This window comes from Montipora capricornis, chromosome 9 (assembly GCF_036669925.1).
Source record: "Montipora capricornis isolate CH-2021 chromosome 9, ASM3666992v2, whole genome shotgun sequence".
Lineage (NCBI taxonomy): Eukaryota > Metazoa > Cnidaria > Anthozoa > Scleractinia > Acroporidae > Montipora > Montipora capricornis.
The window spans coordinates 45,186,342-45,248,841 of NC_090891.1; the positions used below are offsets into that span (position 1 = coordinate 45,186,342).

The following is a 62,500-nucleotide window of genomic DNA, read 5'->3' on the forward strand; positions in this document are numbered from 1 at the left end:
CAAGGCTGGTTTCATGAGATTTGCGTCTCTTTTTTTCCAAGCTCCTGGAGTCAAGCTTTTTTAATCTCTTACGTTTTTTAAATTTCTTTTCCCATTGTCTATGAGCTTTTTTTGTCGCGTTGTCAAGTACGTATACGACCGACGAAAATATCTTTGTGCGTCAACCAATCAGTTGAGGTGTCTTCCGGTGACGTCATCGCCACTTTGGGTCCATAGATCACTGAAGCGAAATTTTGCTTGCTCGCGGCTTGCTTTCTCTGCGTCAGACGACGAGCTAAAAGCAGTGATGGACGCACAGAACTTAAAGAGGAGGTGTAAATAAAAGTTATTCAATTGTAAAAGGAGTTGGGGTTTCTTAGGGAGTTCTGCTGAATGTAAAATGAATATCGTAAGTACAATAATTGATGTTAGTGTCTAATTGAAATCACTGTTATTGATTACAATGCATCTGCGTTTTTGTCCGTTATTTGTGCCTATTCTTGCCTCGCTCCTGAGACCCACTCTTGAGTCGAAAACCCAACCCCGAGGTTGTCGAAAACCGTTATTGAGAAACAAAGAAAAAAAGGGTGCGAATTTTATTAGTGACAATTACCCTCGCAACTCTTGACTCGCTATTTAATAGCAAGTTCTTGTTAGTATTGTTAACTATCCAGTAAATTCCATGAATACCCTTTTTAATTGCTAGGTGGAAAGAGTGTTTCTTGGAACATTTAAAACTGTAGAGATTGTCAAGAGTTCAGGATTTCTGCAGATATCAAATTTAGACAAGGACACGAGGCGGGTTCATAATGAGGGCGTAAAACGGCTTTAAGTATGCGAAAGTTCGACTTTGAATGCGAATTTGAAGAGATTCGTTTTAGTTCAAGTACCTTACTTTGTAAACCATAGAAACGAGGTATCTTCAGAGAGGCTGTTGTATATTAAAACTCTTCTTTTATCCCGCTCGAATGCGAACTTGCATTGAGCAGATCGAAACACGATAAGGCCATAAAGCGTCTCAAGAAAGGGTCAAGTCGATTTGAGTTTCTGGTGGCAGTGGTGGCACTTATGGCTCCCTGCAAGAATGTTCGGAGAAGTGGTTATCAGATGCAGTTTTGTTTGCAACTGAAGAAACCGTGTAAGGCATTAAGAAAATGCCAGGCATGCACTGGTCGCTCTATTGACTGATCTACTGGTTAATTATTTGCGTTAAGTTCATTAATTTCGAACTATTTATTTCCTGTCCTAGCTTATGCGGAAATCGTCGAGACTTACCATAAATGAGACCCTGATAGGGGAAGGGGGGGGGGGGGGGGGGGAAGAAGGTCCCGTGTCGCTTGTCTGAATTTTAAACTCACTCGTGTCGGGGTTTAATCGGCTCATTCTCGACCTTGACGTCACTCTCGGAATTTTGCTGGGAAAGGATGTCTTTTGTGGGAATTTCGTTTTATGTGCTGTCGCTACTTTTTGGGCCGTGTCGCTTGTCGGACTTTACCCTGTCAGGGCCTCATCAATTCTGCTTGCCACTCCTCGGAACTACACTCCCCTCCCCACCAATATTTTATTGAATTAATGTTGGCCAAAATTGGAGATTCGTTAGGCTTTTCATTTACAATATCTGGAATGTTCATCTAGGGCTTGGAAGGGCTCACAGGATTAACAGTGTTTGACCTTTTCCATTTTTAGTAGTAAATGACTGAAAAATGTTCATTGTCCCTCCACCCATGGAAGCGTGGCGCACCGAGTGTACTTAAGTTGTTTCAGCATATTTGCCACGCTGGAATGCATTAGAAGCAATGAATGTTTATGTTATATATTAAAAGTAAAGTGTCCCTGTTTTGAAAGTGTCCTTACAGTTTGGAAAAGCGGACATCTTGGAGTTTTCATATAATATTTCATATTAATATTTCTGAGTTTTCAAGTTTTGAGATTAGTTCGCGGAAAATTGTTCGTTGATAATGTCATCTCAAGAAACCTGCTTCTTAACAAAGGACGGTTGAAGCATTATTTTCCAGAGCCAAATCTTTAAAGAAGAAGGTGTTTTGTGCCACTAAACGCTTATCCAAAGTAAATAAACTAGCCTCCAATCGACCGCTGATGCCTTCGATTCGTTACAATTTCCTGTGAACATGGAAGGAGCGACTTTCACGCATGACCGCCGCGATACCTGTTCCGGTTTCTTCCCGAAAGCGGATGTTTTTATTCGGGCAATTTTTAGAATATGATTTCATTGAGTTCCGTTTTTATGCGCACTTAAGTGGATGAACTGTCACTTAGGAGGCATCTTTCATTTAGACTCGCGGCAAACAAGGAACATTAACCTTACCGGTTTTAGGCCAGACGGCACAAACGCGTTTACAAAAATTTCAGCGGCGAAGATGACGAGTCAGGAAAATATTCGAGCTCTGTTTTTGGGTTACAAAAGTTTAGAAATCCTCCTCACTGCATCAGTGACAATAAACATTTGTGTGGCATGGACAGTGGCTTTGCCAAAAATTTGCAAAGTTCTTTCGAAAGGCTTTAATCAAGTCCACGACGAGGACGAATTCGGAGAGGATTCTACAAAGAAAATACCGTTCTTCTGCCGGCATTTGTAAGTATGTTTTTCTTTTCTTTACTACGATCTTTCAGCCAGATAAAAAGGTTGAGAGCGATACTTAGTGACTGTTCCGTCCTTTTGCTGGTAAGAAAAAGATATCTGTACAATAATGTTTTAACTTTTTATTTCCGGCTTGAGCTTGGCCACAGTGTTGTCGGTCGGAATGGAATTGTGTGAGGCAAGGCTAACATAACTTTATCAAAAGTCCAAAAGAAACTCAAAAGGATTAAACGTTTCGACGATGTCAATGTAAAATGAGGACTAAAGCTTCTATTAGATGATTATTTTTTTTCCGGTGAAAGAGTTTGAAAATTCATTCACAGAAAGTGTGACTTCTCGAATTCAATTGGCTTCTCAGCATCAAAGGTCGTATATTAACTGAAATTCTGGCCTCAGCAAGTATATACTGGGACTAGTTAGAAACTTGTCGCCATCTGGAAATCCCTTGAAAATGTTTGCACCGGGAGCTTTGCATTATTGGCTTTGAAGCACATCCAATTAGGCCAGTTATGTCACAACATTTTCCTTTTATTAAAATTGCAAAAGAGTTCCTTGTTGTTTTATGACAAGTGAGAGAGTGTCTTTGCGGTTTTCTTTTGTCATGCGATTTACCAAGAAAGCAACACCAAACATTAGAATATACTAATTCCTATAAAAAGGTCCTAAACTGATATTTTGCGTTTTCCACGTCTTCAATGCCGAAGTTCCGTTTTGTCACAGAAGTGAAAGTCGAGTTACCAAGGGAAATTCCATAACAGTTATATGTACCACTCATAATTAGCCTTTTCGCAAACTTTGGCGGGAAGTGGAATATAAATAAATTGTACGTCGCGTTGATACGGTTTCGGTTTCAATTAAAATGAGGATTCAGAACAAGTTTGCGTCGTTTCAGATGCCCGGGAAATAACCTAATTACATGCTCCGATAAGTCTTCTTACAGAGCTGATACGGCCATCACGAAGGTTGCTTATTCCTTATTCCAGCACTGAGACAAAAATGCTGAAACGAACTTAAAAACAAAGTTCTTGAAGTCACCATGACGATTCTTTTCCTGAATTAACACAAAGAGGAAGCCGTTGTCTTTTGATTTTACTTGGCCAAATATTAAATTATATAACACCAAAACTGCAAGGAATAAAACAAATCAGGAACTTTATTCAAGGTGACCGGCGAAGAGAATTATATTCCAATATCGTTTTTATGTTTATAAGAAATAAGACATGTTAATACTCCTTCCCAGAGAGATAAAACGTTCATCGATAATTTCCTCATATTCCGAAGTAGTCGCTAATGCCGCGAAATGAATTTATTTGATGAACGTGAGGAAAGAACTACCTTCCCTGAAAAGATTGAGTTCGAAAAAAACATTCGACATTTTGTTTAAAGAAAAAAATGAAACTTCTGAACAATACAATATCCCTGTTGCTGTTTACATTAAGTTATGAGCGTTTCTGGTAACAGGTTTGCTTGCAATCTATCCTGCTAATCTAAAAAAACGCTGATTACGAGTATCTCATTTACAAACACTATTCTTAAAACTCCGAACGTCTTTGGCTCCTTTACTTCGTTTTCCTCAACTCGTAACGAAACCTAGAAATGGCTTAAATGGTTACACCACACCAGAAACAAAAAGAGGAAGATCGACGCAATTACTAAAAAACGTTACGAAGCACAAAAGACTACTAGCTCTACAGCTATTTTGACTGGTCTGATATATGCCAGCTTGGTCAGCAATTAAAAGGGTCTCAATGATTCAGTCACTCCTTTCTTCACCATATTTGAATCGAGTGTCGAAGGAAGTCATCATGCATCATTCTCCACGAAACATGATAGCAATTTTCATCTAACTTCCTTGTCACGAACCCACGCTTTATCATCATAAACCCTTCTTGTTGTTCACATCCTTTGCCTTTCGGTAAAGGATATTCTAACATGTAAGAAATGTTTGTTTTAATTGCCAGTTTTGTTTTCGATGAAATATCGTGTTCCCTTACAACCAGAAAATTAGCAAAAGGTCGGATTTGTCCCCCTTTCGTATCATACGGAATCTCTACGTTATTAGTGAATTTTTACGAAAAGCACAAATTGTGTGACATTGCTCCCAATAAAATACATGATGCAGTCTTACAAGATCTGAGACAGCCAGTTGCTAGTTTCTGACATTTATTTGATGATAACGCAAATAAAAAGCACCATACCAAAACTAAATTTGACGAAGGCAAACTTTCCATCGAATTAATTGAGTAGCTTGGCGTACTTCTGCCAAAAAGCAGATGAATCCCGCAAAATTTCCGTCAGTTTTAGCTAATATAGAGTTGTAGAAACTTTTTTGTTGTCAATCGGCTGTCGGCTGGCTGAAAGTAATAACACGTATTTTCCAGCTGGAAATGCGTGGCTACGACGAAGCTCTTCCTCAATATTAAAATGTTTTGTAATTTGGGTCATTATATCTTTCAGATAGTACGTAAAGTGTGATTGGCTAATTTAGCGGGCTGTATTCAACAGTGCGCTACAGTGCGCTAAATTTGGAAATTTTGATGCAACATTTTCTATCAAGTTTTTTCATGTTAATTATGTCAAATAAACTTGTGAAAGAGTTTGAACCTTGCAAGCAACTATTCAAAAAGCCAATAAGATGGATTTGTTTCTCAGATTTTTACGCATACTCATAATTTTGTGGCAGTTAAACATATCGAGTGACTTAAACTAGTTTCCTTTCCCGCGCGCTTTAATTATTACTTCACTGATAAAAATAACCGAGGTGTGTCGAGGTGTGTATTTCCCGTTGTCTTGCCGCCCTCACGGTTGGAGAGCTGTTGTACATGTGCACTGAACACCATTTTTTAGTAGGATGAGTAAGAGTTTAAAACGAAGCAGGTTTGCAGTTACAGACTTAAAATCTGTGATGAAAACCTGACAGGATTGAGACAGATTTCAAGCAGATAAACTCCACGCGCAATTTGATGGACGCTTTCCAAACTAACAAATCTTGTGTCCAGGTCGGCACGGTCCTGTACAATGCTGACTGTGTCTCTCTTAAGACTGTTTTCTTCAGTTGTCTCACAGTTTGAATAGAGGCTCTAAGTGTGTGATAAAATTATGAGCACGACGGACAAGCTACATTCCTATTCATTTCATTAACCATTTAAAGATAAATTTCCGTTTTGACAGCTGCTTCTGTTTTTCATTTTTCAGTGCAACAAATATGATCTTCATGCCCTTGATGCCTGCATTTGGGATCGCTTTGCTGACGTGTACAAAGGTCCTCCAGAATCCTTTCTTTGAATACAGTTCCGTGTTCAGCTTTGTATTTTCTGTCGCACTTGGACACTATGCCTTCAAAACAGCGGAGGTTTTGACGTACAAATCGCAAATAATTCACTACAAACCTCTTCTTGTCCACCACGTTGTTGCCATGGCAACATTAATCAGCATATTGGTATGCGAGCAAAATGCCATCACGGGATTGGTTGTTCTGTTTGTGGAAGGAAGTCTAGTGTTTGCTGAGCAAGAACGAGAACAGTTTCGTCATGTCATCTTCCTCAGGGAAGAATCCAAACGGCGAAAGATTGTGACAGTGGTAGTCTTCATGCTCGCCGTCATTGTCAAGGGAATCGTCCCAATTTCTCTTCTTGCTATGGCATTCCTAACCTCGATGAATGACCTCTTAAAGATGACCTACGCACCACTTGCCTCCTTTGCTCGGAGCTTGGTCTTCTTTGCGGCTGCGGATCTGTGGTTCTTCAGGGACGCACTGGCCGAAATGTCCCGACAATTCGCCAAGTTCCCGCGTCTTGCAATGACAATCATGCCAGTTCCGCGCAAAACACCGAAGTCCCCCGAGCCCGCGACTTGCACCGCTGTTAATCACGAAGGCTTGAAGAGTCTGTTGCTGGCAAAGGACGGCTTAGCAGGATCCATAAACATCACTGAAAATGCTCTCTGGAAAAAAGATATTAATCTGAGCGAGGATACAGCATCTTTGGAATCAACCACACCTCCCGAACTCAAAGGACAATTGTTTGTTGACGTTGACTTGGGTGATAACTGAAACTGTTTTGTGGAAGATTTGAAGTCTAGAACTTTGATCGCAGTGTTAGATACTTAGATTATTTGAACAATAGAAAAGTCTAACGGTGAATCGCACGAATTGTGTGTTACAAAAATGGTCAAATCTTGTTTAACGTGAGATGAATAATTTAAAAAAAAGTATCAAATTATAAATACATTAAAAGGTTAGAATTAATTAAATATTAACTTTTGATTAAAAAAAGGTCGTAAACCACATATTCAGAACAAATGAAATAGAATTTCCTCATTTACTAAATGAATTCAAGATATATGTTTACTGTGGTAAACGTGTCGATAAATAGAAAGATGCGCTGGCATTTTCTTAAAAAGTTGTTATAAAAATGTTGTAAAGAAGTATAGTGTTTATGTTATTTATTTCATACATTTATTTCATGCCAAAAAACACGTGAGCATGAAATACTGTAAAAAGGAAAAATGTAATTTGCATCGCATTAGTAAATAATGATAGTCCTTGAGTCCTTTGGAAAAAATGAACTTTCGAAATCATCGCAGAAACTACTGTTTTCTTTGTTTTCTCGAGTGGGGTCTAGAAGGGGGTCCACATTTTGAACCGTTCCTGCTCAAGACCTATTAAAATCTTCCTTCAATAGGCCAGTTTCGTATTCTCACAGCTGGATTGGATCTAGCATGAAACGGAGGCTAATGCGAGCAAATTAATTTGCATTTGAAAAGATTTGTCCGCATTAGCCTCCATTTCATGCTATTGTAGATCCAGTCCAGCCGTGAGAATTCGAAAAGGGTCTATTCCACTCACGAACCGCCGTTAAATTCCCGCAAGCATACTTCTTCTCCCTTGGCAGCATTCCTACTATTAAGGTAAACTAGTCGCAAGGCAACCGTTATAATGTTTATGTATCGATCCTCGAAAATTATGGGTGTTGTCCTTGCCGGTAAGTTTGATACAAGAAGCCTATGTCATTCCCTATACGAGTTTATCGTAGCCTCCTCGCAGACGTCCTTTGGGGTTCGTTTGTCACGTATTCATTTCTCTGCCACGTGGGAGAGAACTGGGGAGAAATGAGTACGTGACAAAAGAAGTTAACCCTCGTTCTTAAAGCTTAGATCCTATGGTCAGGTAACAAGAGTAAAATAATCTAACTGGTTTTACGCATGCTCATAAATTGGTTTCCTAATGAGCAGGGATGGATAAGGAATTAACAAAGTCAGCCACCCTACCCCACTTCCCTAGAAATAATAAACAAAAATTTTTAACCAAAGGAGAGGTGAATACTGAATATCCACCACTTTCACCGACACTGAGGTAGAAGATTGTTTTAGTATACAGTCAACTCTCTCTAAGACGGACATCATCTGGACCGGCCTCAGCTGTCCGTCTTAGAGAGGTGTCCGGCTTATAGAGGGGGACATTGGGATTTTCGGTTTTGCGGTTCTGGCTATTTTTTAGATCGGTTTTTCGGTTTTCGTGCAAAAAGACTTCGGTTTTTCGTGTTCTTTGGTGTTCTTTGCGGTTTGCGGGTTTTTCGCTTTTTAGAATCTGGTTTCCGGTTTTCGTTGAAAATACTAGCGGTTTTTCGGTTTTGTTATCCGATTTGGTTTTTCAGTGTTCCTATTTTGCCCTATATATTTGAGTTCCGGTGTCTTATCGATTTGAGTGGCAATTGATCTCGAATAGCCGCGAAACGCCAAAGTTATTGAGAGGAATTCCTTAGGGCAATTGTCGCAATCTCCCAAGCTTTCTCTGTCCATAACAAGGGCGCTTCATATGAAAAGAAGACAGCAGAAGAAGCGATTGGTTTGGTTCACCATTGCAAAACCGTACTTGAAGAGCATGTGTATCAACATCACTGGCGCCCTAAATGGTCCCCAAGGTCATGTCTCTGCAACAGCAAACTCTGTCCATTTAATGGAATGGGGACTAGGAAGACTAGCAGACATTCTAGGAGAGTATGACTACCAAGCGCTTGATGTTTTAAGCTGTATGACATTAGACGTTGAAAATTGCCACACCACTGTTTATTCCAAGAACGTGAACATGTCTAAGCTCCGCGAATATGCCAGGTCGTTTGGTGCAACGATGAAGGAGAACGTCAAACGTGCTACAAGCTGGGCTGCGTACTATCACACCAGTCGAAGGTCCTGGTACCCAAAGCCCGACACAACGGTGTCTCCTCATAACGTACCGTTGATGATGCCTCTATCCGTTGTCAACCTTCCTGCAAATGACTGTGACCTCATACGCAACTGGGCCTCGGCAAATGAGTGGTGCCGCAGTAAGACAAAGGACAGGGCGGCAGGAAACTACAATGGCTAAGCACGGAACATTGCCAGAGTATCTTTATCAACGCCATCTCGAAGTTGGTGATAAGGTTAATCTGAACTTCGGAGGGGATGAAGATGAAGGACCCCATGAAGATCTGAACGAGCATGAAGTGAGTGAGGAAGGTAGTGACTCCGACGAAGGCTGACGAAGAAGTTGAAGTCAGTGCAGATGACAACAATTCCCAGGACCAGCAAGATTAATTAGTGACATCGACGAATTTTCTCTTTGGTATAAGGTCGCGATATGGAAGGGCGGTGAGGTTCAATAATCGACTACTGTTTTAACTAAGTATCTGTTTATTACCACATTTAACCTTAGAGCAAGTTCCCGCTGCCATGTAAAACAAGAAACAAATTGCACCGGTTAGCTTCCTTAGTACAATTGCATGTTTTAGACCAAGATTAAAAATTCCAGTCGAATCTCCAAACTGTCAGGTCTTAGTTGTCAATTTTCGATTGAAGTTTCCAGAGCTACAACTTTTTGCGATTGCAAAATTGCAATTCTAGAGAGGACTTGTGTGCAAACTAGGCTCCATTACCAGCTGCTTTTCGGAAAATGAGCCCACAACTGAGTCCGGGCCAGAAAGAGCGGCAGAGGTAAAGCCGATGAAAGGAGCAGATACTAACAGATACGGAGGATTAAAACAATTAAGTGCATGACATTCAGGAATGCTTTGATAAAAGAAGTGATCGCGTAGTTTGCTCTGTATTCCCCACTTGTCACCATTGCATCGGTTTTCGACGGTTTTGGCCGAATTTTTTTGCGGTTTTGGATAATTTTTTCTTCGGTTTTACGGTTTCTAATATACCCCAATGTCCCCCCTTATAGAGAGTCGACGTAACATGACCCCAGGAATTTTAAGATAATGCTGAACCTGTGCACAGTGAATACGCGTTTGTTTAAAGCTTGTTTTAAGTTATTTACTTACTGTTTTAGATTACAATACGATTCGGTTGTCACCTCCAAGTTATTTGTTGAATGGGACAATGACTGATTTAATTTTAACTTGTACTGTATCAGTGTATTCCGGCAACAAGATAACAGCTGTTAATTAAACGTCTGGTGTTAAAAAGAGTCAAGTACAAGAATTTTTCTTCCCTAAATCGTGATTTTGCGGTCACATTCAGCACCATACAAATGTCCGTTGACGATTTCAAAGTGTCCATCTTTTTGAGAGTTTGGTTATAATCAAATGACTAAGAAAAGGCCGGGACCAGCACCAGGTGTCTGTCTTATAGAGGTGTCCGTCTTACAGAGGTGTCCGTTAAGAGAGAGTTGACTGTATACCACTCAAGTTGAATAATCGGCCGATCGAGTTTATCCATGAAGTACAGTTGCCAATCAGATTAGGCGGAACGAACTACTAACCCTAGCCCTCATCGCTCTTTACGAGCAAGAGACGAAGGGGACGAAAAAAAGCGTAGAACGGTCAGATGATCTTCTCACCCTGTTCGTAATTTATCGCTAGTCCCCCCTTTACCAGATTTGCCCGTGATATCCTTGTCCCGCCCTGAGCCCCGACCTATGAGGACTAGCCTTGCTCCGACGCGTTCAGATCGTGGAGACAAAGAAAAAAAAAGACTACGCGAACGAGCGACATTCCCTATGGAGTGTGATTTCCGTCAAAATTTAATTTTGTATTTTGACATTCCAATATTAAATTGTACAGTTCAAACATGCAGTCTTGAAATTTGAGCATTCAATTGTACAGTTCAGACATGCAGTTGTAACATTCCAATATTCAATTCTGCAATTCAGAGATGTAGTTTGACATTAGAGGAATTTTCAATTGTGCAAGTCAGCCTTGCAGTTTTATCATTCAAATTGTCAATTGTGCAACTTGATTTACATTCGCAGGATACACGATTGTGCCATTAGAATATTGAGTCTCACAAGATACGATTCCTGTCACAATTCGGTTATGGACTCGTGCTTTTCAGACATCCAGTTATGGAATTCAAACCTGAATTGTGGTTTTACGATTTGCAATTACGACATGGAAACATTCGTTCGGCATGGCACTCTATCTATTTGCAAAATAATAGTTTTGTTGCGATTGATGCAACTTTTTGTTCACCTCAGTTTCGCACGGATCCGTCTGTAAAAAGCACTCGACCAAGAGAACAACTGTTATCATCTGTTGTAATATTGAAACCTTTGGGGATCCCCTTAGGGGCCCTTGAGTGACTTACATGGACTCCCCGAAAACGGGAAACCATGTGCGTTGTGTGGGGGACTTTCAAAGGCACACGAACATGTTGGTTATAGTTGTTGAATCCACCTGGCCATCCTGGCCCGAACTACGACAACAAAAGTCAGAGGACTTAAGTCATAAAAGATGGAAAGATACGAAGAGTTAAAATTTTTCCCCAAATGTTTCCGTTCTTCTCCATAGCAATTTTTTCGCTCTAGTGTTTGACTTGATTTGCGTTAACTTAAATAAAGTACCTTTCCTTTCCTTTCCTTTTCCATTTTAAATTCGGGGAGTAAAGTACAATTTTGAGATAAAATCACTGCTCTTACTTTCGCTAGCCCGGTCTATGGTGTAACTGAGCAGTTCTGTGTTTGTGACAATATTTTGACACGGAATAAGAGTGCTTTGCCCTTTTTCCTGGGGGCTTTGATATTTGAACACTTAAGATTGCCGAAGGTCTCGGTCGTTGTAAATAGGGGGAAAAAAGAGCTTGGAAGTTCTCTAATACCCCTCTCGATTGCCTAAATTCTCTGTCATGACGGCTCTTTTTCGATCAAAGGAACATCCTCCATCCTCCGCCATGTTGGTGGTGGAATACATTAGATTTTGGCAGGAAATAAATTATCCGAATGAGGATTAATGCCCAGTTTTACTCCGTTTTGCTTCAAAAACGGGTTACTGAGTGCCATGCCGAACAAATGTTTCCATGTCATAATTGCAAGTCGTAAAACCACAATTCAGGTTTGAATTCCATAACTGGATGTCTGAAAAGCACGAGTCCATAACCGAATTGTGACAGGAATCGTATCTCGTTAGACTCAATATTCTAATGGCACAATTGCGTATGATCCTGCGAATGTAAATCAAGTTGCACAATTGACAATTTGAATGATAAAACTGCAAGGCTGACTTGCACAATTGAAAATTCCTCTAATGTCAAACTACATCTCTGAATTGCAGAATTGAATATTGGAATGTTACAACTGCATGTCTGAACTGTACAATTGAATGCTCAAATTTCAAGACTGCATGTTTGAACTGTACAATTTAATATTGGAATGTCAAAACTGCAAATTTGAATATCAAAATACAAAATTCAATTTTGACGGAAATCTCCATAATTCTCGTATCCAGATCCTATCGTTTCTCTTAGTCTATTTCAGTCTACGGTCTGGAGACATAGGGACATAGGAGAAATATAGGGACACAGGAAATTCAAATTTTGCCATTGGTTAGATTGCTAACAATAAAATCTTGAACCAGCCGTGTGGCGCGACGGGGTTAGCTGGCGCCCCGGGGGGTGGGGGGGGGTACTGACATATATGGAATTTATAGGTAAGAGTATGGTTTTCAAGCAGTTTACTCCAGGATAGAGTATATAAATCATAGCCTTTCGGTCAGGAATAGGGTATCATTTTTCACGAAACTGACCAGTCGGTTGAAGATTTTATCAAGACTAAGGAAACCAGAAATTCCCACTCAAGAATATAAAAAAATCAAATCGGCAAAGTTTAAGTTTACGTAACTCAGCCTCAACAGTGTCAATAAACGGCTATCATGAATGGATATTATTAACTGTCAAGAATCGGAATTTAGACGGAAATCTTTGGGAGTTTACTCTAGTATAGGGTAGCAAAATTCAGCTGAACTATTGTAGCTCTGGTATAGGCTAAGGGCTCTAGGGTCCCAGCGGCACATGCCCACCCAGAAATTCCTAAAGTGGGATTATGGCCGACTTTGAACCGCTGTAGCGCCGCTAAAAACAGACGAACTTCCATAGCGATAGTGCCTTTTAAAATACATTTATACTGAGATTATTTTCATGAAATATACAGAACAGATTCAGGCTACAATGACCATAAACGAATCTTTAAGATTCCATACAAACCCTTCCAAAATCATCACGGCAAATTGCCGCGAAATTAGAAGCAACATGAGGAAGATTTATTATTCGAATTTACGGACGTCATACCTTTTTTAATGGCCTTATTTTTTGTTGCATGAATGATATCATAAAACTATTTAAAGTAGTAGCAAAAGTTGGAAATCTGTCTTTTTTTAGCGGCGCTATAGCAGTTCAAAGTCGGCCAAAATCCCATACATTTACTGTAAATTTAGCCGTGTCTGCCCCACATAAAAGATGGCGGTCAAAAACCGTCATTATGTCGGCTTGTCTAACTTCCAAAACTTGGGTAACCAGGAACTGAATAGACCTAATCGGCTAATTCAATATTGTACCCAATTCAAACCCTTTGGGAATAAACCGTTTTGTTCCTGGTATTTCCATATCATTTACATATGAATGCTACATTATCATGCAATTACAACACACAAAGAATCTTAATCCCGGGAGATTTGGATTGGGTACAACATTGAGTTAGCCGATTAGGTCTATTAGGAGGTGCGGTGTTGAAGCTACGACGGAAAATTCAAATTCGCTGCCTTGTGTTCACGTTCTCCGTAAAACTTGAGAATTGGTCATTTCACGTCGCAGATTGGCCGAAAACGTGAAAGAAATGTACAAAAACTAAAAACGCACGTGCAGAGCGTGCAAAGCTGCCGTCTCGTCGTAGATCTTAAACTCCCTGGGGACGCGAATGGAACAAGTGGGTTCTCTCCTGACTCTACAATAGAGAGCTTTAGGGCGCGTTCGATTGATCCTATTCCGGAATAAGAATACGTGGAATGATGATTAAAACGTTTGTTTGGCGCGTTTCGAAGCAGTAAGGACAACAAAAATATGTTTAAAATAGCATTTTAGCGAATGTTTGACAATTTTAATATGAATCTCCGCAAAAACGAAGGATTTCCAACTTATATTCCATGCATTCTTATTCCGGAATACGGTCAATCGAACGCACCCTTAGATTCTACGACGAAAACGAGAACGAGTACGAGTTTTGACTTCCCTTTTTTAGCGAAAATACTACGGAAATTTATAACCCGTACACTTAATCTTACTCTTTGTTAGCAGTATAGGTTTTGATTCGACGACATTTTTGCAAAACCTCGTACTAAAATGACGACGGCATCACGTTTTTCCCGCCAAAATGACGCTGGTTTGCGCGCGCTCAACGTTGTCTTATGAGAAAATTTGTACTCGTAGTCGTTCTCGTACTAGAATCTAAAGCTCTCTATTATCTGAACAACTGGAAGAGGCTGAGTCTGGGCTCATTCTGCAAGTGCGTGCGGGAGACAAATGAAATGAATGAAAAACAAATCCACAGATAAATCGTCCGTGTATTCAGATATTACAAGAAATCAAAATACAATGATTTCTTGAGAAATTGCAGAAAGACCCAAAAATATCGCAGCAAGCCATTACATTAAGAATAAAGTACGAATAATTCCTTTTGAAAACCATTTAAGTTCTTTGACATGATCTGCTTATTGGATAGACCAACAATCTGGTATATGCTACACGATATCAAAAATTGACTCTACATCTTATTATTATGTTTTTACAATGTTCAACAACCCTTTAATTGCTTTAAAATGATCGCTATTTTGCAGTCAATAGCCAACAACGGAATACCAATCACCCCTCGGGGGAGACTGGCGCTTGCTGCCAGGACCTTCCCAAACGGAATGCAGTTTCCAATCTCATAGCGAGAAGTACAATTTCGACACGCGAAAACGAGAAATGTAAGTATGAATTATTTTAAACACCTGGCATTTCGATTACCTAAAAAATGTCCTTATGCGTGCACGGTTTTAAATGATGTACTCGCATGACATTTCGTTGGCGTTCCAATCAAGCTCTTAAAGCAAAAAAAACTTAAAACGTTTCAATGAATACAACAGGAGTAGAAAATGTCATTGCTTCCTCCACTACGAGGACGACTTATCTTTCTTTTTGCTTCGTGAAAACAGACCACCAAATTTACGATTTGAACTTTTCCTTCTGAATCTTCGGATGTATGTCCTTCTCTAAATTTATCGGTTTTCTCCGCTTGCTTCTTCTTCTTCTTCTTTCCATATTGATCCTCCTTCAAGTCAATTTCATCGTGATTTAAGTTATAATCCGCAGAATCAACAGTGGTTTTGTCTGGCTTTCGCTTACTGCTATGCCGTTTGAAGCTTTTTTCTTTCTTGTTCTTCTTCTCGTTGCAGTTTTCCTTTAAGTCACACTCATCGGGAGATGCGGAGTTCTTCTCGGAGTCTGACACGGCATCAGCCATGCCTTTACTAACATTATCAACCTTATACTTGTGCCTTCTGCCAATCATTTTAGAAATTCCGCGCGCGACCAGCGATGTGTTTCGTTTAACTTTGGAAGAGGACGTATTGCTTGGAGGAGTCAGAGAAGTATTCGCTGGGTCTCGAAGTTCCATTAACGGACTGGATGGCTTGAAACTTACGCCTGCCGGCTCGCTTGCTCGACGTTTCCTCGGTTTTTCTTCTTTATAATCTTCGCTTTTATGTTCTGTAAAGTTCTCTATTAGTTCTCCCAAGTTATCATTTTTTGTTTCCTCGAGAACCTCCCTTTGGTTTATTGTCACTAGAGGTATATCTTCCTGTGGGTCTTCCCCGTTTTCTGTAATTCGTTTGCGTTTGTTTTTATTTTCAGTTTTGTTTTCTTCTATTTTCTCTAATCGCCTTTCTAGATTTGCTGCTGCGCTGTCATCAATACCGCCATGAATGGTTTTGTCATCACGTGGTTGGCTCACTGTCTCAATCTTTCTGTTCTTTTCAAAGAGACCTTCGTCTTTGTTCATCGCAAGTCCACCCGTTTTCATTGATTGGCTTTCAGAAGTGCTCGCTGTACAATTCGTCGTGTTTTCGCGAGAAGAATCGAAGTGTTCAACTTCCAAAGGAATATCAGACAATTCCAACGAAGTATGTGATTTGTTTTTGCGGTCTCGGGTTGGAGTTGAAGAGGTGAAACTTCCTTTTTTGATGTCTGATTTGCTGTCTGGGATCTTACCAGAATTGAACTCTTTACTTGCCCCATTCGATAATTCTGCACCTATCTGTGCGCCCGAAGAAAGTGCAACTTTCTGTTTAGCAGCAGCTAAATTGTTTCCTTCCCTCACTATTACAAGGTCCGGCTTCTTCATGTCCCTATTTTGTTCATTTGTTACCAAACGACAAGGCTTTTCATGAACTCCGTTAACAATTGCGGCATCCTCAGTTTTGCTGGCAAGTTCGTCCGCCTGAGCAATCGAAGATTTATCATCGGTAGGGGATGCCTTTGAGGATTTCAGTTCCCCTCTCGGGCAGTTGCTTTTCTGCTCCTGTTGAGTTTGGCTCACTAACTCTTCGTCGGACTCACATTCTGTTATCGCAGAAAGAAAATTAACTCCTCGACTTTGTTCACCAGTGCCTCTTTGGTTGTTCCTTGTAAAACTGTTTGTTGGTGAAGGAGATTGTGTTTCGCTCGCAGACACCGTGTCCAGTGTTTTGCTTTTATCAGAGAACACATCCTGCTCGGCTATCACACGGCCAACCCCAACCCCACTTTTACTGGTTAATACTGGCGAGCTTCCATCAGCGTCCGGAAAGACGACCGGTAAAGGGTCTGAAAAAATAATAATCATGGATAACTATACTCCATACTTCAATAAACCTCTCAATTCCCTTAGTAATAGTTTTTTGAAAATCGAGGTTGTAAATAAAGACATCAAAAATTTGTGATATTCACCCACGCGTATGTTTATCACGTGATCGTAGCCTCGTTTCCATGCAAAAAATCCCTCAGGGGGTCGACCCAACGATGTCAGTCGGGTACTTGTGACATTAATTTATTCACGTGATTTTTAATGTCACAGGATGTTATGCAGGCAACTTGAAGCACTACCGACTGGTGGTAGATCGAGTTACTGGGTAACGTGCAGTCGATGATTGTGAAATAAAGAAAGATCATTTCTGGTGGCTTGACTAAACACCTTAGTTACGGTCAACCACGGGACGGTAGGTTCCTCGATTGTTCCCTATCAACGCTGTCCTTGCAAAGGAGATCAAATATTTTGAGACAAGCGTCTAAAATGTTTTAGAGACTAGAATTTTCTTAACAAAATAATCTCGAATCAAAAAATTCCTACATGGAAAATATTTCACGCTAAACCAAACATGAAAATTGCTGTTTGGGCATGCATATTTCGCTTGACTTATCACGTTGAGAAGAAGTCACGAGAGTGACCTTGGATCTCTCCAGAAAGGTTCAAACTCAAGTGATATGGATAAAATTACGAAAACATTTCGTACTATTTCAATATATCAGGAAGTTCCCTTGTGGTTTTCTTTTGGCAAAGTCATTACAACATTTCATAATCAACTTACAACATTTGGAGTTCGCCCTGTTACTATTTTCGAAAGCCAAAAGAAATCAATAACAAATTTCAACTGCTCTGACATTTATTTCAATTACGCTAAATCGCGCTCTTGTGAGCATCTTTGTCGAGAAAAATGTTTCGGTGGTTTACGACAACAATAAAGAGGACTTGAATAGGGAAAGTTTTTAGAGACAACACTTCTGTTGTCATGGGAGATGTGAAGTAGACAACACGATCTCTTCCTCAAATCATTGAAGAATTATCCTTCTTTGTCAGTTTGCTCCATTTAGATTACTCTGTCCCAGGACTTGTGGTAGCAGGAAAAAAAAAGAAAGAAAAATAAAAATTATTTCTTGGACAGGATTTGAACCCGGAACACCACTTTGAAAGAACTGTTTTTATCCACTTAACCACTAAAGATCAATATCTTACCAAAACTAATCACTATATATATAAAATCATTGCTGAATAATGGTTAAGCCTAAGGCTTGATTTTAAAATGGTTAGCTTTCTTTTGAAATTTGGTAACAGACATTTTTCACTGTGTAAGCTTGTTTTTCAGCGGGTGTTAATTACACGTTTACAGCGGCATTTGGAAGAAAAAATATTGAAACTTTTAAAAACATGACATCCTCGCAATTAGTGATGTGGTAGTCTCGTGGTTAAGTGAAGGGGTTATCATTCAAACGTTCCAAGGTTCGAGTCCTGCGAGTCCAGACATTGGGGTTCGGCTTAAAAAAAATATTAATTTCCCATGATCCCTACTGAGCTCTCAGTGTCCAAAATGAACGATAATACTTCACTTCGAGCAAATTGACGATTAAGAGTAATCCTTCAATTGAGGGAGAGACGTGGTTGGAAATGGACAGTTAAGCGCATTGATAGCACCCAAATGTTCTCGTTTTGCCCAAACGTGCATTTTAAGAATACTTCAGTATGTTTCATAATCTTCAAGTTCTTCTTATTAAACGCCTTGGCTTGAATACACGGCCTTCATTGGGAGGTCTGTCTCCCAATGAATATTGATTGGCCAATCAACTGTAGCATTTTGCCTTGGCAGCGAATATCGTGGAGGCTTTTAAAGGTTAGAATAGCAACAACATCGCACAAGTAGAGAGTATTTTGTCAGCAATAAAGACTGTTTTCATTGGGATTTATTCAAAATGTTGCGGTATTTTGCTAGAAGTGTCCTCGTCGTTACAGGAGAATCATTAGAGAGATTTAACATGACGTTTAAGTGAGCACGTGACCATGATTTTCCCGCCATTTTTCTCCTTTGACGGTTACCGCTTTGCCGTTTCTACGTGAAAGTGTACATTTTCGCGTTTGCCGAATACGTGGAATTTTTTCCCGTTTTTCTTCCATATAATAAGTTGTTTGTGGAAAAAAAGAACCCAAAAACCATTTTCCGGTAAGTCAAACAAGGAAAAGTTAGGTATCGTGTTACAGAACGTTCATAACTGACAATTTTTTTCATGAACTCACGTTCACTTTCTGTTGACTCACAAAACTGTTTCATCGAAACTCGCGAAATTTGGCGGGTAAGTATTTTCAATTTACACAGCGTCTTTTTCTACCAACAAGGTTAAAAAAGACTCTTGAGTTTTTGTTATCAAAACACTCGAGATTAAGAGAGTCCATTCCGAGGTGCCGTGGGTCACGCGAAGCTTAAGTCACAAGCCTTATTCCATTTTACGTGAAACGTGAAATGTGAAACGGCAAGCCGACGTTTCGTGTTGTTAAATCTCTCTATTATCAAGCAAAATATATCGTTTATAACTAAATATTCTCAAATTGGAAGACGCAAAAATAACAGAACTTTATTCAAACTTATAAATTTTATCAAAAAATATTTTTAACCATTCTAAGTATTATAACGATACAAAAATTAATTGGCTTTTCCTGCGGTTGCCAGAAACTGAAAGAACAATAAATAACTTTACAAGATGGTGGCCTTGCAGTCTATATATAATCAAAGCGAAAAAAGCACTGAGAGATTTAGGTTTGTGTGTAAGTGTCATCTGATAAAGCTCTTAAATATAGTTAGTTTTACTGAATGAAACAAATTCAATATTTTTTTTTTACTTCATCATCCTTTCCTTTTTTAAGATTACCTCCATCTTCGTGGGATAGCCTACTACGTCTGGTCATTGGAGATGCTGATTTAGTTTTACTAGGCGGCGTGTTCTTGGAGCTCTTTCTCAGCGGGAAACCTTTCCTGATTTCTCCCAGAAGTCGATCCACAATACAGCCTTCCTTTTCGTCATCTACTGGCGGTATTTTCCCCTTTTTCACTGTTCCACCTGCTTTAGCATTTTTCTCCGCTTCTTCTTGTCGTTTCTTCTCGCGCGCCTTACGTCTCTCTTCTTGAATGCGAAACTGTTCGTTTTCCTAAAAGCGGCGATAAAAAAGAGATGATCACTACTATTACTCGGTTGTTTGATAAGCGAGAATTCGGTTACGTCAACTGAGCTGAAAAAAAAAAAAAAAAAGACAAAACTACAAATTGACCATCGTAGGGAAATGAAGCACTAACATTTCAAAGCGCTAGCCCTTCGTCAGAGCACTCTTTATCCATTCCTTCTGACGAAGGGCTCAAGCTGGAAAAGTAACCTTTTCACGAAGCCATGGAAAAAAAAGATCGAAGGCCCGGAAAGCGAAGATCCCCTTGTCAAACAGTTAATGGAAAACAAACATGATTTGTGTTGTGCTTTAATTGTTTTCAATGGCTGGCGAAACATTTCCGGTGAATTTTCGAAGGGTCCTCGTTTCCCACACACACAGGCCGATAAGTGCAAAACGAAGACCACCTGAAATTAATTAAATGGCAAGGTACGTTACTTCTGTTGTTTACAACGGCTATTGAGCCATTTCGGTTGAACTGTCCCAGATCTTCCTTTTCCACACGACCAAATTTAATTTTGTCAACTCAGTTCGCAACCAAAATCACATCTCTAAAACCCACCGACACAGTTTCTTCACAAGCTAACTTCATAAACCTTGTTATAAGGTAACCTTTGCTTTGACATACGAGTTTAATCACGGAAAGCATCATACCATTTACAAATAATGACTTAAACAAGTGAAGGAGCACTTTAGCTTTGATAAGGAGCCAGTTATTAACCATCAAAAACTGATAAATTCTTGGGTGGCAAAAGCACTAATGATCCCTTACATTCTTCGTAAATTTCGAATTTTCAAAGCGTCATTCAGTTGCTCAGAGATTATCCGGTATTGGGCACTTTGACGTTGCGCGAGGAGACAGGGTCGAGAACCTTGTTGAATTGCATTATGGGACTGTTTTGGGGGACACATTTTCATCATTGCGTGCGCGCAGCAATAACTCAAGTTGCAAGAACGCGATGTACCACGAGATGAGCTTCCTAACCACCAGAAAATTGTACAATGGCTCGCTTGCGTTGCCAAGGTGCAAAATTGTTCGGAAAACGAAAAGATTTGATCAAAAGGTCAGTGGGACCGTGGTACACAAGACAATAACTTTCCTGCACGCGACCAGGGAACCACGTTCACTGGAGAATTCATCATTCCACCCTAGAGGGTGAGATGGACAATGGAGAGGGACGGGGGGGTGGGGGGGCGGGGGCGGTCACTACATAAGGGGGTTCAGAACCAGGTTGGTGAGTAGATACCATGGATTTAGAAAACCCAACGCTACGATTTATTCAAAAAGATATGGGTTCAATTTTTTTCTTTTTACCTTTTTAGCTGTAATAAGTTGATCACAGAAAGTTTTGAATAAACACAGCAACTCCTGCAATTTTAACTTGCCCTCATCTTCACAGAAGTACTGTGCAAGTTTTTTTGTGAGATCGTTGATCTCGGCTAGGCCGCTGTCTAGTTCTTGTGCCTTTTTTTTCGCAGCCTGAAAAAAAAAAATACACAAAACGCAAATGAAATACAACAGAAACAAATGCCGGGAACGCGATTTCCTCGATGAAGAAACTATTTTTCTGTGCAAAAGATAAGCGCAGTTATGAAATAACGTTTCCAGGATTCTTCTATAACTGTTAAGTTCTTTCAAGAACTACGATTATCTTTTGCCCCGAAAATCGTTCCCTGACTGTCGTTCCAATATATGACTTTCATATCTACGCCATTTTATATTCCCCTCTTCCGGGATATATCAATGGTACTAAACGGCGGCTCCACTCAGGTTCTGGGTGTTGTGTGACGTATGAGTTTTATAGTGGTGCATTTTCCAGTAAAATAGCAAACTCGCAAATAGGCCATTTGCATAATGGAGTGATTTGGTAACGGCTGGTGGACTTTTACACTACACGTCACATACAGTCTCACGGCGGTTAACAATTATTTCTCGGGCGCAGAGTAAGATCGGACGTCAGCTTGGAACGGCACCTCTGGCAGCCGCTGTCAGTCGATAATTGATTTGACCTACCCACCCTGCCCATGGATGAATGTGAAAGGAGGACAGACCACAACTTTCACGCACAGTGCGTGGTTTCTTTACCGTCCAACAGTGTGGATTATAAAAGGAAGGGCTGTGAGAAGGGACCTACGTTTTATAGTCCTTACCCTTAGCACTTTCTGCTGAGTAATTTAAGACCCTGATTGCTGTTCCGACCGGGTTTCGAACTCGCGATCTCCCGCACGAAAGACCGCGATGCTCAACCAACTGAGCCACTGGACGGTGGTTGGTCGAGAACCAAGACCTAGCCTGCGTAGCTGGTGGTATTAGGGAGTTTAAGCATGTGACGTTTTTGAGCCGCGGACGGCAACCGGAAATGATCATTTCGCATGCCAGGACAATAGTGTCTCCCAGATTTTTAACCTAATCATCTCTAATGGAGGAAAGATACTTAGCAATATAAAGGTGGTGATGGCAAGACAAACTAAAAGGGAAAACATGTCACTTCCGGTTGCCGTCCACGGCTAAAAAACGTCGCATGCGTAAACTCCCAATTGTTGGCGCGAGATGCAAATTAACGAGCGGCGAAGCCGAGCGGAGAATGGGGAGGGACGCACAGTAATTTTGAATTTCGTGCCAAAATAACGCCAGCTACGCAGGATTGTTTTTTGTGGGTTTTACTGCCCTCGAGTCCCATTTAAGCTTGGAATTTTTTATTCTTCTTCAAGTTTGATTAAGTTGTTTCATCAACCGAGTTAATCTTGCGCTTTGAAAATACTATCTCCACTCGGTAAATTGACAGGATATCACAAGCAAACAAAACGAAAGTTCCACCTTCATGAAATCATTAAACTTCTCTGAAACGTCTTTTGGCCCATTCTTCATCGCTTTTTCTAGTTCTTTCAGCTTGGCCTTGAGATTTTTCACCTCCTCTGTAATGTTTTCAACAGATAATCTACAGAAAAAAAAAAGTGGTTTCATCATTGTAAATAAAATATTGAAAGCCTTGTCCACAAATACATATCACTCAATTGTTTTCAGATTCAACAACAATTTTTGCGCGCATTGTTTGCCAAAGGCGCGTCTACCTCGCAATGCACAAACCATGTTTTGCCCTCCACTCGAAAACCGCTGACAAAATGAATTAGTTTTCTTAAAAATGGATTTGGAACGGCTGTGGATCGGCCAATTAAGTTCGATGTCTGAATCAACAGGCGTATTCTAAATTTGTGTCTGTCGAAACTCTAATTAAGTTCGGCTCATGAAAAGTACGGCGTTTGAATCGGGCCTTTGGAGCAAATTGCATTTCGAGCGAGCGATATTTTGGCAGATTTCAATTCAGCTTCAATTCTTAGCGAAGTCATATTCCAGTTTTCGGAGAACCGAGCTTCATAACCAGTTCCCCCTATCAACTATGATAAATACGGGTTTAAAGTCAGTAAGACAGAGAATGAGCGAATTACTTACACTTGGATTGTTGTCAAAACCTTAAATTTGGTAAGTTTTCGTTGCTAGGGAGTTTAAAGACGAAGCAACGGATACGGCAACCAAAAAGTCAGTTCGAGTGGTTATAAGTACTTCGCTATTATTCCGTCTTGTTCACGCAGTGAAATATTTGCGAAGAATCCTACAACTGGATTCAGAGGCTCCCACAGTCTTAAGGTAAAGATAGAAACTGGAAAAATCACTCTTTTTGGCCGCGTCTTTGTTGCTGAAAATCAATCTTTTCACGTTGCTGTTTTTCAGAGCAAAGCCAAGTAATGTATACCCTGGTGGTTTCCGGTGTCGGTTCGGTGTCGGTCATCGGCCTTCGGCCTTCGGCTGCCGACGCGAAGCGAAGAATTTCCGTCCGCCGCAAGCGAGAAAAAACCTCTGGTACCCAGGGTAAGAAATGTACTTAAATGCGTACCGCACGTGCAGCACGTTCATTTTTCCCATAATGCAGTTTTGTGGCGTTGTCGATGTCGATGATGATGGAATAAACGCGAAATAACTACGATAGCACTAAGTTTTATTTTGAAGTGACGTTTTCGCTTAACTCCCATTTAACCCTTAGTTATGCTTTGTTATATCTTATGTTCCAACATTGCACCTACTTGACTGCCTTGTCCAGGTGTATCATGTCATCCGGAAACTTCAACACTTCCTCACGCTTTTCTTCGGCAACCTTAAAGACAGAGACACACAAGACATTTGAGTCAATCAATCTTTTGCTGCAAATAGACCTTATTCATGAATGGCGGTCATTTTATAATTCTTTTGTCGAAGTGCAAATTAGCCTACCAAGCCTCGATACCATACAGTGAATTGAAAAGAATCCTTGCTCTAAAATGAGGCTTGGTAGGCTAATTTGCACGTGGACAAAAGAATTATAAATGTGATCGCCATTTATGAATAAGGTCTATACAGGTGAATTAGAGGAGGGAATATCTGGTGATGTAAAAGGCACAAAAGTAGCAAATGCATCTTCTCACAGTGCACTAGCGCGAAGATCATTAACATATTTTGTGAATAATAATAATAATAATAATAATAATAATAATAATAATAATAATAAAAATAATAATAATAATAATAATAATAAGCTGTCCTTGGATTGAAAGCAGGTCTAAGAAGAAAGAGGAGAAGACACTGAAGTATAGTCCACTACGATGGGAGCTTTTAAGCTCATATTCGGGAAAAAGTTGCTTTTCATCAAGTTTACATCATCATGATAGATGTCTTGGGAGGCTGGTCAAGCGAGTTGGATACAAGTATTGGGAAATTGCTAGGAAAAGAAGCAAAGATGTGCTGAGGAACATACAAAAATCAGTGTTGTCAAGCACACTGAATATTGCACGGGTATTCAATGTTGCAACGTGATGTCTATGCGTGAGGGATACTTAAGATGTAAATAGTCTTTCTTTTGTAGCTTTTAGCTTTTCCTCTCTTTTATCTTTAATGATTCTTGTAGTCAAGTTTCACTTTCACTTCTCACAGGATACGCTATGCGCCCCATGTTTCATTTTAATGTAGCATACAGGTGTTTTTACTGCATCATCATAATAATAATCAGGGGCACCCAACAAATCTGTTCCCCTGAGGAATCTTGCTGGCTGGCAAAAATACAGGTGTTTCGATGAGCTGGCTGGGAAATTTTGTTATTGATAGAGGTTTTGCCTGGGAATTACTGACTTTTTCTAGCATTTCAACCCGAGCTGGCTGTAGAAACTCTGAAGACTGAGGACGACTAAAAAAAAAAAAAAGAACCCCTTCCCTCTCCCAGAGAATAGTCACAAACATACGACGGCTGGTCAGAGTGATTGCGCTTGCGGAAAAAACCTGTTTTGTCCCGGTTTTGTCGCTTTTGTTCGGTCGTTTTAGATTGAGTGATTTGAAAGCGCGCGGAATTTCCTGGCTGGGAAATAAATTTGATCAGCTGGCTGGGAAACCAACCAATTTTATCTAGCTGGCTGGGAAATTTCTTGTGTGTCTTGCTGGGAAAAGGAACAGATAATGTTTTCCCAGCAACACTGAAAAACACCTGAAAATGCCTTAATAACATTTATTTTCATTAACTGGGGTATAATAATACATTTTAAAACAAATTGGTCGTTGGGTGCCCCTGAATAATTAACTTTAAGGGCCAAGTGCATTTAGCGCTGAGACATTAATTGGGGACACCGCTGTACGGAAATCAAATCAAATCATAGGCTGGTTTTTGAGAACAGGGGAAACCCGGAGTACCCGGAGAAAAACCTCTCGGAGCAGAGAAGAGAACCGACAAACTCAACCCACATATGGCGCCGAATGTGGGAATCGAACCAGGGCCACATTGGTGGGAGGCGAGTGCTCTCACCACTGCGCCACCCTTGCTCCCAGACATTAGCACATAACACTTCATTTTCAATTCTCTTCTCAGCCTCTCTCCTCCCGTTCATGACACTTCTATTTATTCGCGCTTAAGATTTGGAATGATTTTTTATGATACCAATAATGCAAACTTGTACTTTGCAACGACGTCCTCGTAACCGTTTTTACAGTTGTCTTTGCGTAAGCTGCTTAACTGGAAAGGAAAAAGGAACTTTATGTCTAGTCGTTCTAGCGCTGGAGCACTAATTGGGGACACTGTAAACGGAAATTAACGATGAAAGCAAATCAAGTCAAAGGTTAGTTTTTGAGGAGAGGGAAAACCGGAGTACGCGGAGAAACCTGCCGGTGCAGAGTAGAGAGCCGATAAACTCAACCCACATACGACGCCGAGTCAGGGAATCGAACCTCGGCCACATTGGTGGGAGGCGAGTGCTCTCACCACTGCGCTATCCCTGCACCCCGAAATGGTGTAAAAAGTCCAACGAGCCAATCATAACTCAAAGAGAATGCTTTTGCTTCTCATTGGCGTTAATAAAAACCTGGCGTCCAGTGTTAAGTTGATCCCCGCGAGTAGTGATGCAAAATCTCAATCAGCCGCACAAACTGCTTTAAAACTCTACCAATAAAAGACGCTCTTTAAAAGGGAAATGTAACAAACCAAATTTACTTACGTGTACCAAGAAATGCATCAGGTTCATGCGAGGCTTGTTAGCTCGCGTATCTACAATCTTGAGGAGTGAGTTGATTTTAAAGGCGACAGCATTCCCGGCGTACCCACCCTGTGGCAAGAAAGAAACATAAGTAAAAGCAAGAGTCCATTGCAAGAGTAAGAATCTGGTATCAGATTTGTCCCCCATAAGCGTCAAAAAAGTGTCTATTTTAAAACCGACTCTTGGTAAACGTTGAAAACGATTTTGTTAATCCTGGATTGGTGAAAACTTTTCTTTCAGTTTATATACCGATCAAAACTGTTTTCACAAGATTCAAAGCCTTCAAGTTTGAGATACACCTCTTGTTTTCCTACAGCATAAAATTAGATGTTAAAGGTGTTTTTGACTGGAGAAACTAAAAAAATCGTTGACATTTAATTGCGGCCCGCGCCTGATAAGTGTTAATTGTCTTTTGAACAACTGGGCTGTCGGACGTTGATCACACACAGCTAGGATCCCAAATGGCACTTACCGAGTTTAGGAAGTTGCCTATGATAAGAATCAACTGAAGAACTTCGGGCAGAATCTTACTCTGAAGAATATCTGGAAAATATTAATTAAAATACGGAAGACACTGAAATTAACTTGAAAGCACTCAAAGGGAAGAACGTAACGTATAAAATACCAAGGGAAACAAGAGTCGAATTGGGTAGAATAAGGGTGGTTAAATCCGTATTTGGTCAATCTAGACCCCGGAGCTCTTCTCTTGACTGAGGTAGAGAAGAGCTCTGGGGAACCCTGAAATAAAGTGTCTGGAAGAGTGCATTTGTCAAGAAATTAATGTCGCAAATCTGTGTTATAAAAACAATGGCATGATTGTTAACGAGAAAAAGCACCAAGCTCTAATCCTGGGAAAAACTGAGCACAATTTTAGTTTCCCAGTAAATAACTCAATAGGTATACTTGGGATGACAATAGATAATAGGCTCTCTTTTGATAACCACGTATCAGTTATCTGTAATAAAATAAATAATGAATTTAACGTAATGCTTAGATTTCGGAAACTTATTATTAAGGAGACGCTATTGAAGCTTTATAAAGCCTTTATTTTGCCACATGTCATTTCTACTACTGTTCTTCTGTGTGGCATTTCTGTGGTGCGCGCAATGCCGACAAAGTGGATAACCTAAATAAGCGCATTCTTAGGTTTATACCACAGGACTGCAGCTCTCCATATGACATTTTACTAAGCAAAGTTAACATGAAATCTCTATTCATTAGACGCCTCCAGAACTTCACGATCACCTTATATAAGAGTCTGTTCTTGACGAATTATCCAGGTTATTTAAAAGATATGTTTACCGTATGGACTTCATCCTACAATTTGCGCAAAAATCATATCCTGGCCCTTCCCAACCCAAAAACAACGACTTACGGTCTGCACTCTTTTTCATACTTAGCTAGTAAAATATGGAACTCTCTCCCAGACACTTACAAAACATTAAATGTTCTAGAATTCAAGCAGGAGATCCTCAGATATGAAGCTTTTTCACAGTATATTTACAAGTTATATTTCCCTTTGCATGCATAATGTTGTGTATAATTTATAAATAATATTGGAATTGTAATATAGCATATTTCATTTTATTTCAACTTATTTTAACTTATTTTAACTTATTTTCTCGAATACATTAGCTCTACAGCTACTCTGTAATTTTCGAGCATAAATAAAGTATATGTATGTATGTTCCCATTGGTTTTCGTGAAGAACGTGAAGAACAATCAAAAGCACCTCTAATTGGTGCATTCATGTTAGCACGAGGAGCGAGTAGAGCCTTGGGTTGATCCGAGGCTCTGGTGACGAGAATGATATTTGGGTCGCTCTCAGTTTCTGTGGCATAAAACTACTTAATTCGACGTCGTTTAATGGATCGATTCGTGGGAAGAAACGCCCTCGCGAAGCTGAAACGGCGAGACGGAAGGGGCGACTGAAGAAGGAACTAAAGCACGGGACGTTTTTGATTGCGGATGGAAGGAAACCGAAGTAAACATTTCGTATGGTAGGACACTGTTTTTGTAATAGTCGGTGGTCCAGGATCCCATCTGCCTGAAGGATTGACTAAAGGCGAAAGACATTTTTACCCCACCCCCTCCCTGAACGGAATGCTAATCCAACATACCGTTTCCCAGACAAAAAAAAAACCCAGTGAAGCGACAGGAAAGATAGAAAGGAAGCGCACAAATCACTGCACCACTGAGCCTCCACAATGACGAGTGTTATGTCATCTGTGTGAATAAGCACGGGAGCAGAATTGGCGTAATGGTAGACTCTGCTGCAAGGGTTATTCTATGGGTTCTCCTGTTCCCTCACCGGGAACACACCGGCATGTACCTTATCCTATCTGTTGGGGCCGTAAGTGCATGAGGAGTGCATACTATGTACGTCGTTAGGGCCTGGACAAACGAGAAATGTTTGGCGACCAAACGACATCAAACATTTTACCGTTTGGCCACCTTGTTTGGTGCTGTTTGATAGTGTTTGGTCGTGTTTGATAAAAGACCATCAAACATTCGATCAAACAACTTAAAACATTTCTTTTGTTCTCGTGTTTGATGGGCGAACTTTAATTTGTTCGCTTGGCCAGCCGTATCAAGCATGTTTGGCGCGTGCATGCGTTCCACGCTTGCTCAGCCGCTTGTATCCACGTGTTATTTACGTATTTGTGACCTATAGTTGTTTGCTTTTGGAGTTTGATCTGACTTAGATATAGATCAAACAAGTTTTAACCGTTTGGTCACTCACTTCAACATCAGCATGTTTGGTCAGCAAACAATCTTTGATGTCGTTTAAACGCCAGACATTTCCCGTTTGTCCAGGCCCTTAAATAAAATGATCTTCCTGTTTCAGTCCCTTGTAGCAAGTGGACAGGGTATACGCACCTTTGATCGCTCCATTCAAAGCTGCAATACTCGGCTCAATAGTTTCAAGAATAAGCTGAAACTCTTCTTTTTGCTCCATTGCTTCAAGACGAAGGCTATATCTGTTAGTAAAGAAAATTTAAAAGAAATTTACGAGACAGATTTGAACTGTGAACACCGACTTAAGGTTGCGAGAAATAGATTGAAATAGAAAAAAAATTGGCGACGGATCAAAAGGAGGTAGAACTGATCTTGAGGCTCATGGATCATCCTGGTGGACGAATAATTCTTCTCCATTGTTCTCACAAAATAACGTTTTTATAGAATTAGCTATACTATTAATATTATAATGATAACGTAAGAATAAAGTTAAATAGAGCCATACCCAGGAATGGAGACCACTGACAAGAGAAACTTCTCCGCAGATCCAAGATGCGTTTTGTCTCCGGTAAAACCTTTGAGCATTTCTCTCTAAAACAACAACATATAGGTCAGTAAACAGGAACGAGGTATCTGTTAGGCATTTTAAGCATGCACAACGGCAACAAAGTTCAACTTCGGCGAAAACGTCACTCACTCTAAACGCGATTATTTCGTCTTGTTCACGTTTTTCAATACGGGCGAACTATCATGTAACTGGATGTGCTACGAACGGTTTTAAAGTAAAAATAGAAAATGAATGGTTCATTGTTACAAGCTCACGTTGTCGTCAAAACCTAAACTTTGGTGATTTCAAACTGAGAAACGCACGGAAATTCGTGCTGGTACTTTTCTCATTTTTAACCAATAGTATTCTTGCTTTGTGACGTTGTCGTTGCCCCGTAGCAGTCGTCTTTGCTTAAACTCCATACTACGACGTCAGGATGGAGGCCTTCGGACAGTACGCTTTCAACTGACTCCATGTTGGCCAATCACAATAGACACAGACATTCAGCCGGAGCCAGGAGCAAGAAAACATGCGAGAGCAAATCCTAATTGTCCTTTACTAGTTTTTTCATTGACGGAGAATGCACAATGACTGATGCAATCGTGATCCAACTGAAAATAGCTCTATCAATAAAGCGTCTTCACTTTAAGATCGAAACTTTGAGGTACTTAACTAATTTCCACCTCAAGTCTCAAACTCATGTAGGAGGGCAAAGGGGATACTCGAAAATTTGTTTTTTGAAAGATTTGCGTGCTGATGTTTCGAGTTAGGCCTTCGTCAGAGCTTCAATTCGTTTCACTGTCCCCACCAACCAAAATGAACCCCTTCAAAGGAGAGACTGCAGATTAGATAAAGTCACATTAGGGCCGTTTATACGAGAGAAAATAAGTCGCGGCTTATATAAGACGCAAACACCCCGTATAAATGATACAAAACCTACGTTCACGCCTTTCTCAAGCCGCGGCTTATCCTGGCCTGGGAGTTTATACTCGTATAAATATTTCCTTTCGCGTATTATGTACGCCGCGGCCAGAGTAAGCCGCGGCTTATTTTCTCTCTTCTAAACGGCCCATATTGAGGCGGGTCAAATCCAATGCTGGTACTTTTATGAGAACGGAAAAATCGTAGTTCTGAGAGATAAAAAGAAAATTTGGCTTCATTAAACAAGTTGATAAAGGGCAAATTGCCACTGCAAAGATAAAATGACTGACGTTTCAAATGTTAGCCCTACACAACCCGCACAGGCCAATGGCCAACGCTCGAAATGGCATCCATTTTGTCTCTTCACGACGCCAACTCGACTCTCATCAACTCGCTTGCTAAAATCAAATTTTCGAGTTCTACTCTCCCACCGATGCAGCACTACAGTTTCTAACCGCTTCATTCCTTTACTTTGGAAAAAACCGGCCTCTTAGTGCATAACAGAGAACCAAAAAAAACTCAACCCATGTAGATCCGAATATCGGGGAATCCAACTTAGTAGGAAAAATTGGTGGAAGACGACTGCTCCCCAACTGTGTTTTCGGTTTTCCCATGCTTTGTCAGAGAACACTTGCCTGTTAACAAACTGAATTTTTACCTTCAGTTTATTCTATGCAATTTGCAAAGCCTTGGGTTTAGGTTTTTCTTTTGCAAACATTATATGTCGAGTAGAAAAGGGTGATACCAACCTCAGTGTTATCGGGCAAAAGTTTGATGAAAGCTTTCAGAACATCCACGTCAAAGACTTTGCTGTCGCCTTTACTGATCATTTCCACTATTTCTTCGTTGGATCTGACGAAACCAAAAATTAAACCACGAATAAGTATTGCCGTAAAAATGACTGTTTTCACTATTTTCGCATCAAGCAAGCCCTGAATTTCGGAAAAGTAAGCAACCTCATAAAAAAAAGTAAACGTGGACACAGTTGTTCAAAAGCCCGAGTAATAATAATTCACGATTAAATCCCAACAAAGGCTTGAATTAACAAAGAATAATTTGAAGGATAAAAATAAACTACATAATACACCTCCTTTATCCCCCCCCCCCCCCCCCCACCCGAACTTTTGCATATAGGCATTGTTTTCGATTTCTCTTGGGACATAAAAGAGAAATCGAAAACAATGCCTATGCAATTTTTTTTGGGGGTGGGGCGGGGTTGGGGTAAAAGAGGTGTATTATGGGATTTGTGCAAGTACAGAATTCAAGCTAGTTTCCAGTGATCCAGTATTGGCTTGATTAAAAAATTGAGCCCTAGTGCCCGTTTTTCAAAAGTCCCGAAAAGCAACTTTTCAAACTACGACCGCTTATTCTGGAAATATGTTCTTTCAACTTTTTTTCAAGACCACAAAAAACAAAATATGTCATGCCTTGAAACGTTTCCTTTTTGAAGATAGAGAGGAATTTATGTCACCCAAAGTAGTATTACATCCGAAAGGGTTTCGGGACTTTTGACGGACTCGGAAATTTTGTTGATGAGTTAAACTTACTTTTTAAACTGCTTCCTAAAAATGTTGACATTTAGACTTCTTTTCGGGTCAAGAAGAGTGATCTGAAAGAATTATCAATTTCAGTCTTAGTAGATTTGTTTCCACTTATCAGTAATGGTTATAAGATTGCCTGACATAACATTCTACGGGACTATCTCTTGAACAACTCGAACTAGAACCACTGCCATGGGGAAAAGAATACGCGCGGTTCAAATGAGTGTCGTAAAACCAAAACCAAAGTAATTACTTTGGCCAATCAAAAAGGAACGAGAAAATCCAGTAAAGCAATCGAACCTCGAAGTAATTACCCGTAGCCGACACAAAGCGCGGGAAAATGTGGGTTCACGTCTGATTGGTTGAAAAAATGGCGCGAGAACTTTGAACCAATCATGGAGTGAAGTAATGCAAAACCAAAGTAATTCGCTAATTACTTTCGACACTCAATTAAAAACCGCTCTATCTTGCAAATGTACGGTTAGCTGTTACTTGTGATGACGTATGTTGAACTGAGCCCACGAAACGTTGAGTAAAATACAATTTCAAAGGATGCGTTTGAATCTCATGTTTGTCACCACTGCTTGTGTGCTGTTCCTTCTATAGTTTCTTTCTATTCACAGGAAAATGATTAGAGAATTCAAATTTCTGGGAGGGATTTCTGGAGCAAGCATTAATCCTTGGGTACAAATGATGAAAATAAACTGAAATTGTCAGTCACTACTTTGCACAATCCCATAATACACTTCTAATACCGCCCAAAAATTTTGCATAACCAGTGTTTGTAATTTATCCTGGGACATAAAAATGTCCCAAGAGAAGTCGAAAACAATGCCTATGCAGATTTTCTTGGGAAAAAGAGGTTTATTATGGGATTTGTGCAAGTAGGGAATTGCCCTAGTAAATAACACAGGGAGAATACAAAAACACGAGAGCTGCAAATATGAAAAGAAAGAAAATTACCTCCGATGATTCCTTCTTTTTGGATTCAGTTTTCTTAGCCACAGCTTTCTTTTGACAAAACCATTCCTCTTGAAGCCTAAAATCTGGTTGAACAACCTCCAGCTCCAAAACTCTAGTCCATACACACGTCTTGCTCCTTTGTATCACATGTGGAGGGAGCTTCTGCCAAGCTAGGGATCTCATTTTACTTTTGGGTTGAACAAGAGGAGTGACCGGACAGCTAACACGCCGATTCAGATTGTGTTGGTAACCTCTGCTGACTGTAAATCCACCAGTCGGGGGTGGAGGTGGAACTCCACCGGGTGGGGGAGTGGGAGCACCTCCTGGAAGGGGTGGGGGAGGAGGTACACCCCCCATTCCCGGTAGAGGAGGCGGGGGAGGTACTCCTCCCGTACCTGGTAGTGGAGGGGGAGGAGGTACTCCTCCCATACCTGGTAGAGGAGGGGGAGGAGGTACCCCTCCCATACCTGGTAGAGGAGGGGGAGGAGGAACTCCACCCATACCAGGTAAGGGTGGTGGGGGCGGCACTCCACCTATTCCTGGTAGAGGAGGAGGAGGAGGTACACTACCCATTCCTGGTAGAGGAGGCGGAGGAGGTACCCCTCCCATACCTGGTAGAGGAGGGGGAGGAGGAACTCCACCCATACCAGGTAAGGGTGGTGGGGGCGGCACTCCACCTATTCCTGGTAGAGGAGGAGGAGGAGGTACACCTCCCATACCTGGAAGAGGAGGGGGAGGAGGTACCTCTCCCATACGTGGAAGAGGAGGGGTTGGTGGAGGTACTCCACCTATTCCTGGTGGCGGGGGAGCAGGTGGCAAATTGCCTAATCCAGGAAATGGAGGAGCTGGTGGAATACCAACCAATCCTGTTACGGGTGGTGGTGGAGGGGGAGCGGGTACGCCAGGGACTGGAGGTGAGGCAGGAGGCGTGTCATAAGGGATGTTGGGATCTTTTTCAGATACCAGAGGCGGGGGTGGCGGTGCGGGAGGAACTGTTGCAGATTCAGCTGTGGCTGTACGCTCTATTACTATGTCTTCATTGTGTGGTAGTGATGGAACGACTTGGGCAGAGGATGACTTAACCACACCAAGCTCGATAGCAACACTTTCAAGGTCAAGAAGGACATCGTCACCACATGATCCCTCGTCTGACGCCTTTTTGCTGCGTGACGATCTCGAAACCCTGTCTTTGTTACTTTGTATGGCACCTTCAAGAATTTGAGCCGATGATGAAGTCGATTCTTCGTCTGAAAAATTCATTGGACAAGCTCCCTCCAGAGCCATTTCCGTACACGAAGCATTGATTTCTTCAAAAACTTCATTTTTGTCCGCACTAAAGTTGAGTCCTCCATTCGAGACGGACAGCAACTGAGCTGACCTGACATCTTCCGATGATTGCTGTGCCATTGACATTCTTTGCATATTTTCAAGGGGTGAGTGAGGACGTCCAGTTTTTGGCGTCATCGTAATCGAGCCCATCAGCTCTTTCTCGCCAGTTTCCAACAGTGATTCTGCCCTTGTGGTACTCTCAATATTCACAGCTCGTTTTACAATTTTTTCAATCACTTCCCATACAGAATCTGACACCGGGGAATCGTCTTCAATCAGAAGCAAGTTTTGCAAGATGCTCAAAAGATTCACACCTTGTGGCTTGTTACTCACCTGAAGAAAACAAAATAAACAAACAAAAATGGACAGCTTTACTGGAGTGTATTAAGCGGCTTTTTTTCGGGAGGAAGAAGGAGGACAACTTATGTTGACACGTTACTGAAAGATACAGGACTTAAAAAAGGTACTAACCTGCGATCAGGCGTACTAAAGAAGAGAACGCCTGATCACTGGTTATAAAGATACTGGAGGGGATACAGGACTTAAGGAGTGCAGTGCGGTTCAGTGGTTAGGACGCTTGCCTTGAGATCCGGAGATCCAGGGTTCAAGACACGATCTGACCACTCGTTGAATTTGATCCCGATAGACCCTGGTTTAAGGTCTCGGCTCACACTTGGAAATAGCCAACTGCTTTGCCTCTGGTCAGTTGGGATTCTTTAAAAAGTTGTTGTTATTCTGCGCACTTCATTGGCCCCGAAAAGCCCCTACAGTGGAGTGGGCAAGTAAGTATGTATGCTTAGCACGATCGATGAAAGATTGTGAAAGATGGAGGAGCATTGCCCGGTTGGAGTCCAATAGGAGCAGAGAAGAACAGAGCACCAACAAACTTAACTGATGAACATGACATGGTGTTGAAGAATCGATCTTAGGCCAAAGAGATTACGGGCCTTAGATTAACTCTAGATCAAGTCTTAATTTCGTAAAAGAGGTGGTTACTGGTCATCGTCATGGTAAATAAATGTTTCACATGGAAGTCATTTCCGTTGCAGACCGCGACCTTTCGACCGCTTACTGCTGGTCTTCTCCAGGCGATAAGGTCGACTGGTTTCTGGTTTCGCGCTACTATATATATATATATGAACGTCGGGTACAAACCTTTCTAAAAAGAGCATGAAAAACGTCCAGGTGAGAAGTGAGGTTGACCCCTTCTGGAGAGCTAAGCTCTTCTTCATCTTCCAGCCTTTGTTCCTCAAAAACATCCAGTTGAACCAACAAATCTTCATCGTTGTCATGTCTAACCGAAGTTAAATTTAAGCCAATGGTAAACACACTGCGGTTGAGAATAGATCCAGGATATTCCGACGAAGGGGGCAGAGAAATGAGGGAGAGGACACGCTACCTCGCTAAACCCGACCATTAAGAAAATTTGATGTGCAAGGTTTCACACGTTTCTTCGGAAAAGGCGGCTTCTCAGTGAAATAAATATTGCTATTCAAAAAGGTGTACATTTGTAATAGAATGCATATTAAACACAGAAACTTTTGCGAATAAAACCATGACTCCTACACATTAAAAATATGTGGAGACTGCTAGGCAGGGTTGTCGTCTATGAAAGTCCGGAAAAAAACAAAATCCGAGAGATTACACCTTATTCCAAAATGGACTCCATTTTAGTATTTTTAATTTGTTTGGTTGCAAATTGGCCTTTTTGGTCTCGTTCAAGGTTAAATATTCTTTTGAATTTTACGTCAAAAAGCGAGACCAAAAAGGACCAATTTGCAATCAAACAAAAGAATCCTAAAATGGCGGCCATTTTGGAACAAGGTGTCTAGGGGCCAGAGGCGACCTTCTTACCCAAGAAAAAGGCACAATATCCAAAAGCCAAAAAAACTAACAAGGCCGATGATTTGCGTCATCTTTTTTACGATTGTAAGAATGAATTTGCAAAGAACGAGTATGTTGTTTTAGTATGATGTTCTCGTAAAGAACGAGGCATGTTGTTTAATTTACTTGGTTTACATAATAAGAAACTGGCAACCAATCTGGAAAACACATCATTTGCGGTTTTCAGGCTTATTCTAAATCCCACGTTTCAACATGGCGAAGTTTCAACTTGACATCAATAGACTAAATTTCTCAGCTTTCTCAATACAAGGTTAAAAAGTAAATGCAAATAAAATTCGTCAGCAGTTTTTAAGGAATTCGTTGGTTCATTGAAAACATGCACTCTCAATTAAATTGCACAATTCATGCGGTCTTGATGGCCCGTATACTCTACTCAATTTATTTATTTCAGTTAAACTTGTCTCTGAAGTTTTCGCCTTTCCTTACCTTAAAGTGCTCAGGATATCCAGCAATCCCAAACCTGATAAAGAATAAATGGGAGCCATCACGTTTTCGTAAGATGAGATTCCATGCTTTTACACTTTTTAAACTTTCTACAATGAGCCTTACTATTTTGGCCAAAGGACAAAAAATATCGCGCACAGCATTTATAATGAAACGAGTGCAAGCGGTTGTAAAAGGTAATTAGAAATCTCACAATATACAGAGGCGGTTTCATAAAAAGGTCGAGAAGATGGACCACCTGCTTCAGTAATAATCTTGGAATAGAATAGCTTATGGTGATCTTGATTTGGTTGCCCAATTGCAAGGAATATTGGCATCTCAAGAGCTTCATGCGACAATTGTTCGTTGCGGACAGGAACACGAAATCACTGGACTACAGAGAAGTGAGATTGGACCGATTATTTTGAAGACATCAAACTGCGATAGGCCTCGATAGAAGGGAAAAATACCCACACAATTCTAATAAAGCCATCATGAAAATAAAGTTAAAACCAGCAGGATCGTCTTTCTATTCAAATCATTAATGAGCGCAGCGAATGTGGTCACGATTGATTTAAGGCCGACCAATAAGCGTAGCTATCACGGGGCTCGTGGCCTCTCAGGCAAAACACAGCTCCTATAATCTCTAAATCAGTCATTGGAACTGGTGAGTAGACAGGTCTGTTATTTTTAGAATGAAAGTTTATTGTTTCGGCTAATTGTTTGCTTAGATCCATTACTTACTGCGCCAAACAAATCGCTCGTCGTTGCACAGGCCGCTGCCTCCCAAATGACTCGGCCAATCAGAGGCGAAAGCGAAAAATAATCTTGACGTGCTCGCATCCATTTTCCCGCGCTTACTCTTTCGCTTACTACCGGTTACCTATGTTCAGTTTTGCGTTATGATTGGCCCATTTGATTGCCTTCGTCGGTTGTGATTGGCCAAAGCAATTACACTTTATTTCCCGAACTTCACTTCTCTCACCTGCAAATTCGTTTCGTAATCTAACGCGCTCGTCAAAGTCTTCAGTGGCGATAAGTATAGTGTTAATGAACGCTAGGCACGTAGTCATGTATGGAACCACTTCGGCATTTTTCAGTTCATTAATGATCAGGCTAAATCTGTACCTTTGTCCTTTGGTCAGCTAATTATGAAAGTAAAGAAAAAAATAAACGTCAATAATTAAATCAAGAAGGGAACTTTGCGCTGTATCATTCAAGCGAGTGCTTTCAACTTTATTGAAATTCATACCTTATAATTCTCGAGTGCATCGATAGCCAGTTGATGTCCTTGACTGGAATAAAGACACAGCGCCGACAGAAGTTCAAAAACTTGTTTTTTGATCATGGTGTTGTTTGTGTCGAGAGCTGAAAAAAAAAAGAAATAATCACAATTCTCGTTATTTCGCTTTAACCCTTTCACCGCCATCAATGCCATTGACGCCAGACGATTTTACTCGTCAATGGGGAATCCCTCGGTTGATTCGGAAGTAAACACGAACAAGAATTTTTCATCGAGTCAAGTAATCAGCGTAAAGCCTGGTTTACACTGCTACATAAGCATAAGTATAACCATAACGACGTTCACACATGCTGCATAAGCATAAGAGAAATGACATACGCAAGCGCAGTTAGCTCCAAAAAAACTCGCCGGAGAATGGGAGGAGTAACGTTTCCAAAATGACGCAGAAGAAAAAAAATTCTCCTCCTACTACTACTACTACTACTGTTTTTGCTTCGTAGAAGAAGACGACGGTGACGAGAAAACAGACTTACAGAGGTCCTGTTGGGAAAGGGATATTTCCGAAAAAGGAAAGAACAAGAAAACTAGGGAACTGCAACCAACGGACCGAGAATTTTGTTTCTGGCGATTTGTCGTAAAGGAAGCGGATAATTGCGAACCGCCTCAGCAAGATTTAGGGACTATTAACTTGAATATCCGTTGGCATCAAAAACAGCAGACACCTCGGTCTTACGCTTATGTTTATGTTGCACCCGGTTTACACAGTTATAAACGTGACATAAGCATAAGTATAAGAAAATGGAAACGATTCCTTTCTCTAATGCTTATGCTTATGTCACTCCCGGTTTACACAGCTTATGCTTATGCTTATGTTCATGCTTATGTTATGTCACAGAGTAAACAAAGCTTAATTGCTCAAAGGTAAAACTTCCCGTTTTCCCTGTCTTTCCTTAAAAAAAAAAAAAACTAAACGACTAAGGAAATTATTTTGTCTTGGCAAAATGTTTTCGAATTAAGTCAAGTTTCTTTCCTCGCTTCAGTTTTTAAAACCATTGCGACAGTTTTCAAAAACTAAACATTTGCGACAAAATAATACATAAATTTCTACTGCTCATAATTGTGCACAAATAATGCACGGTAGTTTTCTCTTGATGTCTTTCCTTGAAGCTAAGTGAAAGTCGATATCTAGATATCTACAACACAAATGCAACAGTCACGCGTAAGTACACAAAACATTCAATTGAGACATCCTCTGAGTAAATAAAATATATTAAAATTGGGACTGTCTCGCTGTTGCAAAATTGAAAGATTTTTTCGGCAAAAATTAAATCAATAAGGAGAAAGTTTAAGGGGTATACTAATATTACACATGCCACTGAGTTTACTTTATTCAGTTTAGCAGAATGAATTTTTATAATCAGAAGCAATTAATTGCCTACCCCAGCGGGAAGGGAGTTAAATTTTTCGTCTGAAGGACTTAATTTGCGCTCTCCTTTTGTTTTTAATTTCCCGAATCTAAATTCCAGTGAGAGGAGAGGTAGAATTGTTATCGTTTCTTCACGATACCGGAGCATATTGTCACTTGTAAATTTGCGTGGGTTTGCTTGGAGTATTTTTTGGGCATATGACAAGTCAACAGACAGAAATGTCCAGGCCATTCCTTGAGTCCTGATATTAAATAATGTATTCGTTCTTCCTGTGAGGCCAGTGTAAATTATAAAAGCTAAAATGAGTTTCTTGGAGAGTTTCCAAGAAATCTTTAAACCCATTTGAAAATTTTCGTGAAAACCAAGGCACATATTGCGCCCGTATGTATATCTAAAAGTCGTAAATTAGCTTTCATGTAAAAAATGGCTCCAATTTTTCTTTTTGGCCAGGAGACAATTTCTTTTCGAAAAATTGCAACCCAAAATAAACGGGTGCCAGTTTTTGTATTTTTACGAGTCTTGTAGGTTTTCCCACAAAGGCTACCAAAATATTGCAACCCAAAATAAACTGTTGACAGTTTGTCTTTCTACAAGTCTTTAGTTTTTCCACAAAAAATGTCAAGACAAAAAAATTAAAGCAAAAAACAAAGCCAACCTTTGGTTAAACTGCGAACCAATGATTTGTTTTGCACCAGGGAATCAAGACCTTGTTTAGAGTTCATGACGGCTTTGATACAATTCACGCACTCTAACTGCATGAAAGCTTCCAAAAATGCCATTTTCCCAGACATAGTTAATCTCTCCAGAGATTGAAAAAGAACTTCCAGTCCACCTTGAATAAGAAACTCCGATATCCATTGATTAGAGCTTGTTTGGAGCTTCGTTTTGAGCCCGGAAAAATTCTGAAGACGTGAAGTGCGGAGTAAACGAACGCATAATTCGGCTGAAATATCACTGGAAATGGAAGAGTTCTCAACTTTATCTTCACCTCTCGAAGAATTGAACCGATGTCGCACGACTTCCCATCTTTTGGCGATGCTACAATTAGCCATTAAGGCAACGGAGTGAGGCATCGAGGTGTGAAATTTCTCGTGCTATTATTACAACCAAGCTTCTCAATAACAACCCACTTGCGGTTAACCAGAAAGCACGTTTTCAGGTTATTACACAAGGAAAATGTGTCTTGGATTGCCTTGCAAATCCCGTGTAATATTTTACGAAGAATACACGCAAGATATCAATGATGAACACTAGCCACCTTATATCTCTTCAGTGCCAAGACATTAAAATCGAAACAAAAAAGGTCCAGGGCCATGAAGAGACAGAAGTTCGTAAGTGATACTGAGATGCAACACAAGTCCTTGTCTTGTCATCCCGCATTTAGACAGTATTTTACATTAAGAGGTCGAGCTTGTGATCAAACGAGATGTCATTTTCTACTGTTTGCCATCGTTTGACGGGAAGTAATGCCATTGAATTCATTAATTAAGACACAAAATAGCCAGAAGAGGTTTTAGCATATCGAACTAAAATATCGGAATCATTCGCCGCCGCTAAATCTTGATCTATGAAAGAAAGATTGGATTCATGAGCTTTCCATTAAAAGTACGATTTAAGTTGCAAATCGAAGTCAACCATTAGTTGATTTTCCGTAAACATTAGCCATCATTACAAAGAGAAAAGATATAGTGCAGCTGCAGGTGCACAGTTGAAGTGATCTAAGTCTAATGGCCTATTAATTTAAAGGCTCTGTCTGTCTACTGCTAATGAGATTCCATCTTTGCTGAAACCACAAGGGAATCTATTCAAACCATAACCAGTTTCAGTCTGCCAGTAGGCAAGAAAAAGGTGTAAACAGCATTAAACAGAAAGGAGACCCCGAGAGGAATTCTAGAACTGAATATAACTAGTCCATGGACTTCCAGATCCGATATGATATTATTTTAGAACATAACGGTCGTCATTTTTAATAGTGTGATGAAAAGGGAGAGACACTAGGTTGAGAACCAAGTAATGAATCACGTTGCTTAGTTTAATAAACGGTTTTACCTGCCTTAAAATAAACAGTGTAGGAAGCGTAGGAGTTTATAAATTATCGTTTGAATGAGTACAACAAGTCTGGCAATAATTTTCTCTCTGCCTTTGGTACATTACTTCATATACGCATTAATATTTAGTTGATCCAATAATAAATTCCTTAATTTTAATTATAATGTCTTTATAGTTCTAGGAAATGAAATTACTTTGTTAATTTCAGCACAATTCGGCTTTTGGAAGCTGTCTTTCATTTTTGTCCCAAGAAAGTCAAGAAAACTGTCTATTCGAGTGTCAGTAGAACCCTCGCCCTACTAACCCTCTCTTAGTAAGCACAGGCACCAGTTCCAGTCACGAGTTATCTGTAACAGATGATCACTGGCCTCCTTGGACGTTCAAATACACGTGCAAAGAACCGTAGAATTTGAATGTACGTTTATTTCTTAAATCGCTGAGACAGCCTCATTTGCTATGTTATGCGGCACATGAACAGCAAGCAACATGCGACAATATGAAAGTATTAGACGAAAATACATTAAAACGCCAATATAGCCGCTGTTGTGTGTTAGATACATAAACAAAGCTTTTCCGTTCGGGAGAAAGCTTCGCAACAAACGGTCAATACAGCTGTCTTTGTTGACAAAAGAGGTAATCGATTGTCTTTTTTTTTTTTTGTTTCAAACTCGCTTCCTTTACGCCACTATGCACAATTATCCCGGCGACAGACTAACGAGGCAAGCTGTTTAAATTTCTATAATTTTAAAAGTATTTGAACAGATGTACGCAATGACCGAAAGGCTTTTGAAATTGGTGCTCACACCTAAATACTTCACAGCTGCGGCAAACATGCAAACGTTGTTTGATATCCACTAAGGCGCTTACCATTTAGACGGAAATTTCGAAGAGAAAAATTTTTGTGGGATGGTACTAGACATTCCCTACCGAAGAAATGAGAAATGGAATGAGCAGTTCCATTTGTGAGTGCATTTCTGAATGCCGTAAGGATCTGGGTACAAATAATGCCCGTCAAGTTTAGAGATGTAATCCTCGCATCGGAGACTGGTTCTAGTGGTGCAAAAGAAATGGAACAGAAGATTCCGGTCGTTTCGGTCAAAGTGGAAAAAGAAGACAACCTTTGAAGGTTGTCCTTTCTTTTCGGAAAATTTCCGTTGGAGTCAATCGTTCCATTTGGTTTCCCACCGGAACAACCTTGGGCCGGTTGCTCGAAACGAATTGGTTTCCATGGTATTTAACGCTGGTTAGCGCTAACCATGCCACGAGCAACCCGGGCCTGAACAACAAACGGTAACCGGCCCAGTATTATGGTCACGTGTACTTGGCCTCTAAGGGTTGGAAATAACCAATGTGTAAATGGTACGAAAATGTCCCGTTTGGTAAGCAGTGACAAGGCCAAAAGTAAAGAATAACTTCTGAACAACGAAACTGTCAATTGACTAGAGGTTCGCTCTGTTTCCTCTCGAAATTAGCAAAATTCGCAAAATTTGCAAATTCTTGCAATTTTAAGTCCCCGCCAAATCCCTTGAGGAAAATTTGTTTGTTCAGAAACTGTAAATTGGTTATTATTGGTTACAATGTTGTAATCACTGTTATAGCTGTTATAGACCGTATTCATAAATGGCGGCTAAGTAATTATTCTTTTGTCTTTATGCTAATGCTAATCATCATAAAGGCGGCGAAATACGCGATACAAAAGAACCCTAAACTTGGCGCGCAACATGGTTTTGTTGCAAGTTTGGGCGATGTCTCCCGTTTTTCACTTTGCATGATCAACTTGTCGCGCAACAAAAGCATTTGTTGCGGGTTGAAGAAAGTTGAGCGCGGGTCTACTCTGAGCAACAAATTTTGGCTTTGTTGTTCATTTTTCATCAAGCTCACAACTTGTTGCGCACAAATGTGCTCGTGTACTAGCAAAACCAATCAGCGCCCTGCATTTCTTCAACCCGCAAAAAATGTTTTTGTTGCGGGTCACGTTGATCGCGCAAGGTGAAAAACGCGAAACATCGACCAAAACTTGCAACGAAACAATGTTGCGCGACAAGTTGAGGGTTTTTGTATCTCGTCTTTCGTCGCCTTAACTTAAGTTAACTAGCGTCGTAAACACGAGCAAAACTCAAAAGAATTTTTGTTCCAAAGTGAGGCTAGTTAGGATGATTAGCACAAAGACAAAAGAATAATTTCTTGACCGCCATTTATGAATACAGTCTATATAGGCCACTTTTTAAACTATCTTCGAGACGTTCTGTTTTTGGAGCATAAGTAGCATTCTGTTGATTCAGACGATCATGATCGAATCGTAAGCCTTTGGGCTATTCAGCCAAATCCCTCTGGAGGAGTTAAAAATTTGTCTTTTTTTTGTGGTTTTACCGCATGAGTATATATAAGAAATAGCCCTTTTTTCGACAATTGTTGGACAAGACAGATAATAGAGAGATTTAGCATCAAGTTTACACGCTCCCCGCGATCTACCGGGACGTTTAATTTCGTGATTCGTATTCACAAAAAGACTGTGATGGCATCGAAAGCGCGAGTTCTTCAAAAACTCTGAAATTTCATTTTTTTCTCAATCCTAAACTTTTTAAACTTGTTCATGTATAAATCAGGAAATTGTTTCGCTGATTTCTTTTTGTTATCATTATTTGCACAGTTAGTCATCTTAAAATTTGATAAAGCACAAATATCTGCATTGCATTTTAGGCACTGCAACATTACGTTAAAAGTTTGGTGTGAATGCAGAGCGAGTGGGGGAAGGCTGAATTGATTTTGTGGCGCAAAACGTTCCTTCTTTGTGTTAATTTAAATATCAAATATCAAAGTTATTATGTTTAAAATGGTAAGCTGCACTTTTGAAATACACAATTCTTCAAGCGGAAATCATAAATGCACAGCAATCAATTTTCAGCGTCAAGAGAGTCAGAAGTGACATTACTTGCATATATGATGTAACTAACCTCCACCAAGTCTTCTGGTAAATTCGCGATTTGCAATCATAAATTGCAAACCTGATTTGGAATTTAGCACCGTTTTGATGCAATAAGTACATTCAAGAAGCACAACTGCGTCCACAAACAATTTCCTGGAGCTCAGTCTTTCCAAAGCGCCTAACAAAACTTCCATCCCATCGTTATCGAGGAATTCGGTGATCCAATCTTCCGAAGAACTTTTTAGTTTACTTCGAATACCATAATAATTTTGGACAGACGGGGATTTCAAAAGTCGAACGCAGAACTCCGGAGATGCATCACTCGAAAGAATGTTAAACTGATTCTCCCCTGATAGCTGTCGTTTAAGATACGACCATCGTTTTTTTTCAACGGAATATCTCGCCATTTTCGATTGACTTTCACAGGTAGTTTTTGGTGGTAACGTGGCGCAGAAGCCATTTAAATGTCAGTCATGCTATTCACCATGGCAACGGTAGGTGCACGGATACCTACGGACCAATCTCGCTTTTTTGGTCAAATAGTTGGTGTTTCTTAAGGAGGGATGGAGCCACGTTTTTTCGAAGTGTTAAACAGCGATAAAACACAAAGGAAGGATAAAAGAGAAAGTATTTCAATTGACATCGCAAGAAAATAGTGAAATTATCACGGGAGAAGGGTCATTTGTCTTTGCATTCGCATATTTGTTTGAAAAAAAAGGTCATTTAAGAAGATGAGAATGCCGAATAATTTGAAGCTTCATGATTTCATGATCTGTTAGCCTTTTACAAAAAGATGAATTAGATGTGAAAGATGAATTAATGCAGATTTAAATGAGCTGGAATAAATGAATATACGGGGCTGAAAAGCTGATTTTATTCAGAATCACGGTGTTATATACCAAGTTTTAAACGGCCAAGATTTGTCGACCTTCGTTAGCTACGATTCTGTCTTAAAGACTGCTTCACGAAGTCATCAGTATAAAGGAACTCTGGTGTCCTCACTGGGGCGTATCGTTTATTTTTTGCGTATGTAAATGAACATCAAGCAGGCCTTGACGGGGGAGGGAAAGGGAGGTAAAAGCCACGCGGGAGCCGGGGAGAGGAGGGAGGGGCAGGCTTTCCCCAGTTCCCTCTCGGCTTTTTTCTCCCCTTGCCCTCCTCTGACAACGCCTGTTGTCACTGTTTGAACCCCAGAGCTTTTCGCACCATTTTCAGTTCGTTTTAGCACACATAGTGGGAACCATGATTTTAAATATTATGTTGAACATACAAGACTTATTTTCCTGGAACGGAGTGGGAATGGAATAGCCTCCCATCTGATATTGCAGTCATTGTAACTGCTAACTCTTTAGATATTTTAAAGAACTTGTTAAGCAATTATCTACGAGATTTGTAAGAGTTGGCACATCACCAATTCTTGGGTTGCACGTGACGTCACAAAAGATAAAATGCTACACTAAAGAGCCTTTTGAGTTTTTATCTTGATTAGCTACAAGAGGTTTTAAAAATATATTTGCTCCCATGTTTTCAGCTCGGTACCGTTCTTCGTTTCGAAAATAGAGCAGTTTGAATTTCAGAGTTTTTCACAGTACGTGACATGTTGACGGCTTTCAAAAAAATGCCAGTCGCATAAGAACACCGATTTCCCTCGGGTTTTTGTGGCCTAAACAGCCAATATACTAGGAGACGTGTCTATACGAAACCAGCCAAACTAAATTGCGGATGTTTCCACAGGTTTGCGGCCGCCATGTTGGTGTACTTCAGCAGTATACCAACATGGTGCCTCCATACTAAACTCTACAAGTTTGAGTACTAAATTTCGCCGAATAACTCAATTACAGTATATCGCACAGCCCTGAGACGTGGACCCGTTGTTTATTTATTCCTCTTCTATAACATGTCCATTTCTTGACTCAATTTCTATAATGGTAAGCGATTTATGTTTTCAATTTCAACTTCACTACACCGACAAATGCAATCCATTAGGTTTATTTTGGTATCTTTCGGCCTCGCACCAGCAGAAGGCATGAACCACCTACATGTGGAACAATAACAACAACTAATTGACTACGGGAAACGATTCCCTGTGACACCGCCGGATACGAAAAACTAAAAAACCCCCGTGGGGAAAAAAAAAAACTGGAAACGTATTCCCCGAACCAATGCAATGCCACGATCCCTCCGGGGTTTAGAGGACCTCTAGTTACAAAATAATAATGATTTATAAAAGAAACAAAAGTTAATCGGACTGATGCAGGCCTAGAATGCCTCACCACGTGATGAACTGACACTTTATAGACAACCTCCTACCCATCATGCCTTACACCAATCGTTCCCAGACCCTTCTGTTCCCGTGCCGTAGAAATATCAATTTCTGTCTCATTCGCACGCTCAACCGTCAGAAATTATATCTTGCGTGACATGCAACCCAAGAATATTATTATTTATTATCTATTTATTTATCGCTGTTACTTTTTTGTATTTCTTTGCAACAGTAAATTGAAGTTTGTGGTTTTTTTTAAATTTAATGTTAGTGTGAAATATTGTTATGTATTAACGTGCGCCGTAGGGTTCTCATAGAAAAATTGGCTACCTGAACCTAACGGCGCCTGCTCACTCCTCGTGCTAACATCAATGCACCAATTAGAGACGCTTTTGATTGTTCACAAAAACCAAGCAAAAGACACCTTGTTTCAGGGTTCCACGGAATTCTTCTCTCCCTCAGTCAAGAGAAGAGCTCTGGGGACGAGATTGGACGTCATCTGTGATCTATTACTGAACAGATGCACAGCAGCATGGAATGGAATTATATATATATATATATATAAAATCAAAAGTTTTTGATGATGATGTCAGCTATGCGTCTGGCCTCTCACAGATCATTCAGTGGCAAGAACCAATCAAAATGTGTGCATTATTATTAAGCTTATTATATACAAGTAAATTTATATGTACGATAACGTGACTTATTAGCCGGTATCAAAAATACCATAAAACTCTTTGTTTGTCCCAAATAAGCATTGTTTCCAGTTTCTCTTGGGACTATTGTAAGTGCCAAGAGAAAGTATACAATGCTTATGCAAAATTTTGGAGGGAAAAAACAAAGATTATTATGGTATTTTTGATACTGGCTAATTCTATACTCAACAGAATATCGCGTCTCTGATTGGTCAATACAGACGAATGCATAAATGGGTTAGTTGTCACGAAATGCACAACCAAGTTCACACAATTTCCTATGCTTATATTATCATATATTATTTCAAATATCACGCAATGTACTCTTGCTTGAACTAAATGTATCGCATAGGCAAAAAAACGTGGTATACAAGTTTTGCTTCTCTTTGGTGTAATATTGAAACTGGACACTTTTCCCGGACGATAGATCGAAACTATTTATCAAATCTCAAAAGGTCAAAAAACAAAAGCAAATATTTCAGCCGGTATTATTATCAAATGTGATATTAGACATATTTTTTGCTTAGCAGAATAACAAAATGGTCTTTTGATCAAGTCAGTGAATTTCCCTTAGCAGAGGATGCGAAAAAAAAGGAATAAGGCCCAAAGAAATCCTTGAGAATCGACTGAGAGAGATTGTTTGGGCATCAACAGAGGTTTCGAAACTCAAAACCCAAGTAAAATGTTTGATATCACAGAAGAACAATCCGTGTGGCATTTTAGCCTACTTTTTCTTGCAAATACGATTTATGTACAACCCCTTGAGGAATAAAGCAAGATCTAGAATACGTTCCTTTCCAAGGACAAATTCAATTGCATTTTCTTACCGTAACAAAACTGACAGACGAGTGCCGGAGAGACGACAAAGTGTTGCACCCCAGCTTCCGAGTTAAGGACTTCTTTGATGCAGCGGACGCACTCAGTCGCAACATAAGCATCCATAAAGGGACTTTCATTATTTGAGCTTGACAAACGCGATGAAAGGATCTCTAATGCGTTCATGAGTACATCTAAGCCTCCAAGGGAAAGAAATTCTGCCATCCACGTCGTTGAACATTTGGCAAGTTTGGGGTGAAGAGCAGAGAAATTTTTCAGAGATGGAATACGAAGCAAATTGATGCATAATTCTGGGTCGGCGTTGCTAAATTGACCTTGGTTTGATTCTACAGGGACATTTTGCTGAGAAATGAGAGACTTCCGAATTCTTTGCCAGTTTTGACTGGCCATAACTCAAACAGTTCCTTAGTTTGAGATAATAGTAATAAGCGCATGAATGGGGTCCATATTGTCAAAGGTGCTCTCATAATTCTGAATAAATCATGACAAAACACGTGACACACACAAGGTCACAAAAGGTTAAACGTGGCTCTCACGACCATATATTGATGTGCTCTCAGGCGATGGGAGCTTAAGATCTCATACAGAAAACCTACGAAGGCCTGTGCACCGGTGGCTCAATAGGTTGTGCATCGGGCTGCCACGCGGGAGGTCGAGAGTTCGACTCCAGCCGAACCTACACTGAGGAGAAAGTGCAGCCACCCGCAAATGGTTAGACTTTGAGTCTTCTCGGATAAGGACTGGAAACCGGAGGTCCCGTCACATAGCCCTTGTTGGAAATCAAATAGTATGGCACGTTAAAGAACCCACTCACTTCTCGAAAAGTGTAGGGGACGTTGTCCCCGGTGTTGTGGTCTGACCTAATCTGGTCGGGGGCATCTTTCACTTCCTAAAATAAATTCAGTGTAAGCTGCGTAGCAAGCAGTCTGGCCAAAGTTCTCCACAAAACGCATTGTAAACAAGAGGCTACAGTTAGCCTATACTCGGGCCTGCAAAGATACAGTGGTGTATGGTTAATTTAGCACTTAAGCAGATCTTCAGTAATTCAAACAACGCATCACAGTGCTCTCCATGATTTTGGATTACTTCATGTAAACAGCGCCACGTGCCTTCCATTGTGCATTGCCCAATCAAAACAACGCCACGTGCTTTCTATTGTGTATTGCCCAATCAAACACCGCCACGTGCTTTCTACTGCGCATTTTGCTTCACCAGAAAAAAATTAAATCTGACATGTTTTATAACTCGGTGCCCTTACGGCCTGAGTAATTAGTCCTGAAGAGCGCCGAGAGGGAGAGACTAATACTTCACTTCGGCCCAGAGAAGTCAGTGGCCAGCACCCTGCCCACTGGATTGCGATACCTGAGCACCAGCGTTACATTCCTCTCAAAAAGTCGCAACTATAGCAATTGTTCCCAGCATCACTGTTGTCGAGGCTCGTTTCAAGACAAGATGATGGCGTAAAGTTGCCAAAACGTCTCTTTCCAAGGACTTTTCCTCACGCTGAAGCGAAGGAACCAAGGAAAGGGCCAAGTTAAGCAGGTTGTAAGCTGCGATCATGCGTTTTTTCGTTATCCAGAAGGAGTCCCCCTCCCTCGGTTTGCCAAGAAAGAACGTCTGAACCCGGTTGTACAGTACAGCTTTGAAAAGAAGGTTGCCCCAGACGAGATATTCCATTTTAAGATTTTGAGATCACCGCTATTACGAACGTTACTTGTTACAGTAAAGCAGTAACGAAAGGTAAAGGCCTAAAATTCAGGCATTACCCGGCTTTGAACCCATGGTCTCTCCGTTACCAGTGCAGTGCTCAACCAAATGAGATATCAACATCGAGCCAACTGGGAGCTGAGGTGGTCATCATTTGTCACTTCATTTATTAAGTTAAATTGAGCCAAATCTGGCAACCCGTCAAGCGAATCATAAAATAACTCCTTAGAACAAAAAGTCAGAAGATGACAGGAAATTCTATAATGTGGTTACTTCGTAAACTAGAAAAAATACAAAGTGCTTTTCCGGTCTCTTCTTTCTGAAAACAAATATCGATAATGTCAGTCCAGGTCGGTAGTCGGTTAATATTTTTTCTGTCGGTAGTAATTTTTTTTTTCGTTTTGTCCGTAGTCGGTAGTATTTGTCGCCCTTTGCCGCTAGTCAGTTAAACAGCAGAATAAGTATACCTAAGGTCCGATCCAAACACTGCTCCGCTCATGTGCCGAACCTAACTCAATAAAGTTCGACTAAAGAGCGACTTTGGAGCGACGGCTGATTCATACGCCGTACCTGTGTCGAACCAAACTGAAATCCATACAATGGTAAAGGGGCCTAGGTACAGGTAAAACTTCGGAGTGTATTGTGGTAAGATCATGAAATATCACAATTTATGCGTTAGGTTCGGCACATGACAAGAGCGCCGTGTGAATCAGCCGCCGCTCCAAGGTCGCCTAGTGCGACAGATCCTGCCAAACTTAACGTTGCTGGCCGCTCCAAACCTAACCTGCCGAACCAAGTTATGTGGCAAACGTGCTTGATTGACGCCCGTTTCCGTAATGTGTTTTAATAGTAGATACGTAAGCTCGTTAGGATGGTTTGAACTAGACTTGAGAGTGCACTTCGGCTTCTTTGAAGGAAATGCCCTTCTATGGCCACGAAGTAGGCTAAATTAAACTCGTTCACATCTGAAGTAGGACTCAAGTGTACTTAAGGTGTACTTACTTTGCTAGTATGAACCGACCATCGGCGTCGAGTTCGAATGTACGAATGTACCGTGGGAACCAAAGATGCTGATTGGTGGGTTACGTTTCACGCATCAATTGATTTAGTCATCTGTGGTTGGCGTCGGAAGTTTGACTGATGTAAGCCAAAACACAGTTTGGCCGAATGTTTGGTCGTTGGCCTTTGAAGATGAATTCCGCAGAATTATGAAAACCGCAGTAAATGCGCACGCATAAGATAAAAATCAAAGAGGTAACAATTTGGGGGCGTTACAAGTGGCTGGCGTTTGCTTCCGAATGAAGATTTTTGTCGCAAAATGTCTCACCGCAGTCAACGCAAACTCTCGATTAAAAAAGGCCTTTATTTAAACTACATATCACTGCTCTGTTAAGATGGTCAGTTCATTTCCTGAATGTGAAAACGCAACTATACTTAATAAAAATGAACTAGAAAGAAATAAGGGCAAAATGATACGTTTTTTTTTTTTGTTTCGTTTCCTCGTTTGACTTCAGGGTGAACTATTTACACAGTGAGGTAGAGTGGCCAATCAAAACAGAGTTTGTAATTGAAACTCTAAACATGTATGAGTTGTAAAAACAAACTTGTGAACACGTGACTCTGAAGTATCGCAAAATCATAGATCATCATAACGCTGACAAACAAAAAAGTGACGGAAATGGGTCAAAAAATATGAAGTTTTGGCTATCTGAATGATTTGGGGTTTAATAGATTAAATCGATATATTGTTGAAAAATCCAAGCTATCTCTCTTCGTGTTAATAAGTAATGTAAACAATAGAAAATGGTGAATGTTAGACATCTAGTTGAATAAATAGACAAATATATAAAACTAGTACTGGACATTAACCTGAAATTTAGAGACGTTTCGCCTAGAACCACTAGGCTTCTTCATGCACGATCGTTTGTGAAGCTCTGCGACCCGGCTCTGCGAGCATGTGGTTACCCCAAATGGTCCTTCCACAAAGCCACGAAGTCCCAAGATAACACCGGAGCGGCCCCACGCAGAGGGCCAAGACATCCCTTACTTCGACGGGGTCTCTGACAGAATAAAAAACACTTTCCAAGCCTTTGGCGTGTCAACAGTCTGCAAGCCTGTCAACATCCTAAGAGAAAAGCTTGTGAATGTAAAAGACAGAACCCCAGTGAAAAGAAGTACAACCTGGTTTATTGCATCAAATGCGCCCACCCGGGCTGTGATGAATCTTACGTCGGGGAAACTAAACAGGCCCTAAAACAACGATTGAACCAGTACCTAAAGCCGAGCTCCAGCTAAATATCTACAACGACTCCCCGGTATACACCCACAGGGTTCCCAGTGAACATAACACCTTCCCCCCTGATGTATTCTAAACAAGGAGGCGCGATGGTTCGAGCGGGGAGAGAAGGAGGCGATCTGGGAGAGGGTTGAGGCCCCCTCCTTAAATAGGAGGGGTGGACTGAGGTTTCGCTTTTCTCTTTCTTGGGACACTGTTTTGCGTGGTGTCCCGTCATGCATCTCGGCCTGCACCAACGATCGTGCATGAAGAAGCCTAGTGGTTCTAGGCGAAACATCGCTAAGTTTCAGGTTAATTTCCAGTACTAGTTTTATTTATTTGTCTAATGTAAACAATCTTCGCACTGGTGGGTCGTAGTAATAAATTGGGTTAACCGGGAACCAGTTACTTTAAAGATAGTACCGGTAACTGCCTAGGTTCACATGTAACACAAGTAATGGAAGATTCACGGAAAATGGAATTTGAAATGTTCTGCAGTGGCATTTGAAGGTAAAATAGGTATTTGTAGACTTCATGTACTGTGCAAATAAACAAGTATCTGTTCTCCTCTTTAATGGTTAATATTCCTCGGCAGGCCTCTCACCGTTCAGAGAGTTTGCGTCCACATTTCTATCTTCTATCTTTATCAGGCTAGAGAGCGCGAGGGATGTGAGTCAACATGCGAGCCATGCAAGTCAACATGCAGACAACGCAGTTTTTGAAAGCTAACGGTTTTGAATGGGTGCTTAGACAAACACTCTTTATTAAAATTAAATGCGAGACTCGCATGGCTCGCTGGCTCCCAAATAGATATCATTAATTCTTGGTTAGGGTCAAAAAATTTTCGTTTACTCTTCTGTAATGTTGTCATAATCTTATAATAATCAAACGCTGGTTATTACGTTCCTCCAGTATTACACATAAATCTATGCGAAAAAAGCCGTCAATGTTGGCCCTTTTGACTTTAAAACAAATCCATTTTCTGATGAGACTGGAGGAAGAGACACCCTGGTAACGAGCTCGTATTGTCCGGATGTCCATCTTCGCTTGAGTCTTGAGTCATTGGTTCATCAGTAAAAACGTCATGTGATATTGAAGGAACATTGCTGTGCGTGCCCGAATGTAAGTGCTGCTCAAGTTTGAACTTCCAGGAAGTCAGTGAGTTTCACGTTGGCATCAGTCAAATTGCTAAAAACTCCCGCCTAATCATTTCTAATCGCATATCGAATATAGCAGGCGGAAACATCACCGAAGCTGCTCATTGATGAATGGAGACGTAACAGATAGCTGGTTGGCAAACAATTGGTTGACACATGCACAGACTACAATTGTGTAATGTAAGAAAATGCCTGTTGTTTTCGTCCATAAACCAGGCGGTGATGTCCACCTATAGCATATTTGACTGTTTTGATAAACATCTAAAGAGAAGTGGCCCGGTTGCAGTGATGATAACATGGTTCAAATTTCGATTCCTGACATGACGGGAGGTTATTTCGCCGCGATTCTATGCAAATCCAGCGTGTGTGCGAAATCTCTTGATGATAATTTGGGTCTAATTGTAAAGTAACTTATGACCTATGGGATCCTACACAAGCTCGAGTGCACAAACAAGTTTGTTAAACAAATGTAGAGAGTTTCGTTCTCTAACAGTAAATACTTTCGTACTGTTCAATACTCCTTTTTCAAGTGTACTCTGTAGTCGACCGCGGTGATATTCGGTTACGTCTGGTTCTGCTTCAATTTTCATTTTCGCTGTTTTTCAGGGGTGAGCCCACAAGCTTGGTAATGTAAATAGATACAGGACATTGATAATTGCGGCGTGCTGTTTTCGTGATGTGTTTGGACACACTTGACCAACTTCAGCCGTTATGCAAAGAGCCTGTGATGTTTTTTCGCTAAATAAGTGGTATTATGAAACCCTCTAGAGAGAGGATAAGTTGGTTGAATTGTAAATTTCTGATGACCTCCTTAAAATAGGTTTTTTATTTACGTGAAATTATATGAAACGAATGAAGAGACCGTGTGCCAAGAATTGCAAAACAAATAAAATCATGAAATTAGCAATGAAAAGATGCTAATTCAAATGTCATCAAGTTTAATTTTACAGTCAGTCAAATGTAGTACTGGAGTTGGCAACCATATTTTGCGCACCCCGGGTTGAAAAACACATTTTCCTTTCAGAAATTCCTAACCGAAAATTTTTAGGGTTAAAAGAAAACCCGTTTTCGAGCCATGCTCCGTTAGAGTGCATTCGACTCGAGAATACCACTCCACTAATTGGCCCATTTTACGTCAGCGCTGTTTAATAATCTTAGAAATCAAAAATTACTTCTTCATGCGAAACGGTAAATAAGAACTCAATAAATTTTACTACTCACCAGTCCCGAGATGTCTCGTTAAGGAAGAGTCATTCGCCATATATTCCAACCCGGTAACATTGTTCATAACAGCTTTTATGCATCGAACACACTCGAGTTGTAAAAAAGCATCGGAAAACTTGCCCAGACCACGCTCGCTAAGTTTCTCGAGTACTTCGAAAAGCGAGCTCAATCCTCCAAGCTCTAAGAATTCCGTCAACCACTCTTTCGAACAAATTCCTAGTTTTGCCTTAAGGCTTGAGTAAGTTTTGAGAGATGGGATTCTCACGAACTTTATGAAAAGCTCAGGTTCAACAGCATTTAAATTTTGAGGTATTCCATTTCCTCCAGAGTCTTTGTCGTCTGAAACTCCAAACCCAGCTTTCAAAGAGAGTTTTTTCCAAACTTTGGACATGTTGATAGTTAAAGTCGAAAAAACTGAATGAGAGGCTGATAAATTACCAACGTTTTCAGAACTAACCGAGATAAGTTTGTTTTCCTTTTACCGCCCCCTTACTTCCCGTGTTCTCTGCCAAATTATCCAGTATTGTGACGACTCCGTGACCTCGTGGTCGAACAGAGTTAGTGGTTATTCTAATGAGTACAACCTCAACAACGTCACTGTTCACTTTAAGGGATCCACGTTGTCACGTCTTCTTTGGTTTCACCGTTTTGAATCTACTCTTAGACGGGTCAAATTCAGACTTGGTGGGAAAAATCCAGACTGAGCAAAATATTGCCAGCAGTGAACTGAAATTTGCCTTTTAAATCTTATTTTGCCAATGTGAGCACGTGTTTGTCTCATGGCCTAGCCTCTTTCATTTGGAGTCGCTAAAAAAACATGAGGTTTACATCAATAAAAAAAGTTTGCTGATGACTGTGATGATACCGACCGCGTACCAGTCATTCAAAGTTATTATCGTATTTATAATCATTATGATATGAGTACAGGAGGTTTTCACGTGACGTCATCGCCGCCATGTTGGCGGACGAAAACAAAAGATCTCTCATTAGATTCTTTTGTTCGTCGTATATTCCTCCATTGTTATTAGTGTCTCTAGAGGCTTGTTGAAAACGCCCTATTTGGGTTTCTTCCAAACTCGCCACTTCTCAGGAAACTGTCGTTACAACTTCCCAGGCTAAAATCGACTTATTACAAAACGTAGATAACATCATCGCAGTTAGATGAGCAACTTCAAGCGTCGCAAAGGTTCTGAAAATCCAGGACCGTCATCCCGGCTGAACGGATTCATACCTGCATGGATTTTTTCGGGCGTTCTTACGCAACTTTCCAACTATTCATTAACGGGTCTTTTGAATTTGAAACCTAATTTCGTTGAGTTTTATATGCTCCAAGTTAAAATGTCGATGTCACAGCTTGTAATGAAAAGGAAGAAAAGCGAAATCAGAAACAGAAAAATCTCCAGTGAAATTCAATATAATTTAAAATCATTATGATATGTGTTTTCATTTGGGGTTGCTTCCAAACACGCCACTTGTCAGGAAACTCGGTCAAAATCGCCCGGGGAGTGAAGGGGGGGAGGGGGGGTGGGGGACACTCCCATATAAAAATGACATGGGTGCTCGCCGGCAATTTTGAGAAGAAACCCCAAGAGGTACCAAGATCCTGTCTTGTGGCAGTGGCATGAAATTTTTTTTCACCCCAAAGAGGCACCAAAGTATGGGTTTTAATTAGACAAAATTAAAAATTAGTTAATTAATTGTCAAATTAATGTCTCCTGTCATAATTTTTCGGCGCAATGCCCTAAAAGGTACCGCTAAAGCTCCCGCTGTGGACCTTTTGAGGCTGAACACCCTAAGAGGTACCAAAGCCGCTTTTTTAACCCCCAAAAGGTACGACGAGCACCCCGTCCTTTTCATTTGGGAGTTCCCCCCCCCCTCCCCCCGGGGAAATTGACTTTCTTAGGCCTATTCCAAACGTCGTGCTACTGCCGTGCCGAACTCAAATGAATTTGGCTTGGCAGTGGCACGACGATGGCACGGCAGCGGTTTCAAACGTCGAACAAATACAGTCACGCCAAATTCACAAGACAAAACAAACCATCCATCCAGCGTAACAGTATGCAAATAATGCAAAATACATTAAATTAATTGAGTTCGGCGCAACAATAGCACGCCGTTTGAAACCAAGTCGTGCTACTGCCGTGCGGCACGGCAAGTCCTGCCGTGCTAAGTGGTCGTGCCGAACCTAAGTCAATCGACTTCCTTAGGCCTTTTCCAAACCGTGCCTATCTCGTTCGCAGAGTCTTCGTTCCCCTTGACCAGCGGGTCGGGTTACGAGAGACCGGCTGGTCAAGAGGAACGAAGACTCTGGGAACGAGATTGCTGCCTTAAAATCGAAATGACAATTTCATTTGAGTTCGGCACGGCAGTAGCACGACGTTTGGAACAGGCCTAATTACAAAACGCAGTTAACAGGGCGGGAAAATGTTTGTCCAATTTATTGACCTCCTCTATGACAGGTTCAGTCAAATATTGACCAATATTGAGCATAAGATCAGTTATCGTAGCAAACACGCCATAACAGGATAACTGTTATCGGTTGAAATTTGTTTGTGTTTCCTTGAACAGTGAAAACTCACAAATACAGACTTTGGACTCTCGAGAATCGTATAAGGGTAATTTTATTCGATCTGAAATTAATACAAGAACGTATTACAAACAAAAAGATTTATCAGGTCAATTGAAAGAAACACAAACGAAGCAAATAACTATGATAATCAGCAAAATCAAAGAGTAGATATTACATTCAAGTGACCCAAGCGGTCAATGTAGTCTCACACGCGACCTATTGTATAATCTCTCTGATATAATTCTAACAGAAACAACTTAGATCACAGACTTATAAACGAGCAATAAACCCAAGATGAATGAACTTACTTTGTGGCGAGATTCCAAAGGAAACCTTGAACTAACAGACAGACGGGATAGCCATAAACAGGAAAGCCAAAACTAAATTGATTGCTCCACGTGTACTGAAAAAGTATTAAACTCTCTTTCTTTCTCAAGTTACAAATCCTATCTTATTACAGATCAAACTAAACTTGATTTTCTAGCCGATTCACTAAACATTAAATCAGTACAAAGTTAAGTGTCACGCTATCTTCGTAGCACTCATCGAAACAATTCGTCCAACCAGTCTTGCACAAATTAAAGAGACCATATCCATTTTTCTTCGTGTTTGTTTTTGTTTTGTTTTGGCTTTTATTACTGAACAGTTGTCCAAAAAATTGGTACTGGTGACTGGAAAAAGAGTTTAGATGGGTGTATACTGGAATATATAAACTTTCGGCTAAATGTTTGGCTTTTTTCTAAGCTATCAGTTAAAAATGTTTTCGGCCAAAAACTCAATTAATCTCCATTAAGAGTAACTTGATTTTCTTAGCCAGCTGTTACAATGCTCCACTCGGTTAGGAGTAGGTCAATTTGTTAGGCTCATGTGTTCCTGTGAAGGACTCGATGAACGACCGTAGTCAAGATTTGAAACTGAGTGCATTTTGCTGACATACAGTATTAAGTTTGGAAGTCACGGTTTTCGTTGTTTGTTACTCTGAATTCCAATTGCGATTTCTGTTTTGATTTGTCGACCCCGTCTGATTAAGAATAACACAGATATTGATTGTAAATAAATCTCTTCCCTGAGACAAGATGGGCTGTTAGAGTACGATCACTGGAAATAAATTAAAACCCAGCCTTAGAATTCATCACAGCCTAGATGCATCGAAGACCTTCCACTTCTCTCTTTTTTGGTAGAAAAACATAAGAAACTTGGTCAGATTTCGCTCGCTGAGATTTTCCAAAACATCGAACAATGTTTTCAGTCCATCGAGCTCCAAAAATTCTCTCCGCCACTTTTTTGCGCACTTCTCAAGTTTTGCATCTAGGTTTTTGTAAGTTTTGAGTCCAGGGTTTCGTAAAAATTTGATAAAAAGCTCGGGTTCGACTTCTTTCAGGTCGTTAAAAATCACCGTAAACTTCTCTGGTTGCTGTTGTCACGTTTGAGAAGCAGTCCATCCAGTGTTGCAAGTTTTCTCCAACGCTTAGACATCTTAACAATTACCACTGAAGAAAACGTATTTTCCTTTTTCTAGCTTGACTCGCTCTTTTAATACAACTTCCCGGCTACTTTAAAGGTTCTAATATCTGCAGATGAAATCAGGTGTTATAATTAGCAAGTGAGTTCCGATCTTCTGTTGCTTCTCCCGACCTAAATATAGACATATGTAAAACGAGCTTCAAATATCAAGAAGCTCTATGTTTCAAATTCAGAATAAAAGATCTTGATTAACTGTCGTGGTGTTTTGGAACCCGAATTTAAATGGAGTAGAATTTCTATCGACATACGTCAAAAGACAAAACATTGCCTTTACGAGTCTTACGACCAACTTGGGGCTGTTCTGGGCAATTGTCAGAAGCCTCATTTCGGGGATGACAGGTACAAGACCTGACTAATTATGCTATTGGCACTCTCTCGTCCGCAGAGGCTCCTTTACAAAAAGGCAAACGAAACAAATTAGAAAGAAAGAAAATAGGCACGCATTGCGTACATGTGGCAGTGGAGCAATACAGTGCTTTATTCCATAACTTTCAACTGAGCTGCGTTTAGTCTTCCAGGAGATTCAAGTTGTCTTTACGTAATATGTACCTCTAATAGTACACGATATTGTTTTGGTACCGTATACCATTATAGTGCCATGTGTTAGGTAAATAGCCGGGCCCTGAGAAGACATGTGGTTACTAGTAAATTACTGAAACCAAAAATGAAGGGGAATCGAGATACATTGGCTTCGAGGCTGACATGTTGATCATTTTTAAGTTCCCTTACAACGTCTTTTTCACCACAAGTTTACGCGTGTACTCTGAGCTTCTGACAGCTTTTCAAAACGTGAAAACCTGTCCGAACTCAAACTATACGAGTTGCTGTGTCAGAGACATAGGACCGAAAATTCTATTTTAACGCTCAAAAATGCGAACTAAGCAAGGAAGAGATTTTGTTAGCCTGCCTTATGCAAAACAAATATTGATGAAAAAGTAAATAGATATTGGTAGACAGTTTTGAAGAAGAGCAGAAGGAAGTTTTCAGGAAGTGTTGATCGAGAATAAAATATTTTGCTATCAGCAACAAAATTTGCTACATGAAAACAACATAAATTTTGAACCACGAATATAAAACATTGCCATCAACAACAAAAAAACCATTTTGGGAGAGTTTTGCTACGTTCAATTTTTCTATAATGATAATTGTACTTTTGGCTGCTGGAAAGTGTCGTCGAATTCAGCGGCCGCCGTAATCAAGTCATCTGGCGTGTTTACTAACAACTCGCGACACAAAGGATACATCTGAGTCAAAATGATGGCAAGACACAGGGTTTTTGTTTTGGTTTTTTTTTTTTCAAGTGTTATTAAGTTTGACTAGAAATGTGCAAATTCAACACAAAGGTCACAATGGCCCAACTCTTGAGGTTGACCGTTAATGTTGTTTCTGCAAAGTCAACGAGAAACTATTTCAAAAAAAGAAATAGTGTTTCGTTTCCGGAATGATAAGTGCAGGAGAAAAGATAAAATACTGTAACTTGTGGGCCACTCGGTCTGTCGGTGAGAAGCCTGTCAAAGAATATTAACCATTAAAGAGAAGAACAGGTGCTTGTTTATTTGCACAATACATTGAAGCATAAAGTCTACAAATACCTATTTTACCTTCAAATGCCACCGCATTACATTTCAAATTCCATTTTCCGTGAATCTTCCATTACTTGTGTTACATGTGAAGCAGGACAGTTACCGGTACTAGATTTAAAGTAACTGGTTCCTGGTTAACCTAATTTATTACTACGACTCACAAGTGCGAAGACTGTTTACATTACTCATTAACACGAAGAGAGATAGCTTTGGATTTTTCAACAATATGTCGCTTTAATCTGACCCAAAATCATTCAGATAGTCAAAACTTCATATTTATGACCCATTTCCTTCGCTCTTGTGTTTGTCAGCAGTATTATTTGCAATATTACAGGTTCACGTGTTCACAAGTTTGTTTTTACATCTCATAGATGTTTAGATGTTAAACTCTGTTTGATTGGCCACTCTACCTTACTGTGTAAATAGTTCACCCTGAAGTCAAAATAGCTACGTTTCGTTTTTGAGAAAATTAAACGAAACATAAATTCATTCTCCCAGACGAGGTTACTTATCACCAGGTAATTCCATCGCTCTGGAAATATAGCAGCTGCTTTATAGACCGAATGCATAAATGGCGGCCAAAAAAAAGTTCTTTTGTTTGTGTGCTAATTAGACTCACTAGCCTCGCTCTCAAGCAATATTTCTTTTGTATTTTGTCCATGTAAACGAGGCTAGTGAGGCTAATTAGCAAATAAACAAAATAATATTTTTTGGCCGCCATTTATGCATCCGGTCTATTGTTCATCAGCATCACAAATTCCTTCCGATTTCCGAGTCGGGGCTCATTTGTTTAAAATACAAGCACGCTTCCAACAGACCTGTTAATTTTCGTGATTTATGTACTCGGTGCGGGCCTATTGGCACCACGGACTTACACTCTTACACTCTTACAATCCGGTGACACAATGTGTAGTGCACTTACAGTGATAAAAAAACAGCGCGCCACTAAATTTCGCTTTCTCTCTCTCTCTCTCTCTCTCTCTCTCTCTCTCTCTCTCTCTCTCTCTCTCTCTCTCCAGACTTCTCTCCGCTCTGTATCGTGAAGTGAAGGAGGAAGAAGGCCTTTGCGGAGGAGAGAGAGCTATGATTCATGAAATTTGTACTGTCGCAGTAACTCGACAGTAGTAGTAGTAGTAGTAGTAGTAGTGATGAAATGGTATATGAAATGAATCATATGTGAACTGCGGATATGAAATCAAGTGAAGCTATGATCTTCGCAGTTATGATAGCAATTTTTGCAATTGCGTAGAGAAGCCTGAAAAATTCAGGACTTCAACGGGGTTTGAACCCGTGACCTCGCGATTCCGGTGCGACGCTCTAACCAACTGAGCTATGATTTCACATCCGCAGTTCACATATGATTCATTTCATATACCATTTCATCATTGATTCATTCCTCACGGGACCATTAGAACCCGCAAATGACCAGCTCCCAACGTCAGTGGCTTCATAGCTCAGATGGTTAGAGCGTCGCACCGGAATCGCGAGGTCACGGGTTCAAATCCCGTTGAAGTCCTAAATTTTTCAGGCTTCTCTACGCAATTGCAAAAATTGCTATCATAACTGCGAAGATCATAGCTTCACTTGAGTAGTAGTAGTGTTAATAGTAGCCGTAAAAATCGTTAATTTAGGTTCTAAATTAACCATAAAAACTTTTTTAAAAAGTCATTGCATTGATACCTCAGTGTAAAGCACCATCACTACGGTTATTAAATAATGACATGAATGTTTTAGGTTGATGTAGACAATCAGGGTACAATTACCTGGGTCATCTCGAAATACTCGTTAACCACTAAAGGTCGAAACACGTCGATTTAAGGCTAAATTGGTGATCCCCAAAATTATAATTATACATTACACAGTTTCCGCGTTACGCAACTTTTTTCGTCATATCCTGCACGTAATGTTTTGTGGGTGTTTTTTGCTGCTCACAGCCTAGTTGCAATTGGAACGTGATTTTATCCTATAAGTTAGGAATGGAAAACACAGTAATAATTATACGAACTACTGCCTTTATTTGCGCTTATTTTTGTCTTAGTTCTTAAATGTGTGTATCTGTTGTTGTTGTTGTTGTTGTTTATTATTTGTTGTAGTCGCTACAATATATTCTGTATAATTACCTCTCCTTAGCTAGGGGCTAATTTGAAAACTTTAGTTATTTAGCCCCTAGACACCTTTAAACTGTAAAAGTATAGCTTTTCTTTTCCCCTTTTATAGCTCCAAAATTTCTTTTAAAGAAATGCAACGCTAATAGTAGAAAAAAGGTGTAATCATAAAGATTGTT

The 62,500-nt window shown here is 40.3% G+C and overlaps 2 protein-coding genes across 4 annotated transcripts; one reads left to right on the top strand and one right to left on the bottom strand.

Moving 5' to 3' along the window:
- The first annotated feature begins 2,247 nt into the window (after positions 1-2,247).
- LOC138016346 (uncharacterized) lies at positions 2,248-7,165 on the top strand. Its single transcript, XM_068863501.1, has 2 exons — positions 2,248-2,572; positions 5,774-7,165. Exons 1-2 carry the CDS (start codon positions 2,358-2,360, stop codon positions 6,627-6,629), a joined length of 1,071 nt encoding a protein of 356 aa, XP_068719602.1. The 5' UTR covers positions 2,248-2,357; the 3' UTR covers positions 6,630-7,165.
- A 7,202-nt stretch (positions 7,166-14,367) lies between these two features.
- On the bottom strand, positions 14,368-55,064 carry LOC138017914 (inverted formin-2-like). Of its 3 annotated transcripts, none has more exons than XM_068864921.1 (17): positions 54,538-55,064; positions 37,990-38,105; positions 37,723-37,882; positions 36,741-36,774; positions 35,565-35,703; positions 33,081-34,742; positions 32,124-32,185; positions 31,326-31,428; positions 29,614-29,699; positions 29,250-29,350; positions 26,842-26,912; positions 26,331-26,438; positions 23,904-23,974; positions 22,642-22,762; positions 21,139-21,303; positions 19,535-19,811; positions 14,368-16,666 (listed from the first exon to the last, which is right to left on the bottom strand). In XM_068864921.1, exons 1-17 carry the CDS (start codon positions 54,929-54,931, stop codon positions 14,934-14,936), a joined length of 5,403 nt encoding a protein of 1,800 aa, XP_068721022.1. In that variant the 5' UTR covers positions 54,932-55,064; the 3' UTR covers positions 14,368-14,933. The 3 variants fall into 3 exon arrangements, with proteins under 3 accessions (XP_068721022.1, XP_068721021.1, XP_068721020.1); XM_068864920.1 differs by lacking the exon at positions 54,538-55,064 and adding an exon at positions 48,168-48,645; XM_068864919.1 differs by lacking the exon at positions 54,538-55,064 and adding an exon at positions 40,063-40,560.
- Between the last annotated feature and the right edge of the window lie 7,436 nt (positions 55,065-62,500).

Coding starts and splice junctions, on each gene's coding strand:
- LOC138016346 (XM_068863501.1), top strand. CDS start 2,358: ATGACGAGTCAGGAAAATATTCGAGCTCTGTTTTTGGGTTACAAAAGT. Junction 2,573..5,773: donor CCGTTCTTCTGCCGGCATTT/GTAAGTATGTTT, acceptor TTCATTTTTCAG/TGCAACAAATATGATCTTCA.
- LOC138017914 (XM_068864919.1), bottom strand. CDS start 40,480: ATGCCTCACTCCGTTGCCTTAATGGCTAATTGTAGCATCGCCAAAAGA. Junction 31,429..32,123: donor TTTAGGAAGCAGTTTAAAAA/GTAAGTTTAACT, acceptor TGGTTTCGTCAG/ATCCAACGAAGAAATAGTGG. Junction 23,975..26,330: donor TGATGCATTTCTTGGTACAC/GTAAGTAAATTT, acceptor TCTGTCTTTAAG/GTTGCCGAAGAAAAGCGTGA.